Source organism: Lynx rufus, unplaced genomic scaffold, assembly GCF_022079265.1.
Source record: "Lynx rufus isolate CCGP_SWC_20201006 ecotype Redwood Valley unplaced genomic scaffold, mLynRuf1.p SCAF_3, whole genome shotgun sequence".
In the NCBI taxonomy this organism is placed as follows: Eukaryota; Metazoa; Chordata; class Mammalia; order Carnivora; family Felidae; genus Lynx; species Lynx rufus.
In genome coordinates this window covers 58,013,210-58,084,673 of record NW_025814845.1, presented here as the reverse complement: position 1 = coordinate 58,084,673, position 71,464 = coordinate 58,013,210, and the positions used below count along the sequence as shown (strand labels likewise).

At 39.4% G+C, this 71,464-nt stretch overlaps 3 protein-coding genes across 6 annotated transcripts; 1 reads left to right on the top strand and 2 right to left on the bottom strand.

Annotated features, from left to right (window-relative positions):
* Positions 1-5,328: 5,328 nt before the first annotated feature.
* ODAPH (odontogenesis associated phosphoprotein) lies at positions 5,329-13,936 on the bottom strand. The gene is made up of 2 exons (XM_047090769.1): positions 13,870-13,936; positions 5,329-5,723 (listed from the first exon to the last, which is right to left on the bottom strand). Exons 1-2 carry the CDS (start codon positions 13,934-13,936, stop codon positions 5,329-5,331), a joined length of 462 nt encoding a protein of 153 aa, XP_046946725.1.
* A 16,436-nt stretch (positions 13,937-30,372) lies between these two features.
* Positions 30,373-47,466, bottom strand: THAP6 (THAP domain containing 6). 2 transcript variants are annotated; one of them, XM_047090493.1, is made up of 5 exons: positions 47,383-47,466; positions 46,407-46,509; positions 45,048-45,255; positions 39,591-39,716; positions 30,373-30,904 (listed from the first exon to the last, which is right to left on the bottom strand). In XM_047090493.1, exons 2-5 carry the CDS (start codon positions 46,484-46,486, stop codon positions 30,719-30,721), a joined length of 600 nt encoding a protein of 199 aa, XP_046946449.1. In that variant the 5' UTR covers positions 46,487-46,509; positions 47,383-47,466; the 3' UTR covers positions 30,373-30,718. The 2 variants fall into 2 exon arrangements, with proteins under 2 accessions (XP_046946449.1, XP_046946448.1); XM_047090492.1 differs by lacking the exon at positions 30,373-30,904 and adding an exon at positions 31,825-33,111.
* A 39-nt stretch (positions 47,467-47,505) lies between these two features.
* Positions 47,506-69,481, top strand: RCHY1 (ring finger and CHY zinc finger domain containing 1). Of its 3 annotated transcripts, XR_006964233.1 has the most exons (10): positions 47,506-47,705; positions 53,416-53,535; positions 53,759-53,874; positions 63,684-63,762; positions 65,342-65,386; positions 65,493-65,551; positions 65,641-65,667; positions 66,526-66,646; positions 66,994-67,087; positions 68,807-68,894. XR_006964233.1 is itself a non-coding variant. In XM_047090490.1 (9 exons), the coding sequence occupies exons 1-9, from the start codon at positions 47,607-47,609 to the stop codon at positions 68,933-68,935; spliced, it is 795 nt and encodes a 264-aa protein (XP_046946446.1). In that variant the 5' UTR covers positions 47,509-47,606; the 3' UTR covers positions 68,936-69,481. The 3 variants fall into 3 exon arrangements, 2 of the variants coding, with proteins under 2 accessions (XP_046946446.1, XP_046946447.1); XM_047090490.1 differs by lacking the exon at positions 66,994-67,087 and having other exon boundaries at positions 47,509-47,705; positions 68,807-69,481; XM_047090491.1 differs by lacking the exons at positions 53,416-53,535; positions 66,994-67,087 and having other exon boundaries at positions 47,509-47,705; positions 68,807-69,481.
* The last annotated feature ends 1,983 nt before the right edge of the window (positions 69,482-71,464 follow it).

The window sequence follows — 71,464 nt, the reverse complement described above, 5'->3', positions numbered from 1 at the left end:
ACTGTATGTTAGATTCCCAGAACATGTTAATCTTATGACTGGAAGTTTATGCTCTTTGACCAATATTTCCCCATTTCCCCACCCCTCAGCCCCTGGTGACCACCACTCTGCTCTCCCTGTCTCGGTGATTGGCTTTTTTACATTCCACATATAAGTGATATAATACAGTATTTGCCTTTCTTGGTCTGATTTATTATCAGGGAAGTATTACTTTATACAACCTTGGTATCTACCAGAAAATAGAATATTTGAATGCTTGTTTGATAAACAAATCTATAATTATAATTAGCATATATTTACTGATTTCTTTTATACTACAGCATTAAACATATTAAAATTTTTTTTTAATGTTTATTTGTTTTTGAGAGACAGAGAGAGACAGAGCATGGGTTGGGGAGGGGCGAGAGAGGGAGACACAGAATCTGAAGCAGGCTCCAGGCCCTGAGCTGTCCGCACAGAGCCAGATGTGGGGCTCGAACCCACAGACTGCGAGATCATGACCTGAGCTGAAGCCGGATGCTTAGCTGACTGAGCCACCCAGTCGCCCCTACAGCGTTAAAAATTTTTAACTGATAACTTACATATAGTAAGATACGTAAATCTTAAGTATACAGTTTGATGAATTTTTAACGTTTATTTATTTTTGGGACAGAGAGAGACAGAGCATGAACGGGGGAGGGGCAGAGAGAGAGGGAGACACAGAATCGGAAACAGGCTCCAGGCTCCGAGCCATCAGCCCAGAGCCTGACGCGGGGCTCGAACTCACGGACCGCGAGATCGTGACCTGGCTGAAGTCGGACGCTTAACCGACTGCGCCACCCAGGCGCCCCTGATGAATTTTTATAAATGCACACACCTGTGTGACTACCATCCAGATCCAGTTATGGAATAATTCTTTCTTTTTGTTTTTTAAAAATGTTCATCTATTTTTGAGGGGGGGGGGCAGAGAGAGATGGGGAGAGAGGATCTGAAGCAGGCTCTGCGTTGACAGCAGGCAACCCAATGCGGAGCTCACGAACTGTGAGATCATGACCTGAGCCGAAGTCGGATACTTAACCAACCGAGCCACCCAGGTGCCCCCAGTTATGGAATATTTCTAGCTCCTAGCAGTCTCCCTCTTGCCCTTACTCAGCCAACCACCCCTTAAATGTCATCACTATTCTGACCTCTGTCACCATGGATTAGTTTTGCCTGGCCCTGAATTTAATATACACGAAATCTTATTGTATGTATTCTTTTGTATTTGACATCTTTCACTCAGCATGAAGTGAGGTTCATTTATGCTGTGATGTGAAGCCATCATCCACGGTTTTGCCTTACTGTGTGGTATTTCACTGTATGACACAATAACAATTTAGTCATCCTTTCTACTGTTGATGGACTCTGTGTTTCCTGGTAAGAGCTATTTCATGATGACTCAGTGGTTCTACGCGGTGCTGACCCTAGGAGGTGCTGAGGTATATAGAACTGACCACCCCAGTGCATGGTTTCAGCTGCACCTACTCGTTTGCACCTCCCATCCTTGGTGCCTTTGTTTCTCTGCTGTTTAGAACAAGCCTGGAGTTTCCAGTAGGAACTTGAAAGTTACTTACATTTTATTATACAAATAAGTCAGATATGCTCTGTGCTTAAAAAAGGAAAATGCTGAACCCCTTCCTTCCTTCCTTCCTTCCTTCCTTCCTTCCTTCCTTCCTTCCTTCCTTCCTTCTTCCCTCCCTCCCTCCCTCTCTTCCTTCCTTCCTTCCTTCCTTCCTTCCTTCCTTCCTTCCTTCCTTCCTTCCTTCATGGAAACACCTGAGCATTGTCCCACTGTGTTCTGTAGAATCAAAGCCAGCTTTCTCTAGATTATGCAGCTGTTCTAGGAGTTTGTAGTTCATTGCTTTCAAAATTGGATACCTCGTGTTATGGGCTGAATTTATCCTGACATTCGTATGCTGGAGTGTTAATCCCCAATACGTCAGAGGGTGACTATATTTGGAGATATCCAATCTGAGAGATATCCTTATTAAGAAGAGAAAAATTGCACGTACAGGAAAGACACCGGCACATACGTGCACAGAAGAAAGACCCCGTGAAGAGGCAGCAAGAGGGCAGCCATCTGCAAGCCAAGGGGAGAGGCCTCAGAGGAAGCCCACCCTCTTGACACCTTGACTTTGCACTTCCAGCTTCCAGAACTGTGAGAAAGTGAATTTGCACTGTTTAAGCGTCCCAGGCTGTGGCATTTTCATTATAGCAGTCCCAGCAAACTAACATTTGATTGGTTTCAAATGATTTTCCAAATGCCATACGGTAACATCTATAAAATAAGTCAGCTCTTCCTTAATTTTTCATGTCTAATCAGGGGTGTAGCAAACCCCAGGGTTTAAATGGGCCACAAACCAATCATTTAGTAGCCAACCCCATGCAGCCTGCATGTCCCTCCTCTCCTGGTTTGGCTGCCCCCTGAATGGTTTGAGATGAAATGGTTTTGAGAAGAAATCATACTCCTTTACCTTCAAATACTTCATCTTATTATGTAAGGATGTTCTCTTACATAATCATCAAATTCAAAAAAATTAACACTGACATAAGGCTATTATGTAACACATGGCCACATTAAAATTTTGCCAGTCATCCCAATACTATTCTTTCTGGTAATCTCTCCCTCTCCTTCCCACCTCCAGGACCACATGTTACATTTGATTATCATGTCTCTTTGATCTCCTTTAACCTTTGCCTACCACGACATCTACATTTTTGAAGATTACACAGCAGGTGTTTTGTAAATGTCCCTCAGTCTGGGTTTGTCTGATGATTAGATTCAGGTTATGCCTTTCTAGCATAATCGGAACTTTAGACACGCATAGGCTGTTCATGCCACAAAGCACAAGAGTTATCACACCCTTCCATTGCTTTAAAAGCAACAAAGCCTACTTACATGCTAAGAGGAACACATTTGATACATAAATTCACTTTGAGGTGTTAGTGATGAAAACGATCTCCCTGAGGCAATAAACCTGCTAGGCATCACTGTATTTTTAAAGAAAAATTTATTAGACAAAAGGATACAAATTTTTTTTAATCATGATTTTTAAAAAATCATTTAAATCATACGTTTTAAATTACAGGTGTAGGCTACTTTTCATATGGGCAACTCTATGCATGTTCAAGGGGGAGGAATGTTGCAATTATACCCAGAGTTATTCTGGAAAAGGTCCCCACTATGAAACACTGCAGAAACAGCCTGCTTTCTATAACAGATGCAGTGACTGAGGCATTGAAGCGGTGATGCTTTAGTTTGTCTTAATTTTTCTGAGGTTTGTATGTCACCCAGCAGGGTCTCCATGGACTAGATTTCAGAGCAATTGAGTTTGGGATTCCTGTGAGCCATGGAAGACTCTGGAGTGGGAGTGGGGAGCAGGAAGAGTGCTGTAATAGAGGAGGGGGTCCAGAAAGGGAGGTGAGATTCAAACACAAACGTTTACCTGTCTTCAGGTTTGCCCGACTTTGGCCCTTTTCTGATTATGCCCCACGAATCAAAAAGAAAGCAAACGAGACAGCCAGTTTATTACAAAATATAGAGTTCCTTAGGATTTCAAATACAGTTTTTATTTAAGCTCATAATTTTGAAGCAAATATCTGTTCTTGTAAGAAAATTTGCTAGGAAGTGAGTGAAGGAATTTTTTTTTCCTTTTTATCTTTTCACATAGCAAAGAACAGTATGATGACTTTCTCTGTCTCTTCCTTTCCCAGGCAACACTCCCAGCGATCTCATGACTTTATGTTCTTTTTTTTTTTTTTCCTTTGTAAAGCAGTGGCAGCAGCAGCAGCAGCAACTTTTGCACGCACTTCTTGGGAGGAACAGGTGTAAGCTCTTGACCACATTTGCAAAAGTCAAGTTCCTATGTTACAGGCAAGGTGAGTGGCACAGACAGGAGGCAGTATTTACAGAATGGCTACAGTAATGCCCAATGAATGCAAGCAGTGGGATTTGTTAACTCCTGTTGCACGCTCAGCTTCCTATAGTTGACTCAACTTATGTCTTTGGAGCTCTAGAGTTACAAGAACATCCATGTAAACTTAAAAAAATTTTTTTTTTAATTTTATTTAAATCCAAGTTAACATATAGTGTAATAACAGTTTCAGGAGTAGAATTTAGTGATTCATTTCTTGGATGTAACACCCAGTGTTCATCCCAATAAGTGCCCTCCTTAATGTCCATCACTCATGTAGCCCATCCCCCCACCCAATGCCCCTCCAACAACCCTCAGTTTGTTCTCTGTATTTAGGAGTCTCTTATGGTTTGCCTCCCTCTCTGTTTTTATCATATTTTTCCTTCCCTTCCCCTATGTTCATCTGCTGTGTTTCTTAAATTCCACATATGAATGAAATCATCCATGTAAACTTTTAATCAGACTTTGAGTCTGGAACCTTACTGAAAGTTCTAGGGGAAATAAATAATAAGCAATCTAAGCTAGTATCCATATGATGATAAGGTGAGAAACAGTGAGATACTTATCAAACTAATTTGCACTGGTTGCTTAAAAAGTCAACATAAAAGTAACTTTAGATATTACAGTTAAAAAATAGTTTTTTAAGTTAGGTAATTTAGTTTATGATATCTTCAAGGTATTATCTTAGATGCCCCATAACTTTGTTTTGCTTTAATGAGTATAATTCTTTTGTTGTTGTTATTAGAAAACTGAGTGGATCCTGAAAGTTCTCATCATAAGAAAAAAAAATCGTAACTTGTATGGTAATGGTTGTTAATTGGACTTATTGTGATTTTTTGCAATATATACAAATATGGAATCATTACATTGTACATCTGAAACTAATATAATGTCATGTCAATTACACCTTGGTAAAAGATAAATGAGTAAGTAGCCACTATCTACACCATGGCCAAACAGAGAATAGAATAAGAATAACATTAAACTTTCAGTTTTCTATAATTTCCTTTACAGTTCACTTTGTAAATGCGCTTCGCTCTGTAAATTTTCCAGTGAGTAAAAAGGGTGTCATTAATGTCTTCATTTGGTTTATATCGATTTGTTTAAATGCTTTCACTTTAATTTAGAAGAGAGAGCTGATTCTCCTGGCATTGCAGTCTGTACAGGAATTTTTGGAACCACCCATTTTAGGATTTTATTTGCAAGAATATCCTGAGATCTTAAAAAGTTGGGGATAAGGGTAATGTAGTTATCGCTCCTATCTGGCAAACATGAATATCCTGTAAGCCGATATCTTCCCTGCAGACATCAAGAACGATTTCTAGTCTGTGGTGTTTAAGATACTTCATGTTCAACTCCAATCACTTTAGTTTGGAAAAAGAAAGCAGGAATGTTTTTAATCTCTTTTCGGAGGTATTGGCCTCTTTTGCATCAGCATGTTTGGGGCTTCTCTTTTCTCTCTGCTTTCTTCAGAGGAGCTTCCTCTCCACAGTTTTCTTCTGGGGAAGTATCTGTAATGAGGAGTGAGGCGACTGTGTGGCCAAAAGAACGGACGAAACTGAAAACGACGATTGCACTTCCGAGGAAGGAAAGGTCTGTTTGGAAACCTAATGTGGACTCTAGGCCCTCGTGGAAAAAAATGAAAGGGACACTTGGGTGTCCTTGGGACGAGCTGAATCCTCGTCACCGGGTTCCTTATGGTGGGTGGAGGGGTGAGTGTAAAGATCTCGCAGTCTGTAGGGCCTCCATCATCTTGTGAACCTCTAAGAGGGGTGGCTACTGCTTTTTGTCCTGCGGGGAGAAAGGTGCAAGTCAGCAAAAAGGCCTGATAACAGAAGCAGAAGGGAGATACTTTAGATGGCAGCAGGGCAGAAAGATTGGGAGAGAGAAATAGAGAAGTCTCAAAACAAGTTTGAAAAAACTGCCAAGGTCCAACAGAATGAAACATGAACACACCTCATGACCCAGCAGTCCTACTCTGAGGAATTTATCCAAGAGAAATGAATGCATATGTCTTCAAAAGACTGCTTCACGAATGTTCATAGCAGCCTTGTTCATATTCATATTATTATTTTTTAAGTAGGCTCCATGCCCGACACAGGGCTTGAAGTCAGGACTTTGGGATCGAGAGTCAGATGCTCTTCCCATTGAGGCATTCGGCTGCCCACCCCCACCCTTCTTAAGCCTTATTCATAATAGCTCTTAAGCTTGGAAACAGTACAAGTGTCCATCAATAGGAGAAAGGTTAAACAAACTGTGTATATACAATGAAAAGGGGGCAACAAATAAAGGAAGACTTACTAATATGACAACCTAGAGGCATCCCACAGATATTATATTGAGCAAAAGGAGTTAGACACAAAAGAGTCCGTACTGTAAGATTCCACTTATATAAAGTTCAAGAACAAGGAAAACCCATCTATGGTCACAAAAAATTCTTAAGTAATTAATTTAGGGTTAGGGTAGGTGTTATTTTGTGGAAAAAGAATTCTTTATTTTTATTTATTTTTATTATTTTTTAAGGTAGGATTCTTTAGACCTTGTTTCAGGTGGTTGTTATGTGGTTATGGAGACACACACACATTTATATTTACACATACATACACGTACACACGTTTATATACATACAGACATACATATATGTGTATATGTAAAATGTGATTAGTCTGTACCTCTAAGATTTGTATATTTTATTGTTCATAAGTTATAACCAAATAATGAAAATTCAGGGGCGCCTGGGTGGCTCAGTTGGTTAAGCATCCGACTTTGGCTCAGGTCATGATCTCACAGTCTGTGAGTTCGAGCTCCACATCAGGCTCTGTGCTGACAGCTCGGAGCCTGGAGCCTGCTTTAGATTCTGTGTCTCCCTCTCTCTGATCCTCCCCCATTCATGCTCTGTCTCTCTCTGTCTCAAAAATAAATAAACACTAAAAAAATTAAAAAAAAAAAAGAAAATTCAGTGGAGGAAAAGAATTAATGTTAAGAAAATAAGAATAACTGCCCCTCCCTGTGAAGGCTATTCATCCAAGGGGTCTGCTTCACTTCCCCTAGCACTGAAATCATTCCCTAAAGAGGAAAGTGGGGGGTGAGGGTGGGCATCTACACACAGGAGGGGAGCAAGTACTAAAAACCAGGATGAAATTAGTTTCTGAGAAGAAATTTGGGTCAAGCTCAAGTGTCAAGGTCTTCTCTATAGAGAACACTCTTCTCTGTATCATCCAATGGAATTGCCTATGAAAAAGTAAGCCCTTCAGAAAATGATTCTTTCATGTTTTTACAAACTTACCAACACAGGCCTGGAAGGGGATGCTATATGTAAATGATGGAAAAACAAATTCCCCACAGGAAGTTGAAAGTACTGAGACACTTGAAAGAACTGGATTCCCCTCACCTTTAGAACAACTGAATTCAGATTTCTTGGTTGTGTAGGACATACCTATTGCCTGCTTGTGTTTATAGCCCCTTCTGGAGATTCTGCTTTACCCACAACCCCTGGAAAGGTCAGTCCTACGTATCTTTGACTATGGATGATTGGCCTGCTGATAGACATTCACCTCATTCATTGGTTGGTCAGTGACCAATCAGATTCTCATTTAAGGATTTCAACAAAGAGACACAGTGGAAGATGTTAGGGGAAGGTGTAGGGCAGGGATTGGAGTGTTAGGTTTTGTTTGGCCAGTTGAATGATGAGTAAGCAGAGAAGCCAGTCTTTCCATAGATGCCATAAAATGGTAAGACCTTTAAGAGAAAGAGAGACAAGCGACCATGTGGTAACAGAGTGGTGGTAAGAGTAGCCTTGGTTCTTGACTCTTTGGGGCTGATCCCTCTGAAGCCTGGCTGTGCACAAGGGTCTTAGAAATATCCTTATAATAATCACTCCACCTACTCTTTAAAAAAATTTTTTTAATGTTTATTTTTGAGAGAGAGAGGCAAAGCATGAGCAGGGGAGGGGCAGAGAGAGAAGGAGACACAGAACCCGAAGCAGGCTCCAGGCTCTGAGCTGTCAGCACAGAGCCCGACCTGGGACTCAAACTCACCAGGTGTGAGATCATAACCTGAGCTGAAGTCAACCGACTGAGCCACCCAGGTGCCTCCTTTTTAAAATTTATTTATTTTGAGAGAGAGGGAGGCAGAGTGTGTGTGTGTGTGTGTGTGTGTGTGTGTGTGTGTATGTGTGTGTGCTTGTGGGAGGGGCAGAGAGGGCAAGAGAGAGAGAGAGAGAGAGAGAGATTCCTAAGCAGAGCTTGATCTCATGATGGTTAGCTCATGACCTGAGCCAAAAATCAAGAGGCAGATGCTCAACCGACTGAGGCACTGAGGTGCCCCTACTTTATTCTTTTCTTAAGCTGGCTTGAGTGGGTGTCTGTTCCTGAACTGTTGTAACATGAAAGCTTTCTGCAGAGAATCCAGTCAGTGTGGAGAAGCTAGCTTTCTTCTTCTTTCTTCTCCTTCTCCATCTCTTTCTCCTTCTTCTCCTCCCCCTCCCCCTCCCCCTCCCCCTCCTTCTTCTTCTTCCTTCTTTATTTTTTTTCAACGTTTATTTATTTTTGGGACAGAGAGAGACAGAGCATGAACGGGCGAGGGGCAGAGAGAGAGGGAGACACAGAATCTGAAACAGGCTCCAGGCTCTGAGCCGTCAGCCCAGAGCCCGACGCAGGGCTTGAACTCACGGACCGCGAGATCGTGACCTGGCTGAAGTCGGACGCTTAACCGACTGCGCCACCCAGGCGCCCCACTTCTTTCTTCTTTAAAGATTTATTTTAGGGGCACCTGGGTGGCTCAGTTGGTTAAGCCCCTGACTTCAGCTCAGCTCATGATCTCACAGTTCATGGGCTCGAGCCCTGCATCAGGCTCTGTGCTGACAGCTCAGAGCCTGGAGCCTGCTTCAGATTTTGTGTCTCCCTCTAACTCTGCCCTTGCTCTGCTTGAGCTCTGTCTCTATCTCAAAAATAAAGATAAAAAAATTTTTTAAATAATATTTATTTTATTTTTGAGAGAGAGAGAGAGAGAGAGAGAGAGAGAGAGAGAGAGAGAGAGAATGCATGCATGTGAGCCAGGGAGAAGGGCAGAGGGAGAGAGAGACAGAATCTTAAGCATGACCCTGGGATCATGACCTGAGCTGAAATCAAGAGTCAGACACTCAACCAACTGAGCCACCCAGGTACCAGAAACTAACTTTCTTCTTAAACTCCATCTTGACATTTTGTTATTAGATCAGACTTAGCTAGGCCTGAGCTCTGCCTCTTAGTATACTGTATTCCAGCCATTAACAACAAATCAACCACCTACCCCTGTGCTCATCTCACTTCTCAAACCTGAGGCTATTCAACCAAATCTTCCTGCTGACTCTGGGGTGTTAGAGCCTGCTAGGTAGCTTTTGTTTGATTCTGGGATGTCCAGCAGTGTTCACTGCTCTCTCCCGGGGATTTCCAAGAGCTCTATATCAAGATACAAGCTTGTCCTAGTAACCAGCCCAAGAATGTGGGCAGGACCACGTAAAACCATATTCTTCCAGCAAACTAGACACATGATGACTATTGCAGGGCACTGGTTGACTAGCACAAGGGCTCTAAAATGTGGGAACCATAGGGATTGATTTGGGAAACTATACAGGTTAAGGCCACACATTTGGGTGAGGACATTGGTGCCATTCATGGTCTCCAACTTTGGCTGAGTTAACACTGCTCACCAATTCTTTTGTTTCTCCTTGTTCTGCTCCATTCCCACTAGCTTCTGAATCTTTGACACTCTTCTCAAAGCCCCTTCAAAATTCTCATTCTTTGTCATTCATTTGAAGCATTTTCTTCAAAAGTCTCTCTACCTTTGTAAGTAGACTACTTAGCTGCATATTTCAGAAAGAAAACTTCAGTGATCTGCCATGAACTTCTTTGGTTCTTATCTCTCTCACTTCAGAGAGATATCTACACAGTCATCTACATGTGCCCCCTATGGCCCCCCATATTTAATCTACTGGAACCTGACTGTGCTTTCTCTACTCAAGAAAACCTACTTTGGCAAAAGTCATTACCAGTCCTGGGCTTTTAACAAACTGGTTCCAGATACCCAAGCACCATTTCCTGTCCTCTTTGCCTGGCTTACTCCTACGCATATTTCATGCCTCATTTCCTCAGTGAGGTCTTTCCTACCCTGAGGCTGGCTTAAAGCCCTTGGCGCTATGCTTCCATACCACTCTGGGAGTCCACTTTCAGAATACTCATCAGTCATGTGATTACTATTCAGTGGTTGTATTTCTCCACTGGAACATCCACATGACCACCCTGTAGACCACATCTCCTTAGCCCTGCCACAGTGCCTGCAGTGGAATTGAATTGATTGAGAGAAATCTCTGTTTCCATAATTGCCAAAGTTACCATCTCCCCACCTCTCAGAGATGATGCGATCATTATAAATAGATGGTTTTCAATATTTAACACACAGACATGCCCCCAAAGGCACTGAATGTCAAAGATGAGAGCCCTTCTGTGACATTAATCAAACCAAAGTAGGTGAAATATTTGAATACAGATTGAGAGGTGCCTGGGTGGCTCAGTCAGTTAAGCGTCTGAGGTTTAGACTCAGGTCATGATCTCACAGTTCTTGGGTTCGAGTCCCGCATGGGGCTCTGTGCTGATAGCACGGAGCCTTCTTGGGATACTCTGTCTCCCTCTCTCTTTGTCCCTCCCCTACTCTCTCTCTCTCTAAAAAATAAATTAATAAACATTATAAAAATAAATATAGATTAAAAACATTTATAAGACACAAGACGATAGTGTTTAAAGCATAGACTCTAGAACCAGGATCCCTGAACTCTGCCACTTAATAACTGTATGACCATTGACAGGTTCCTTAACTTTTCTGAGTCTCCTTTTCCTTATTTGTAAAATGGAAAAAAATACTACCTACCTCTGGGGCGCCTGGGTGGCGCAGTCGGTTAAGCGTCCGACTTCAGCCAGGTCACGATCTCGCGGTCCGTGAGTTCGAGCCCCGCATCGGGCTCTGGGCTGATGGCTCAGAGCCTGGAGCCTGCTTCCGATTCTGTGTCTCCCTCTCTCTCTGCCCCTCCCCCGTTCATGCTCTGTCTCTCTCTGTCCCAAAAATAGGTAAACGTTGAAAAAAAAAAAAAATACTACCTACCTCATTGGCTTGTTGCATTGTCTGAATTAAGACATGTAAAGTGTCCAGAACATGTCTGATACGCAATATGCACTTAGTAGGCATTAGCTACTCTTATTATTAATCTTGAATGTCATGGAAGAAAGATTCTATCAGCACAAAGGCCCATTTTCTTAGGCCCATCTGGTTCCACTTTAGGTATAAAATATGTGTGCTACTGATAGGACTAAAGGGTACAGATGCTATTAGAACGGGACCTTGATGAAAACAGAGATTCTATTGGTCATGGCTCTGTCCTTAGCACCTACAATATACCTGGCTTAGAGGGGGGGTCCAGTACATAGTCAATAAATTGAATGAATGGTCAGGCAGATGTTGAGGGTTTTTCTCTGTAGATTTTGTGAAGCTCATGAGTATTTAATTTCAGTCCCAGAAAATTTGCAATAACTTACATTTAAAATTAGACTATAATAAAAAATCAAGCCAAAGTATCACTTGAAGTTTGGATATCAATTGTGAGCGGGTTTATTATAGTCTAGACATGAAATTCATAGCATATCAACAACTAGTACTTTTTTTTTTTAAGTAAGGATGAGAAGTCCCTTTTCTTTAAAAAAAAGAAAAAAACCCCAAAAGACAATTACCTGTCGTCTGTGGTTATTTGGGCAGACGATAGCTGGTTTGTAATGAACTGTACTGATTTTTAAGAGAAGTAAACTCATACATAATGTTTAAGTATGCAGTTCTCCCCTTATAAGGCCCATGGAGTCATAGAAAATTCTCATGTGCTTTCAGAGTTGAACCAGAAAGGAATATAAGTTCTGTGATGAATTTACTCACAATAACTGCAACTCAGCTCATTTTGTAGACTCACAGAATGACTGGCTCTTTTGGTCAAATCTCTAAGCCTACAGGGAAAGAATTTGGAGCCCAGAAAGTGTCACAAAGGCCTCTTTCAATTCTGTGCTATAAAGCCAGTCATTTCCACTGTGTGCAGTTACTGTGTTAGGTGTTATGGCAAACTCAGAGATAATAAAGACACGGGCCTGCACTTGGGAAGTGCTACAAATACATGGATCTGTACTACAGAGCAGAAAGAGGCACGTGTCATGGATGATGTACAAATTGCTATAATTCCGAGATGTCAGAGAGAGAGATAGCAATTTTTAAATTATGTGTTTCTTTTGTTTTAAGTTTATTTTTGAGAGAGAGAGAGAGAGAGAGAGCGCACGCACATGCATGCCAGCAGGGGGAAAGAGAGAAAGACAGAGAGACAGAGAGAATCCCAAGCAGGTTCTGCACTGTCCGCACAGAACCCGACATGGGGCTCGACCTCATGAACCATGAGATCATGACCTGAGCTGAAACCAAGAGTAGGACACTTAACCTATTGAGCCACCCCGGCGCCCCTTTCAATTATGTACCTTAAAAAAAATCTTTGCGGAGCAATCCTATAGCTACATTTAAATGTCATCAGGTGAAGCAGAATTGCAATAAACAGGTGAGGGCAGGGTGAGTTTGGACACCCACACACGACCAGACACGGCACAGATAGGCGAGTGACGAGCTGGAACCAGGGCTGCATGGATAGAGCGAAGCTACATTTGAAGGAGTTTTGATGCCAGCCTGAGGGACAGTGGGAAGCATGAGCCAAATTCAGAAGTCATATCTCACATTTTAATTGGTGTTTTTTCAGATGTGGATACACCTATGACCTCATTATAGCTTGTTCAGCTATGTATTTACAAAGTTTCCCGAAGAGTGGTTCACTTTCTGGAAAGAAGATGTCAGGTAGGTGGCTGGTTGTGTTTTACGATGCCTGTTTTAGATGTCACGTTCAGCAGGTGGTGCTTGGGGGTCTGGTTTTGGGAACGGGGCAGGTGTCATTTGTAATATCTCCTCCCCTTCTGATTGCCAGAGTTCATGCAGAGGTTGGGCAAAGTGACCTCTGGTGGTCTCACCCCCAGCCTCCAGGTCTCTGCCCCTCTCCTCTGTATGTGAGCTTTGGGGGAGGGGAGATGACTAGGGTCTGGCTGAGCCCCTGCAGAGACCCCAGGGTAGTTGGTTTGATCCTGGGTCTCACCTCCCTGAACAGTATCTGGTGCTGGAACGAAGGTGACTTGTGAAAGAAACAACATTAGACCCAGATCCCCCAGCATCTCTTTCTCTCCTTTCCCTTTCTCCCCTCTTCCCTAGCCTCTTCTCTCTTTCCTCCAGGGGTGTGCAAACCAATTTTAAAGCTCAGGCCACCCGGGAAACCTTGTAATGGGGGAAAGGAAAGAGAATAGGAGCAGTGGAGAAGCAGAATGTAATATAATCCTAGAGAAAGCTATGTTCGCTTCGGTAGCCCCAAGACGCAGCTGTCTAGATGTGATTAATTAAAGCAATTAACAAACAGAGATTAAACAGCCACCATGTGCAAATTACTGTGCTGCTGGGGATAGCAAGAGGTGGACCCTGCTGTAATTCAGGGTGGAAATTGTTAGCTTTACAATAATAACAACTGGTATTGGATAGTGTTTTGAGCTGGAAGAGCTTTTCTTGCAAGATAGCTCATTTTGTCCTTACAACCCCCATAATAATTATTAATACTGTCACATATGAGGAGACTGATGTGAGAAAGGTTAAGTATGTCTGAAGTCACATAGTTAGGGCTGAGACGAGGACTAAGGTCTTCAGATGACAAAATTTAGCTTCTTTATCCTCAACCACACAGGCTGATGGAAGCTGACAAAATTATGTCCGGTTCATGGATACATATAATTGTCTTTTCACACAACTTATTAATTAGGGACCCACAGTAGAATAAGAGCCAAAGCCTTACCTTCTGCCACGGTTACCACCACCCAGCAGACCAATAGCTGGCAGGCGAAGCGGAGTTGGTGAGCCATGGCTTTCCACCCTGAGCAGTCACTGCCCTGAGCCCAAGTTGCTTTAAAGGGGAGCCGGTGAGTCACCGGCAGCCTGATTCAGGTAATTTGCATTTGCTCAGTGGACCACAGGAATCAGGGCCTGCGGTATGAGGGTAAGAAATCAGCAAGGAAATACCAGACAGTGTTTATCAACCAGAAGTTTCTTGGAATGACAGCCAAACGGCATTCATCTATCCTTTGGAGTCAGATTGTGGGCAACCACGCCCTCACTACCCTTTTAATTCCCTCCAATCTTCTCTGCCTGTAGTGCCCTCTCTTTACTTGTTCTACGGGTCTCCCTGGGCAAGAGAAAGAATCTGTTTAGGGAATACTCAACAGTGCTTCCCTCTGTGTGGTTGACTTACTTTAAAAAGCCAAGCAGGATGGGGAGGGTGTTGTCCAAAGTCTTCCTGACCCAGGTGGTTTGAAGAGGCTGTTCACAGGCCTTGGGTCAGAGATTACGGCTTTTTCTTTTCTCTGCTTTTGTCCAGGAGCCAAAGGCAGCAGCGTCACAAAACCATCTTCTCTAGTAGCCATCACGGTCACTGTCCACACAAACATGGCTATTTTTTTTTTAATTTAATGTTTATTTGTTTTGTGTGTGAGAGAGAAACAGCGTGAGCAGGGGAGGGGCAGAGAGAGAGGGAGACACAGAATGTGAAGCAGGCTCCAGGGTCTGAGCTGTCAGCACAGAGCCTGACGCTGGGCTCAAACTCACAAACCGTGAGATCATGACCTGAGCCAAAGTCGGACGCTTAACTGACCAAGCCACCCAGGTGCCCTCAAACGTGGCCATTTGGTAGATGAACTCAGTGAGTTGTGTTTCCAGGGCTCCTTCTGATTCATCATATTGTCCCTATGATGGACATGGTGTGCCTGGTTTGTTTCCTGAGAGAATTCGGTTTGTCTAGGAGAGATGGGAGGGGATGGCCATCGTGAGAAAGAGCATGGATCTTGAATTGGGAAAACTGGCTTCAATCTTGATACCTTCTCTTCCTGTCTAGGTGAATCCCTGAGACTCGGAGGCATCTCTTGTGTAAAATGGGCCTTGTCGTATTTCCCTCGGAGTGGTGATGGATATAGAAGAGGTAACTGACCTGAAGCCCCAACCACAAGGCCTGGCCCATGAAAGGGAGTGGTTAGGGTTGTCAGTGAATTATAATGACTCCAGTTCTTAACTTGTTCTCTTAGGAGTTAATAGTTGTCTGCTCATTCAGTCACTCCACAGGCCTCCACTTTGAGAACATTTTCCTGTGCATTGCAGAAAGAACAAAACAGAACACAGTCCCTGGCTTCCAAGGGCTAACAATCTATCGGGGGAGACCATGCAAGCTGAGGACCAAACTGAGGAAGAATGCAAATACTCACAAACTAGAAAATGGCAGATTCCACAGGCCTGATGAGGATCCTAGGCAAAATTCTAGGACAGATGATTAAATGGACAATTTGTCAGCAGTTTGGAGAGGAAGCAGGGATCATGGAGAACAAGGCATGACCCACTGATTGGGCAGCTCTCTGTTGGTCATGTATCATGTGCCACACACTGGTCTAGGTGCTGGGACTAAAACTTAGGGTTCTGCTCTCATGGAGCTTATGGTCGTGCAAGGACATTAAATACTAAGAATAACAATAAAGGGTCTTGAGTATCAAGAGAGAGGAGTACTGGAGGCAGAGAAATCTGTAATTTTATGTCACTGGGTGAGGTATTACATATACTGATGAGGGACTGAAGCAGAAAAATGTTCACCTTTAGCCCAGAAGGCTGACTGACAGCCTGCATTGTTCTGATAAGGATCAAATACGTGCCCTTTGCTACAGTCTTAAAGGGTCTCATGACTGCTTGTAAATCTCACTGATAGTTAATATCAGGCTGAAGGATAAGCACCAGAGAAATCTTGTGAAAGTAGTTTTACGTGTAGAAATTTGAAGAAGACATTTATAATCTAATACTCCCTGCACGTCCCCTCCCCCTTGAGCACTAAGCAGCAGAAAGTGTAGCACTTTCGGCCCACGGGTCCTATCCCCGTGCTGTAATAAAAGTACCTTTCTGGCTCTTTCCATAATTTGGCTATTGTTGAAAGCGATGAGAAAGAATAAAATCCTGCTATTTGCAGCAACGTGGATGGAACTGGAGGGTATTATGCTAAGTGAAATAAGTCAATCAGAAAAAGACAGATACCATATGTTTTCACTCATATGTGGATCCTGAGAAACTTAACAGAAGACCACGGGGGAGGGGAAGGGGGGGAAAAAGAGTTACAGAGAGGAAGGGAGGCAAACCATAAGAGACTCTTAAATACTGAGAACAAACTGAGGGTTGATGGGGGGTGGGGGAGGGGAAGTGGGTGATGGGCATTGAAGAGGGCACCTGCTGGGATGAGCACTGGGTGTTGTATGGAAGCCAATTTGACAGTAAATTATATTAAAAATCAATTAAATAAATAATCAACATAAATAAATAAATAAAAATACCTTTTTACACCAAAAACAGCTCAAGAAATCTTTCTTGACCATTCAGTTGCGGCCCCACATGATATATTACTTTGCCCCCTGCATTGAAAACACATTACCATGCCAATAAAATTCGATCCATGTAATCTCTAACTACTGCCCAATGTTCCTCTTTGTGGATTTACTGTAAATTATTGAAGCAAACTTTTAGTTGATGGAAGTTTGTATCATTTTTTCTGATCCTCTTTCTTTTCTCTATTGGATTTCTGACAAGCCTTCAGTTTAAATGTTGATGAAATAAATAACAAAAGCCAAATGGTGTAATTGTTTTTTCTGTTTGCATCTATTGTCCTGAAATTTATAAAATAAAGGAATGAAGCTTCCAAAGGAGGAAAACCATTTTTTCAAGTATGTAACAAACAAAACTTTGCTCTGTTGATGATATAAAACAAAATGAAAGAGACGGGGTGTGAGAGAAGAAGCCAAAATGTAAATTTGTCTATCAGACAATCAACTGGTGTCTCAGGTAGTGCTCTACACTATAGATTACTCTTCCTTTTGGATGGGTTTCCTGCCCACCAGGAACACCCTGTGGAGAGGTTGACATAAGCTTTCGACTCTGCCCCTCTCTCTTCGAGAAGACATTCATTCTGAATGCACGGAACCTAACCACCAGACCCCAAATTTCTTTTATTATTTTTCTGGGAGACTCAAAAAATACTCATGCAAATGGGGCTAAGCTCCCCGCATAGGTCTGCCCTGGGGGTAGCGGATCAGATTCCCTGATGTTCCTTTGAAAGTGTAAACCCATGTGTAGAGGAAACAGGCAAAGAAGGGGAATGGTACCTGCTAGCACCGGTGGCAAAAACGACTAAAAACCAAAAAAACTCGGGATGTATAAGATGAAAATATTCTGAGACAGTAACCTGCAAGGGAAGCCGCACGTGATGATGTTGATACGGAAACTGAAGATCAACTGAAAGCAAACATGGGAAGTGAGCATTATCTGTCCTTAGAGCTACCATGCCAGTGCGCTCGGCACGCGGGGCTGGCACTTCCTTTCCACCTTGTAGGCTTTATCTCACATAGTCATCATGTCCGAGTTTTGTGACAGCTATTGTCTTTTCAATCCCTCTCATTCTAAGATCAAGAAAATGTTCTTAAAAAGAAACTCTAATTATATCACTTTCTAAAGATCCTTTGATGATACTCCATTGCCTAAAAACCAAAACCCAAATTCCTTAGGTGAATATTCAAAATTGTATTACTGATCTGTTTTGATCAATGGTTTTATTCCACCTCCCATCAATCTCTAGCTTAGATCCCAACCCCAGGCATAGCTCTCTGCGTCTAACTCTCAACTTTGTCTTGCTCTTCCAAGGAAGGAAGGAATGCAAATATCTGTATGGGGTCAGTGGTTCTCAACCGGAGGGGATTTTGCTCCCCACCTCTCCCAGAGGACATTTGGCAATGTTTAGAGACGTTTTTGTTGTCACAGTCCCCCGCAGTGAAGTCATCTCTGGCCCCAAATGCCAATAGTGCTGCTGTTAAAAAAAATAACGTTTAGAGCAACCTCGTGTGAAGTGTGTTGATCATTTCTTTGAGCCTTTAGGAATTTGCTAAAAGGAGGAACAAGTTTCAGGATAAAGGGAACCCTGGAATGGAAACATAGATGTACTAAGAGGAAGACTTTTTTGTCTCCACTGGGTGATCAAATCAGTTGCAAAGTCAGTCGCACTCCTGCCAAGCTGCAAAGTGAATTTTCTCCCTTAGGTCAAAGCGAATTGGAGAACTAGAAATTAGTATATTCACAAGAAGCCAGGTAACACCTTCTGCTTGATACAACTAAGAAGGGTCATCCTAAAACACAGGTAGCTGAAGTAGGGTTGAAAGGTATGGGCTCTGCCTTTCCTCACCAGTTTAATTTTTCAAGCTTTTCTGCACCCAATACTAAAATAGACATGCTTTAATGGAGACCTAGGAGGATGGGGCAAGCCTCCAGTCCTGTTGCTTAAAGACTAAAACTACCGGGTCAGAAGGCCACATTAAGGCCCTAACCAGATCTCTGATAGTGCCAACAGCTGACAGATCAAAAGGAACAGAATTTTTAAAAATCTCATTGAATTCTTATTTGACAGAAAATTCTACCTTACTTCTTCATTGGTGATGTATGGAGTTACTGTCTTGCCATATCTTATTTATTTGTATGATATATATATATATATATATATATATATATATATATTGAGGGGAACCAAGTGTTCAACAACACATAAAATCAGTGAAGCTGTTGTGAGGTTAGATTAATTTGCAAAAAATCTTTATTTACCTTAAAAAAGGAAATATTTCTTTTTTTTTTTAGAGGGGGTAGGGAGTGGAGAAGGGTAGAGGGTGAGAGAGAGAGAGAGAGAGAGAGAGAGAGAATGAGAATCTTAAAGAGACTCCACGTCTAGTGCAGAGCCTTACCTGGGGCTTGATCTCATGACCCTGAGGTCATGACCTGAGCCAAAATCAAGAGTTGGATGTTCAGCCGACTGAGCCACCCAGGGACCCCCAAAAAGGAAATATTTCTGAAGCTTATTTCAAACGCAGTAATTTTAGTGATAATCTTCGCCGTCATATACTTTAAAAATCCACAGATGATCACTTTCTCATTTAATTGAAGGCTAATCAGTGAGATTCTGATGTCCACATTCTCAATGTCAAGAAAGCTATTATGGCTTTGGGTCACTCTTGTTGATGCACCCAGGTATGTTTTTTCACTTAAATCTTTACTAGTTTCTCCCTTCATGGTAACTTCACACACTGCCCGTGGGCACATTCCTTCACCACCTTGTAAGAATTATTAACCTTGTCCTTTTGTTCTTTTTCCTGAGGTTAATTACAGGGACCAGGGATGGGATGCAGGTTGATAATGTCTGTCTTGCCGAACCGGTATCAGATGTGAGGTCAACAGGTAAGGAACTAGGACCCCTGGATGGTGCCAGGACGCCGAGGACAGTGTGTTACCTGGAGAAGTTTCAAGCCTCCTAGAGAAGTTTCGAGGCCCATCCAGTTCCTGCTCTAACCCCCACATAATTTGCTAATCATACATAAACTCTTCCTAAGCTTAACAGGGCAAGGCAGACTTGGGACTGATTTCCTGACTGCTGGTTGGGCTGTCCTTCTGATAATAAAGCTTTCTGTGAATTAAACCTGGTGATTCAGAGATTGACTCACTGTGCTTTGGGAACATGAATCGGATTTCAGGGTTCTGTAACACACTGAGTTAAGGAGAAGGGCCCATGTAGCTGGTTTGTGTTAGGTGGTTTTGTTTGTTGTTGTTTGTTTGTTTGTTTCCTATAACTTTACGAGGAGGTGATGTAGGACTCAAGAGGAGTTATATTTCTTTCTCAAAGACTCAAAGATACCAAGTGGTAAGGTTGAGATTCGGAACAGGAACTTTCCTGACTTCAAAATTCGGTCAAAATTCAGTGCAAAGGCCCTGAGACAGAGGTAGGCATGGCACGTAATATACAACCGCAAGGAGGCCGTTGTAGCTGGGATAGACTAGGGGATGAGCTCAAGGAGTGCTGGAGCCAGATCATTTCCCTGAGGGAAATGCGAAGTCACTGGAAGATTGCGCATAGAAGCGTGACATGACCTTACTTACATTTGAAAGGACAACTCTGGCCACTGCGTGGAGGAGAGACTATTGGGGGGCGATGGAGAACTAACTAGCAGAAGTGTAGGAAGGAGAGGATGGTGACACAGATTGGGGTGGCAGCAGTGGAGACGAACAAAATAAGGAGATTCTGGACATATTTTGAAGGTGGACTTGACAGGATTTCCTGTCGGGAGAGGAAGGGTTGGAAGGAGGTTGTGAGAGACACCAGAGTGCTAGGTAACACCCTAGTTTTGGTCTGAGCGTTTGACGGCTGAGGTTGGGTGTGATCAGGTGGTGAGACTGTAATTGCATTGTATAAAGTTATTATAATATTGCTTCCTCCATAATGAAAAAAAATCAGGTGAATAAAAAGCACGTTTGTACTTTAGCGAGTACCTAACATAAGACAAGTTATAGCGTGTGGAGTGGCACCTCGAAGCTGCAGGACTGGAGAAGTGAGATCTTCAGGTTTGGGTATTAAGAGGGATCTGCCTTGTGGCCTGACTGGCCGTGTGTCCAAAGCAGCTGTGCTCAAGGAGGAGAGAAAGGACAGGGTGGGCAGATGAGCGAGCCGCCGTTTCTGTTCCTGTGTGGGGTCTGGCTTCTCCGGCTGCCCTGTCTTACCACGGGTAACCCCCTACACTGAAATTGTGCTTTGTATCTGTCCTCTCTCTCTCTGTCTTTCTCTGGACTTTGAGAACCTTGATGGCAAGAACTTGGTCTTTTTTTTGTGTGTGTGATAAAATAGACAATATAAAAATGACCATTTTAACCATTTTCAAAACGTGTATTTATTCATTTTGAGAGAGAGAGAGAGAGAGAGCGAGCCGGGGAAGGGCAGAAAGAGAGGGTTCCAAGCAGGCTCCGTACCCCCAGTGCAGAGACTGGTGCGGGGCTTGAGCTCATGAACCGTGAGATTATGACCTGAGCTGAAATCAAGAGTCGGAGGTTTACCCGACTGGGCCACCCAGGGGCTCCAGCATTTTAACCGTTTTTAGGTATGCAGAAGAACTGAGCCTTGATTACATTCGGAGCCACAGTGCCTGTGTATAGTGAGCACTCAGTAAACTATTTTGGAATACACCACAGACAGATGTCTGGGGAGAAGGGGTTCATGCACCTTGTTGTCTGGCAAGTCCCTGTCGGGGGAGGGCGGGAGGGTGGCTTTGTCCAGGGTCTCGAGCTGTCTGCCATGCCCTGCTTTTTGGATCTGAGCTCAGGGGAATTTAATCTCCTTTTTCCTCCCACTCGCACCCTGAGAGGTGGTGGTACTTTTATGTGTCAACCTGGCTAGGACATGGTGTCCGGCTGTTTGCTCAAATAACGACCATTCTGTGAGGATGGTTGTGGATGACATTGACATTTAAATGGATGCATTTTGAGTAAAGCAGATTGCCCCGCTGCTGTGAATGAGCCTCACGCAAACGGTGGAGGCCTGCGCAAAAAGACTGACCGCCCCTGAGCAAGAGCAAGAGGGAGTCTTGCAGCAGATGGCCTTGGGACTTAGACGGCAGCATCGGCTCTTTCCCTAGGTCAGCCTGCCAGTCCGCCCTGCAGAATTTGGGCTTGCCTCCATGATTACGTGCGCCAGCTCCTCAAAAGAAACCTTCCCCTCTATACAAACACACCCATATTCTCTCTCTCTTTCACTGTCATGTGTATACATGCTGCCCCGTCAGGGTGAGGGGCCAAGCCCACAGGAGGAGACTTACATTGAAAGCTCTTATGAAGAACCTTGGTGTTTGTGGATAATGAAAGGCCGAGCCAAGTGCTCCTTGAGCAGAGATGTGTGGCATGACTTTAGGAACTTCTGCCTGGTCTGTGAGCGTCGCACTGCTTCTAACACGGGTACTTCAGAGAGATGCCCATGAGGAGAGCAGCCCCTTCCTGGCTCAGGACAGCCTTTCTTTTAACTGGGGCTGAAACTATTTGGGGGGAGAGTCCCAAAGTGGTGACCACCCTGCTTTGCTCTCCGCTGTCTCCTTTGCCCTCCTTTGGTGGTTTAAAAACGTGTTTAGAATTTCGAGGAGCTCCAACTCTGAAGATATGGGTTTGGATACCACAAAAGTGGTTTTTGGTTTAAATTTTTTTTTATGCTTTATTTTATATTTGAGAGAGAGAGAGAGAGCGCAAGCAGGGGAGGGGCAGAGAGATGGAGATAGAATCGTAAGCAGGCTCCAGGCTCCGAGCTGTCAGCACAGAGCCTGATGTGGGGCTTGAACTGACAAACTGTGAGATCATGACCTGCGCCAAAGACAGACGCTTAACCGACTGAGTCACCTAGGTGCCCCAGTTTTCAGTTTTAGATGCTCAAATTGAGACAGTATAAACCATCCTTCCATCCTTCTACATTCACTGAAGTGGAAGCCAGCAGTCTGAGAGGGGAAAAAAATCCATCAACAGCAGTTTGGACCCAGCAGTGTTCAGAAGGCTGGACTGTTCTAGTCGACCATCTGCGGTGCTTAGGACCTTTTCAAGGGTCCAGCAGGACGTCTGCCTGGGGAGTGGGTCGGTGGCGCCTGATCTCGCTCGCCTCTGCAGTCCTGTTGTATTAACGGGCCTGTTTTACTGTGCAGACTTGGAGAAGCAAAGGCAAGTTCCTGTTATGTGCAGGGAGGCTAGTCTCCCGCGGCAGAAACCGCTGACGCTGTCTGGGAGAGGCCTTCCCCTCGCACAGCCTGGTGAGTAGTCCAGGAGGCAGCCGTGAGGAGGGCAGTGCAGTCAGGATTGCGTGTGTCAGGGAGCATGAGGCATGGCGGGTACTGGGCCCGCCTCCTACGTCGTCTGAGGGAGTAGCTGTGAGGGTTCTCTCCCAGAGGCCTGGGGTGGCTCGGGCTTCTCTGTCAGGAGCGGGGCAGTTGCTCTGTGGGGAATCTCAAGGCTCTGTGTTTGGCACTGACGTGAAGGTGCCCCTCTGTGGCGGCCTGCATGGCTCCCCCGCCCACCTGGCTAGGGGGTCTTCTGCTGGGATTGCTCCTGAGAGGGGTTTCAGGCATATCTCCAGCTCCTCCCTTTTGCAGAGCAGGAGACAGTCCCGGACAGGTTTCCTGAAGTCATCCCGGTGATTTAACAACAGAATGGCAATAACATCCTGGTCAGTGGGCAGAGTGACGCCCGCTACGAGACAGAGACCCTGTTTATTAGCGGTTTGAAACAGTATTAAACCAGTGGGATAAACCTGCATTCTAGTCCCTGCCCCGCCACCATTTAGTTGCAAGAACTTGGACTCTCAGCCTCAGTGACCCTCAATTTCCTCATCTGTCTATCATTTACTGTATTCTAAGCATCACTATTCTAATCATCGTACATACCTCAGGTCATTGAATCCTAAAATCAATCGAGTGAGATAGGTACTGTCGTCACCCCCACTTTAAAGATGAGAAAACCGAGGCACGGAGAAGTTAAGTCATGTGACTAATAAGGGCAGAGTCAAGAGAGCAAGCCAGGCTCCAGAGCGCTTGTTCTTTTTTTTAATTAAAAAAATTTTTTTTTAACGTTTACTTATTTTTGAGAGACAGAGAGAGACAGAGCATGAATGGGGGAGGGGCAGAGAGGGGCAGACACAGAATCCAAAGCAGGCTCCAGGCTCTGAGCTGTCCACACAGATCCTGACACGGGGCTCAAAACCACAGACCGTGAGATCATGACCTGAGCTGAAGTCAGACGCCTAACCGCCGGAGCCACCCAGGCGCCCCTAGAGCTCTTGTCCTAATCCCTGGGCTAAGTGTGCTCTGACACCCTGGCCGTCCACTTATTGATGTGAAAGCTTTGTAACGGTATCCTTGAAATTCACCTGTGTAGTGTCGGACAAAGACTCGTTTGTTAAAACAGTTGCTTTTCAAGGCAAAATGAATAAATAAACAGAGGTAGAAGGGACTCTACAGGTTAAAAGATTTAAGAGACATACCAACCAATTACAATGTTGGGACTTTATTTGGGTCCTGTTTCAAATATGCAAATTAAAAAAAAAGACAATTGGGGAAATGTGGACTGCGTATTTGATGATATTAAGGGATTATTGAAGGTGTGATAATGATAAATGACTTTGTCCCCCCTCCCCCCCCAAAATAGAATCCTTACCTTTTAGAGATAGATGCTGATGTAGTTACAGATTAGATGCTGTCTGAGATTTGCTTCCAAATAATCGAGAGGTTGGGAAGTGAGTGGGGAAATAGAATAAGATTGTCCATGTTTAATAATCATGGAAGCTGGATGACAAATGCATTTGAGTTCATTATACTCTGCTTTTGTTTGGCACTTTCCATTATAAAAAGTTAAAGAAAATCACCCTGTTTAAATTTTTGCTGTATTTCTCAGAAATGTTGAAAGCACCGTGGACCTACTTCACAGGACTAGTGGGAAGAAGGACAGTACCTAGGGAGAGAACAATTAGGATCTGCTTAGAGGATTCACCTTCCAAGGGGTCACTTATTTGAGGATGATCCTGGGTGCTTTCCACCTGGCAGATAGAAGATTCTTCTGGGCTGCATGAATGCATGTGCATATGAATGAATGAATGCAAATGACTGGTGTACAGGAAGAGAATGATTCTGTCACGAGAGCAGAAAAAAGAATCTAATCTCGGGGCCAAATATAATGATAAGATGATTCTTTGTTTCCCATTTAGCCAAATTGTGTATTTTAAAAAAGTGTTTATTTTTGAGAGAGAGGGGGGAGAGAGAGAGGGCAGAGAGAGAGGAAGACACAGAATCCGAAGCAGGCTCCAGGCTCTGAGCTCAGCACAGAGCCTGACGTGGGGCTCAGATCATGACCCGAGCCGAAGTCGGATGCTCAACTGACTGAGCCACCCAGGCGCCTCGCCAAGTTGTATATTTAAGGGGAGCTTTATCTACCACAGTCATAATAAGGACCAAAATACTTATACACCATTCCCATTTGTCCTGGTGGACACCTGTCCACAAAGAGATTTACTAACACAAAAATCTTCACTCTGAAGGGATGTCCCCACCACTACACCTCTCAGAGCCCATACTCTGTTCTGAGCTCTATTGCCTTGTTTTGTGTGCTCAGCCCAGAATCATCCCAATTCTTCTGAGTTCCCTCTGAGGAACTGGCATTACTCTTCTGTCTCCAGGATTGTCTGTAACCTATGCCTGTCAATCACCATATAGCATTCCTACGGCCACAGCATTTGTTTTGGAATGGGCATTTGACTCAAGCCAAATCAACCGGGCCCAGTCGAAACTAATCCTGGGACTTTTGTATGAGTGTGACTAGAAAAGACACACCATCCTTGAACCTGAAGTTGGGAACAGATACGCCTACCTGAAGGGAGAGCCTGCTTGATAAAGCAGAGTGGAGAGATGTCAGATTATGACAATATCATTTGAACCCCTGGGTCCAGCTGTACCTGAGGCCATACAGTATACTGCATGTGGTTTGCTAAAATCCTGAAATATAACCAACACAATCTCATAGTAGCAAAGCACATATGGAATAAAGATTTTATTATAAGCCTAGTGTTGCTAGGAAAGAAGAGATATTAACCAACTATAGATGCAGACGCAGAGTAGAAAACTTTCTCTGCTGTAGTAGTTGGGTAAGGCACTGGCAGAGATCAGGACCAATATATTAAACATTCTATGCATTCTTCCTGAGAGCTGAGAGAAACCAGGGGACTAGACAGACTCCTGAGCAGGTGAAACGCTGCTTGAATGTCTTGCCGACGTGTGTGATGAGGTGACTTCACCCTGAGTGCTCAGCTGCCTTGTTTATGCTTGGCTGTAGCATCAGACATGTCCAGATTGTGGTGATGAGTAACTCTGGGCTTTCCCCAGCTTCAGACACAGGATGAGTTCACATTTTATCTTTCAGCCTCTCAATACCCCAGTTGGAGCTTCTGAACAGAATGATTGAAGCCTAGCCTGAAGGTGCTGTGAATGTTAGACAGTAATTCAACATTCAGTGAATCGGAATCTCTGGGCTTGGTGTTATAGGTCAGGGTTGACAATATGTATCTTTGTATAGTGATGAGAATATGTATCATACCAGCTGTGAGAGCTTGGGCAAGGTATCTAAGTTTTCTGTTTAATTTCCTCACCTGTAAAGTGAGAATAGGGGCGCCTGGGTGCCTCATTCGGCTGAGCAACGGACTCTTGATCTCAACTTAGGTCATGATCCCAGGGTTGTGGATCGAGGCCTGGGTTGGGCTCCAGGCTGAGCGTGGAGCCTGCTTGAGATTCTCTCTCTCTCTCTCTCTCTCTCTCCCTCTCCCTCTCCCTCTCTCTCTTTCTCCTCCTCTCTCTCCCCCGCTTCTCTCTCTCTCTAAAATAAAATAAAAATAAATAAAATAAAATGAAAATAATAGTACCTACCTCATAGGCTTGTTATAAGGTTAAATAAGTTAATGACTTCTAAGCACTTTGAAAAGAAATTGGCACCTTATGTTAGCTATCATTATTACTGCAAAATAACAATTTTCTGCCTCGGACAAACATTTCCTCTAGAACCTGGAGATCTGAAACAAGACAAAGAAAAGGCAAAAATATGAGGATTTATGAAAATTGTGAAAAGCTCTGTGAGAGTGTGCAATACTTCTCAGATATCGGACTCTGAAGTCTTGTGTTTTAGTTTTCTGAGATACCGAGTCCATTGGAAAGCTTGTCTGGAAGTTTCTTACAGGGGATGAAGGCATTGTATATTTGTTTTAGTGTTCTGCTAGGGACCAGTCATAGGCAGGCTAACTAAAATCTTGTAACCACACCTACCCAGACAGTGGTTTCCGTAAATCTCAGTAGTTAAGCTGGTAGGGGTTTGAGAGAGTTCTTTGAAATGCTCAGGTAGCACAGGAAGTGGCAGTAATTCAAGACTTGGATTCAACTTTAGCCAATGTCTCCAGGAGACGATGAGGGTTGGTAACAACCAACCCCTAGGTTTTCAGAGAGGAAATGGTGTTGATTTCCATTTGTAGAATGCTGTTGTTATAATTCTCTTTCCCTTCCTTTTTCCCCTCCTCTTCCTCCTTTCTCTCTGTGTTTCACAGGAAGTCTATATTCCCCTCTCCAGAAGTAACCACTTTTAACAGTGTGCCATGTATCTTTTGATTTCTTCTTCTGTATGTTTACACACACTTAGAAACTGTTTTGTAGGAGGGTCTCCGAAATTTTTACGTAAGTGGGATAATATTTTGAGTTGCCATTTATTTCTTTTCACTGAAAGGGAGCCTTTTCTTTCCATGCCAATACATATGGACCGATCTCTTTCTTTTCAATCGTTGCTTCTTATTGCATTATGTAGGTACATCATAGTTTGTCACCACTTGATGGAATTTTATTTCCTTTCCATTTTTTCGCCCTTGAAAAATTCTCATAGCCCTCTTTGGGCACATGCAGAACCTCTTTGCCATGTAAGGCGCGTTTAAAAATAACTTGCTGAAACTGGAGATTTATATTACAGAATACATTTTCATTTCCCTCGAATCTTTCCCAGTCCCTATGGGGCCTTGGTGAGTGTGAACCTTTGGGTAGCCCTATTTTATTGTTGGTTAAAACCATTTCCCATCTTTTCAACAAAATATGGCCAAATAATGGTGATGGCCACAGAAAGGTGAAAGGTGTATCTCAATAAGACACTCTACTCTTAAGACCCATCTACGAGTGGCATCGTGAGAACGGCAGCCAAAACCTTTTTTGAAATCCTAAGGATTTCAGGTAATTTCCTTCGGGTGTGTAGCCTGGCAACACTTTGTACCATTAGAAAATCGACCTCTTTCAGAAGCACCAGTACCGTTCAATTTAATTGGTCTGTTGAGTGCGCTTTGCTGGCAAGTCTATAGCTGAATGCCCGTCTCCACAAGGTGCTCGTCATCTGTATTTGTGGTTGGCATCCTGCACAGCCTGTATACTTCACTATCTTTGTTTAATGAGACACTTCTATTTTAAAAAGCATGAGGCCAGATCTGCTGAGTCAGATGTGATATTATCTTTTAAGTGCACAAGTTCTACCACAAGGATTTGGGAAATTTATTACATGACACAAATGTGTCAGGAGCTCCCTTGCTGCCAACGACCACAAAGGAGCTAAGATTAGTTCAAAGACTGTTTAGTGACTTGATATCTGAGACAGTGTTACTCAAAGTCGTGAGCCTGTGAACTCTTTTTTTTTTTTTACTAGTCCAGAATGAGATACGGCAACGTTCTGGTTGTTCCAGAACGTCAACCATTACAACCGTTCCATTCACAGAAAAAAGTCTTGCCGCGAAAAAAACGCCATGAAAAAATTTTAGTTTTCAAACATATAACGGATTCTACACTCCACAATTATTTCCGTAATATTTTACCTTTTTATTAAAACTACAGTGTGCTTCATGGCATAGTTGATTTGCATTCCTTGCAAACTCCTTAATCTGTCCGCTGGTCTGTGAACCCCATTTTAAGTAGCACTAGGATGCTTTATGAAGTTGAACGAACAAATGAATAAATGAAGCATATCTAATCTGGATTAAATGGCTTTTCAGGGTTGAGGTGGGAGGATGGAGAGAAGGATGAATTAAGTTTTCTCTCTCAGTGGGGCAGTGTTCTTTACCTGCTTTTGAGCTCTCACAGAGAGGAGAGTTATGTAAGGCACACCATTGCCTGTACCACTACCCTTCCCCACTAAATGCATTTTCCTCTCTTGTTTTTGCCCTCCTTCCTGTTCTTATCTCCTTTTTCCATGCTTCTGGCATGGAATTTAAAGAAAGAAAATATATACGGAAAGCTCATTGTTTTATGTTTCACACACAATGGAATACAACTCTCACCACAACTGGGTTAGGAAAGCATTACTGTCTACTTTGTAAATGCGCAGAGAAATTCAGGAAGTTCGTACGGGTCCTACACGTGATAAAGTGGCTGGCTTGGGCCTTGACTCTAGGTCTGTTTGGTTTTCTCCCAGGGGGGTTGGTCTGCTACTCTCATACCCGAGGAGGTGCTAAGAGAAATCCAGATCCTGGGACAGGACTTGGAAAGTGCCCACACTGACACACTAATGTTCCATTTTGGAACTTTGAGATTCCATTACTCTCCCAGTCTCGGCACCTTCTTTAATTGCCTAAATTCTGCTACGTCGTCGCCCACTTCTCCAGATTTGTTAGATACTTTGTGTCCCTGTAGGTTGTGGATGCCTTCATCTCATTTTTGCATCCCTCCCAAGAGGGTATGGGGCTTTAAAAGCAGGACACGTGATGGATGGGTTGTTACACTGAATGTTAGTCTGTAAACTTCTTCATGTGCCTAAGATAAATATTAGATGAATGAGACCGAGTGAGACTCAGGCACTTAAGCTTTAAGGTGTGATATGAATTTGAGCATGCGTGTAATCCTGTAACGCAGTGCGGAGAAAGGCATCGGACAGCCCATTCTCCTGAGATGCACTCCTTGCTGCCCCTGTTACTACTCTGTAACCTCCTTGAGGACAGGAACGGAGTCTTTTGTTTCCCCAGTGCCTGGCACATGCCCTGGCATACAGTTCCTGGTACTTGAAAACGTGTAGAATTAATGAATGTGCTCAGCACTTGTTCTTAAACGGCTGTTCCTGGTGCTGTTAACTCCCACACGGTTCTTAGATCATAAAGTGCATCTTCTTCTGCTCTTGGGTTTCCTGGTCCTGATCCAGTATTTTTTTTCTTCCTTTTTTATCCCGGCCAGCTCCTGCTTCGCATCAGGCCCCATTCTATGACCAGATGCACAGCAGGGAGGACGGTAAGAGATGGGACAATTGTTAGCACGGAGGAGTGAAGTATGAGGAAGCGATATGAAAGGAAGACCATGTGGCCCACGGAGAAGGCAGTCACTGGTGCAGACAGCTCACGCCCCATCCAGCTTGCCTCCAGCAGACCCACTGACTATCATGGCCTTCCCATTGATCCAATGGAGGAGCCAATTATACCTTTGAGCTTCCCTCTAGAAGCACTGAATTTGACAATGTGTATGACAGATCAGTAAAATTTCGGGGGAGGAGTATCCAGCGAGCACGGGCATGCTAGGACACCCCCTCTGAAGTAGAAGACAAATTATTACGGCTTGCATCTCCCACTGTGAGGAAGGAAGCACAATGCCTAACAGGCCGTTTTGGATTTCAAAGGGAGCACATTTCACACCTAAAAATACTGCTCTCAGCTGTTATACTTGGGTGACATGAAAAGCTGCCAGTTTTGAGTGAGGCACAAGCAGGAAAGGGCTCTATGGCACATCCACATTGTGCTAAAAGCAGGTCTGTCATTTGGATCACTTAACCTAGCAGACTCTATGATTTTGGAGTTATTGTGGAGGGAAAACAATGCAGGAGAGATTAAAGCAAAACCACAGTATATATACTCTTCATTTTTCTCTGCTCATTTTATTGGATAACTGTATAAAAACCACATACAGCACATTACTGGAGAAAATATTTTATTTTCCAAATGTATAATGTATTCGACACTCAATTATTTCTGTAATATTTTACCTTTTTATTAAAACTACATATTTTAATACATTTCATCTTTTCTCAAAGGCTGTGGTATAATTGTGATTATCTTTAGCAACCAAAGTCTATTTCCAGAGATTTAAACTTGATATGGAGAAAAATGCCACGTTAAGTCCTTTTGAACTGGTGTATTGGTTTGTTCCAGGATCCAGAGGCTACTCCAAGCTTTAAAGCAAAGCGAAACCCTCAGGCTGGTCTCAGCTGCTTGAGAAACCTCTGGATGGGGTCACTGGCTTGCTGTGCACAGGACAGTTTCTCACTGAGCTAGGCTGGAATATCTGGAAGAGGGGACTGAGGTATTTGCTGCATCCAGGCATTTGTTCTGGGTGGCAGGTGGGGAGAACCCTGTTTCTTATGTCAGATTTCTGTTGGTAATCATTTCTCTGTAAGAATAAAGAGCAAATGGGTAGCTCCGGGTGCTTGATGATACCAAGATTTTGCTCTCAGTTACTTATCTCTCAGTGATACTAAGACCAATGACAAAGACGACAAGGGCTGAGTTCACGGTGAGCAAAGGTGACCGTGACAACTGTGATTGTGGCACAGATTGGGATTGGACTCTTGGAAAGGTCTCCCAGGCTTGAATTATTCCAAGCAGCCAGTAGAGAGCTTGAATGTAGACATACTGTGTTTGGATCTATCCTACTTTTCTCTATTGTCCACTGACTTTAATTTTTATACTCAGAAATAGTTTCCATCTCTATCATAGTACCTCCATAAAATCTAAGATCGTACCCAAACTTTCCATTAGAAGGTCCATTATTCAAAATTAAATAACTAAAATAAATAACGGGTAGCTAATGAGATTTTTTTTTAGGAAGTAAAAAGATATGACCTCAGTGTTTCTTCTTAGCATAATGCTGACCTCTCAAATGTGGGAAGATTCCAATTCAGAGGAAGGTTTGGAAACCTACATAAAAATATAACATACATCAACACATAGAATATTCTTGAATACAAAGGAAATTCAAGTGACCATATCCTTGCTGACAATATACAAATAAAATTTCCATGAAAATTTTAGCACAAACTGCGATTCATTTCTAGTTAACACATGGAAACAACTGATACTCAAATTCTAACTACTAGAGCATACACATCTGAATGTGGTTTGAATATGTACATGTGCTTCAAAGTAGAGTCTGGTTTTGAGCTAGTAATTTTTATTCTAATTCACAATTTATGACTCTAAATTTCAGTTGTTTTTAATAAGAAATTAGGAGAAAAGCTAAATTTCTGACACCTGGATCAGAAAATAGCTAAGAGTCATTCTTGTGTATATTCAGTAAGAAGCTATTCTAAAGCTGCTGCTTTACTTAGCTATTTCTTTAAATAAAAGCCTTTGGGCAGTAATCTACTCTCCTAATTACAGTAAAATATTCTAACCCTTTCCCCAATTCCTATTACAACTGGAAGAGTCACAATTTTTTAATGATTTCACCAACATTTTGTATTTTAGAAATGCCGGCAACATTACTTTCTGTAAAATACAAAGCAACTTTAAAAATATTCAGCTAGTACTAGCATTTAGGTTTTGAAAGGATTCCTTCATAATGAAATAAAATGTTCAGAACAACTGTCAGCAACCAACCATTTAAAAATCAGATTTATGACCCCCCCCCTTTTTTTTGTTTGCTTTTTAAACCTCTGCTGGTTTATATGAAAGTGCTCCTAGCCAAGAAGACGGAGGAGGAATGATGTACCGTACTGAAAACTGTGACCTCATCAGAGGTCTTCTCAACTTGGCTCTGAACAACTTTAAAAGCCAACAGATCTGTACCATATGCTATTCTCAGGGTCAGTACTATGGGATGCCATGTAATCTTTTGTTATTATTAACAAAAGCACCCTGGATTGGATCCAAGGTGGACATGTGTTATAAATGAATTCTGCTTTATAGTAAAGTACATTTAAAGTATAATTCATTGTAATTACCATAAAGTACATACAAGTAAAGGTACTCCTTTGAGCCAAAAATCTGATGCTGTCGAAGCAGTGTCCAATTCCTACTACCATTGTTGAATGAGACTAATTTGACCTCATTTCCTAAGTCCTGTGGAATCTTTTTAAGCTTTTAACATCTTACGATAGTGAACTGGCACTAGTTTAGGTCTATAAAAACGTAATTGTCACATATCACACAAAAACATGATAACTAGCACAAATTTCTGCAAATCTTTAAAACAAAGTCTTTGAATAACAACTATATGTATAATGCTACAGAAGACCCAAAGAAGCACTCTAAATGATGGCTATTTAATGATGGTAAACAAGAATTATTTTCTAAAAACCTGTACCAATGTTAACTTTAGGTAGAATATAACATGGAATTATTTCATGAAATATAGTCTCTTTCTATGCTCTCCTGACAACACTCCCAACAGAAAGCTTCCAGTCTATTTGCTGTTTCTTGGCTGATGAGACATTCATCTTTTAATTCCCTGATTGTCTTCCTCAATGATTTTTGGAAACGTTTTTCTCGGTCTAAAACATTCCGCAGACTTTTCTTGGTATCCTCTAGCTCGCTGATCACATGATCTAATTTATGCTTAAGTTTCTTTGGACTGTCCATTACACTGTAGCTATGTTCCTAAAAACATAAACACCAAGTTATTAAACTGGAGAGACAAGTAGTTAGATAAAAGTTTTTAGCTAGGCCTCAGCTGTTTCTTACGATGCTTAGGTATCTTTAAGTTGGTGATACTTAGAGGTTTAAAGAACACAGGAAGAGGATGGGGGTGGAAGCAGTATTTTGGGTGCCCAGAGACTTCCCCCTTTATCTAAGGCTAGGAATAACATGAGGGGTACAATATCTATTGATGGGAAGCACTGCTTATCGGGGTAAGTATTTGCTATGAACATGACACTTGTAATGACTATCCAGCTTTTGTTCCCTAGGCGTGGCGCTGCTAAGTTTAAGTTTTACCTACCCAAAAATCCTATGTTGTTAAACTTTTAATGATTTTATTTTATTTTGATAAATATCTCATTTTAAAGGTGATGACAAAAAAGGAGCACTGGAGCAGGTCCTCAGGTTGAGTGTTTTTATTTAGCGAGGACCTTGGTTTTGGGTTTTTAGAGGCAGAATTTAAGCTCTTTCAATATTTATTATGGTTATGCTTAAGTTTGCTGGGTATACTTTTTTTCAATTGAAAATAGGGAAAGTAACACTAACAGAGCTTAAAAAGGCACTATAAAATAATTTTGAAAAGCTGTTACTCACTATTAAAATTACTAAAGAGAACTTTTGCTTCTAGCCAGTATGACAGAGACTGAATTGATTCCTATCTAAAAAAACCGATATAGGGCCAAAAGACATAAAAAATGTTATGAAGATAACAGAGATTAGGCAGGGAAGGCAGCAATCCTGGAGACATGCAAACTAAGAGGTGAACCCTATGACCGACTGCCCCAGCTTACTGTCTTGGGAGAGTGTGTATGCCTCAGTGCATGGAGGGGAAACCCAGGCAGAGCTTAGCAGATTGAGAAGGTTGTATGAAGCATCCAGGAAGACCAAGAGAGAACTCTGAAGATCCTTAGAGGCTCCCCTTCTAGTATTCAGTGCACACAGGCAGGAAACTGCTCAAGGCTGAAGAAAGAATGACCAGAGAAGACCAGGAGTGCCCTGTGCTCAGATGGCATGGCCACTTTTCCCACCCCTTCCAGATCAGAAAATTTCAAGATTCATGGGGCATTGAGGAGAGCATACAAAAGGGTCTTGCTCCAGCAGTGGAGAACAAATAGCCCTAAACTGAACATTCTCCTAGTCCTGCCTAACAAAACCTGAAAGGATCAAACTGTTTCCAAATAATTTTGTGGTATCCCAAAATAAAGCTCAAAAATACAAGACACAAAAATATCTAGCATCCAGCAAAGTAAAATTCACAATGTGTGGCACACAACATCTACCAAGTATGCAAAGAAGTAGGACAACATGAACCATAAACCAGTCAATGGAAAATAATCAAGAATTTATACAAAAGATGGAATTACCAGATAAAAGAATTAAGGTTATTAAAATAATATTCTATATGTTCAAAAAGTTAGGGAGAGAACGAAAGATATAAAAAAGAATCAAACAGAACACCTAGAGGTAAAATTTACAACATGTTGAGGTGAAAACTACATTGGGGGGAATAGCGTATTAGTGAAAGTGAAGATACAGCAATATGAACCATCCAGAACAGACTACAGAGAGAAAAGGGAGTACTGAAAAACAAACCCAGAAAAAAAAAATTAGCAGAGCATCAGTGAGTGGTAGCATGACTCAGATAGCCTAATATACATGTAATCAGAATCCCTGAAGCAATGGAAAGAAAAGTTGAGGTAGAATGAAATATCTGAAGACTCCATGAGTCTTCAAAATTTTTCCAAATTTGATTAAAACTATAAACCCACCGATAAAGAAGCTCAAAAATCCCAAGCATGAGAAATATGAAAACTGAACTATATATATCATAATCGAGTTATTCAAACCACTGGGAAAGAAAAATTCTTAAAAGCCAAAAAAAAAAAAAAAAAAAGAGACATGTTAGAGGATACAGAATGTATAGAGGATATAGACGACAGATTTTTCATTAGAAACGAAGCCTATGAGAATACAGTGGAACAACATCTCTGAAGAACTAAAAACAAATAAAAAAATCTCCAAAACTATCAATCTAGGATTTGATACCCAATGAAAAAATCTTTCAAACACGAAGACTAAATAATGACTTCTTTCAGAAATATAAAAGCTGAAAGAATTCATCCCCAGCAAAGCTGCTTTATAAGAAATGTTAAAATGCTTCAGACAGAATGATGCCAGATGGAAATATGGACTTACGCAAAGGAATGAAAAGCCCTGGCAATGGCCACTACACAGGTAATGTATACAGATTTTTTATTATTTATATCTCTTTAAAAGATAATTGTTAAAAAATAATTTATTGTTAAAAAACAAAGAACAAATGGAACATGTAGGAAACCAAACAGGATCAACACACTAAGTGTAAATGGTCTAAATAACCCAATTAAAAGGCTGAAATGACCAGATAAGATTAAAAAATCAAGACCCAACAGTATAAGCTCCCTAAAAAAAACATGTACTTCAAAAAGTCCCAAATAGGTTTAAAGTAAAAGAGTAGAAAAAGATACAGATCTTCCTCCAGTTATGATGGGTCTCACAAGACCTATTTTATAATAAAATATTGAATATCTCATGTTATTTATTGAATACTGTATTGGAAGTGAAAAATACAATGGTTGTATGGGCACAGAATGGTTGCAAGTGTGTTGGTTGTTCACCCTTGTGACTGCATGGCTGACTGGGAGCTGTGGCTTGCTGCTACTGTCCAGCATCACAAAAGAGTATAGTACTCCATATCGCTGGCCCAGGAAAAGACGAAAATCAGAAACTTAAAATATGGCTTCTACTGAATGCCTTATTCATTTTGCACTATTGTAAAGCTGAAAAATCATGAGTTGAATCATCATAAGTTGGGGACCATCTGTACACCCATATAACACTAAAGAAAAAGGAAACTAGAGTAGGTATACTGCTATCAGAAAAATAGATTTCAGACTAAAGAACATTACCAGGGAAGGTCATTTCCTAATAATAAAGGGGTTAAATTAACAAGACAAAACAATCATAGATATTAGCACTCAATCACAGTGCTGTAAAATGTAATGAATAAAAACTGAAAACTTCAAGGAGAATTAGACAAATACATAGTTACACCAGAAAATTAAACTCCTCTCTCAATAACAGACAGAACAAGTAGACAGAAATTTAGTAAGGATACAATCTTGAACAACAGTCTTGATATTTCTAAAACATTCTAGGTAACATCAGCAGAATGCACATTCTTTGCAAATGCACACAGAACATTTGCCAAGACAGGCTGTATTAGAGACTATAAATCTCAATAAATTTAAAAACATCTCAAGCAATTTCAAGCCATACAATGTATATTCTCTGACTACCACAGAATTAAATTAGACACATTAATAGAAAGACATCTGGAAAATTCCCCAGTATTTGGAAACTACATGGCACATACACACCTCTAAATAACTCATGGGTCAAAGAACAAATAAAAATGGAATTTGAAAGTTTTCTGAACTAAATGAAAATGAAAACATTTATGGAGTGTTGCTAAAGCAATACCTAGGGAGAAATTAATACCACTAAATGCCTACATTATAAAGGAATGTCTCAAGTCAATGACCTTAGCTTTCATTTTAAGAAACTAGAAAAAGATGAGCACATTTTACTGGAATAAATAGAAAAAGCAAATACTAAAGATGAATGGAAATCACTGAAGTAGAAAACAAAAACAAAAAAAGTGAGAAAATCAATGGAAGCTAGTTCTTTAACAAGATCAATAAAATTGACAAATCTCTAGGTAGACTGATCAGCAATAAAAAAGAACAGAAACAAATTGCCAATATCAGAAATGGGAGAGATGATATCACTACAAATTCTACATATATTAAAAAGGACAGTAAGCCAATATTATGAACAATTTTAAGCTGTTCAACTTGACAACTGAGATAAAATGGGACAAATCCCTTGGAAGATACAAACTACCAAAAAAAACCTTACCTACAAAATCACACACCCTGATAGTTTAACTGGAGTATTCTACCAAATACTTATGGAAGAAATAACATCAAATCTATACAAACTCTTTCAGAAAATCAAAAAAGGAGGCAATATTTTCCAACTTTTTCATTAAGGTCAGCATTATTCTGATTCTAAACCAGACAAAAATATTACAAGGAAAGAAAACTACAGGTCAATATCCCTACTGAACATACAAGAAAAGATTCTAAACAAAATTTTAATAAATCCAATTCAACAATATATAAGAGGATAACACACCATGAAGAAGTTGAGTTTATTCTGAGGTTGGTTTAATATTCAAACATCAATTGATATAACTAATCATTTTTCCCAAACTAAAAAAGAAAAACCATAGAAAACCTCAATAGACACAGAAAAAGTGTTTGACAAAACTAACATTCATTTCTGATAAAAACTTTCAGCAAACTAGGAACAGAAAGGCACTTCCTCAACCTGATAAAAGCATTTATGAAAAACCTACAGTTAATATCATATTCAGTGGTGAAAGACTGAATGTCTTCTTCCTAAAATCAGGAGCAAAGCATGGAGATCAGCTCTCAGTGTTCTCTATTCAGCAAAGCCCTGGAGGTTCAAAGTAGTCCAATAAATATTGCAGGAAAGAAATGAGGCATCCATATTAGAAAGGAAAAATTAAAACTATCTTTATTTATTTATTTTTTTTAAATTTTTTTTTCAACGTTTATTTATTTTTGGGACAGAGAGAGACAGCGCATGAACAGGGGAGGGGCAGAGAGAGAGGGAGACACAGTATCGGAAACAGGCTCCAGGCTCTGAGCCATCAGCCCAGAGCCTGACGCGGGGCTCAAACTCACGGACCGTGAGATCGTGACCTGGCTGAGGTCAGACGCTTAACCGACTGCGCCACCCAGGCGCCCCTAAAACTATCTTTAATGACAGACAACATGATTATGTAGAAAATATAACAGCGCTTACAAAAAAGCATAATTAATATATGAATTTACAAGTTTGCCAAGTACAAAATCAGCATACAAAAATCAACTTCCGTATACTATCAGTAAACCAAACAAAACAACACTATTTGTATAGCATCCAAACACATATAATACTTAGTGATAAATCTGACAAAATGAAAGACCTATACGCTGAAAACTACAAAACATTGTTGAGAGAAGTTAAAGACCTGAATAAATGCAGAGATATAATGAGCTCACAGGTTCAAAGACTTAAAACAGTTTCATTAAGATGTCAATTCTTCTCAAATGAATCTGTACATACAACACAACCCAGCTAAAATTCCAGTAGGCATTTTTGTAGAAATTGTTACAAAATGATTCTAGGGGCACCTGGGTGGCTCAGTCAGTTAAGCGGCTGACTGATCTTGATCATGACTGGTCATGATCTTGCAGTTCATGAGTTCAAGCCCTGTGTCGGGCTCTGTGCTGAAAGCTCAGAGCCTGGAGCCTGCTTCAGATTCTGTGTCTGCCTCTCTCTCTCTGCCCCTCCCCTGCTTGCACTCTGTCTTTCTCAAAAATAAATACACATTAAAAAAAAGAAAAGATTCTAAAAATTCATATGAAAATGCAAAAGATCTAGAATATTCAAAACAACTTTGAAAATTAACAAAGTTGGAAGACAAACACTGCCCTATTTCAAGTATTACTTTGAAGCGATGGTAATCAAGAAAGTAAAACAGACCTGGATTCTAGGTGTGGCTCTAATATGAGTATGCAATGAGATGAATAAATAATGCAAGCTTGAAAACTCTGTATGTATGACTGTTCTTTAAGAAAACCTAAAGATGTGACTATATTTTTTATTAGATGTTTCCATGTAGAAAATATAGTACTCAAAGGGATTATTGCATTTTCTTGGTAAAAAGTAGCTCTATGAAAGCACTCTTTGAACTAAATATGCAACCAAAGGATTAACTACCTGTATATTATTATCCCATATATAAGAATTATAATGGCCCTGGAAAACACTATTTTTGGGCATTTTATATATTTCTATAACATATATATACACAAATACATATACACATATATACATGTACGTATATATAATTATGTATATGTAATATAATATATAACATAATATATATAATATATATAATTATGTATACATAATATACAACATAATACATATATAATATACATATAACATATATATATTAATGTCAGGGCACCTGGGTGGCATAGTTGGTTAAGCTTAGGTCATGATCTCATGGTTTGTGGGGCTGAGCCCCACCTCTAGCTCCACACTGACAGCATGGCATCTGCTTGGGATTCTCTCCCTCCCTCTCTCTGCCCCTCCCCCATTCATTCATGCACGTGTACGTGCACACTTGGGTAGGCTCTCTCTCAAAATAAGTAAACTTAAAAAAACCCTCAAACAACTAAACCTCTAGTTTAATCCTAATGGAGAAGACATATTACCTTAAAAATATCAACATTAGTTCAGTAAGTAATTTTACTTACAAAAGTGAACTGAGATTGGAATTCTTCAGTACATGAGGAAGCACCAACAAGCTGGTGATTGTGGTTTCTGACTGGAAGGGTTTTGAGGGTGAAGTTTTTTCTAGAATGAAGTTTTTCTTTTTTCCCCTGTTAAGAAGAGTTAATAAAAATCATTGTAGATACTTCTGTCCTTTCTTACATTTTTATTCCTTCTCTACTTTGTGTAGTGGAATTAATATTTCTTTTCATGAAATTGCTTTAAAAACTCAGTAAATTTTAAATTTCTCTGAGATTATTTTATTTATTTATTTATTTATTTATTTTAACGTTTATTTATTTTTGGGACAGAGAGAGACAGAGCATGAACGGGGGAGGGTCAGAGAGAGAGGGAGACACAGTATCGGAAACAGGCTCCAGGCTCCGAGCCATCAGCCCAGAGCCTGACGCGGGGCTCGAACTCACGGACCGCGAGATCGTGACCTGGCTGATGTCGGACACTTAACCGACTGCGCCACCCAGGCGCCCCTAATTTCTCTGAGATTAAAGGAACTTCCTGAAAATAACTCTAAAGCTCATCTAGAAACACAAATTTTCCTAAAAAAAAAAAAGAGAGTGGTATTGAGAAAGAATACGTTTTACCACTTATTAAAGATATATTACCCAATAACAACAGTTAAAATAGTGTGCTACTCTCTTAAGATGAGACAGAAAAATCTGTAAAATGATCAAGTGTATAAAAGGTGTTAGGATAAAAAATGGCATTCTAAATAAGTGGAAAAAGGCTGTAAATCATGTAAAAATGAATTAAGAAGAATAGTTACATCCTTTATATATAATAAATCATGATGAAATTTTAGTACTGAAAATTTATGTACAAATGAAAACCCTTAGGAACTAGAAAAAATCAGGGAATATTTATATAATCTTAAGGTGGGGAAGGCTAAAGTCAGACAATTCAATAAAAAATATAGAACATACTATTTAAAAAAGAAGTCTGAACTTCAAACAAAACAAAAAATACCAAACCAATGTGATAATTAATACTAAAGACAAAGGACAAAAAGTAACTATAACACATGGGGCACCTGGGTGGCTCAGTCGGTTAAGTGTCTGACCAGCTCAGGTCATGATCTTGTGGTTCGTGAGTTCAAGCCCCACATCAGGCTCTGTGCTAATGGTTCAGAGCCTGGAACCTGCTTTAGATTCATGTCTCCCTCTCTCTGCCCCTCCCCTGCTCACACACACTTTCTCTCTCAAAAACAAATAAACATTAAAAAATAAATAAAATTATAAAAAAAAGTAACTGCAACACAGATGGCAGTTAAATGATTCGTATCTTCAATGTACAGTGTTTTTACATGTAGTTTAAAAAAGATGAAAATAGCAGAGGACCCAAATAAGTAACTCACAAAAAATACAAACGTCTAACAAACATATGAAAAAATGTGGAGACTCACCAATATTCAAAAATAAAACAATAAAATGCCACTTTTGCCTGTCAATTTTAACAAAGGTTTAAAAATACAACTTAACTGAGGATTAGGGTGGATGGACACTTTCATGCATAGCTACTGGGAAGAAGTTTGGTACAAGCTTTCTGGTGGGCCTCTGGGGATCTGATTCAAAAGCAAAGGCTTTAAAAATGTGTATAATCTTTGATCTAACAATTTTATTTCCAGGAATTTGGTTTGAGGAAATAAGGATAAGTACAAAGATTTGGCTAGAATTATGTTTATCACAGTGTTAATTTAAAATAGTAAAAGATGATAACCTATATACAATAGTGATTGGGTTACATAAACCACTGTTCATACATAAGATCAATTGCTACATGGTCACTAAAATGTTCCATAAAACCAATACCACCAGGTATTGACAAGGATATAGAACCAGAGGAACACTTACATGCAGATGGTGAAACTACTAATTGGCAAAACCACTTTGGAAAAACTACAGCAGTATCAGCTCAAGCTGAACACACACATCCCTAGGACCCAGTAGTTCCACTTCTAAGAGAATTGTACATATACTCTGCAGAAATGTGAACCTAAGTGCACCAAAAGACATGGACAAAAACATTCATAGTTGCACCATTCATAATAGCTCCAAAGTGAAAACAACCTAAATGTTTGTCAATAGAATGGTGAAAGTTTATTTAAACAATAGAATACTATATTGCAGAGAAAATGAATGGACTATTATCACATACTACAACATGGATGAATCACACAAACAAAATGCTGAGCTAAGCAAGTCAGAGTACATACTATCTGAGTTCATTTATATAACTGATGGTGACAGAAGTCAGGATAGTAGTTACCTTTGGGGATGTAGTGACTGCCAAAGAGTATGAAGAGGTTTCTGGGTGCTACTATTTTATATCTTGGTATGAAGAGAGTTACATGAGTATATTCACTTTATGACAACTTATTGCTCAGTACACTTACGATGTGTGCGCTTTTCCATATAGATACTATATTTCAGTAAATTTAGTTTAAAAAATTGATGTTCTACACAGGTTTCTCTTAGAAATATGATCCATAGATCTGCAAGACAATTGTGTGGGGTGCCTGTTAAAAAAATGCAGCCTTCTTAGGGGCTCCTGGATGGCTCAGTTGTTTAAGCGTCCAACTCTTGATTTTGGCTCAGCGTATGATCATGTGGTTAGTGAGTTCGAGCCCCGCATTGGGTACCACACTGACAATGTGGAACCTGCTTGGGATTCTCTTGTCTCTCTCTCTCTCTCTCCCTCTCTGCCCTTTCCCTGCTTGTGCTTTCTCTGTGTCTCAAAATAAATAAACTTAAAAAAAAAGTGCAGGTTTCTGGACTCCAGCACAAACTCAGTGAGTCAAATTCTCTGGGCCACATGATTCTCCATTTTAAACAAGCTCCCTGGATAATTCTTACGTAGGCTAAAGTTTGAGAGCCATTGTTGTGGAAAAATATTTAGCATCATGGAAAGCAGTAGTTAACAGTGGACTCTAGGGGCACCTGGGTGGCTTCAGTCAGTTAAGAGTCTGACTCTTGATTTTGGTTCAGGTCATGATCTTCTCCTAGTTGTGGGATTGAGCCCTACATCGGGCTCTGTGCTGGGCATGGCACCTACTTAAGATTCTCTCTCTCTCCCTCTGTCCCTTCCCCTGCTCATGCACTCTCTCTCTAAAAAACAAAACAAAAACAAAAACAAAAACAAAAAACAGTGGACTCTGAAGCCAAAATGCCTGGGCTCAAATCCAGCCTCTGCCATTGAACAGCTGTGTGACAACGAGGAAGATATTCCAGCTCTCTGGACCTAGGTTTCCTCAAGTAGTAAAATGAGAATAACAATAGTATTTTTTTTCACATGGGTGTTATGAGGATTAAATGAGTTTATATGCAAAGTGCCCCGAATAGTGCCTGGCACATAGTAAACACTATATAAATGTTGAGATGAAATGAATGGGGAGGGTGGAAGGGAATGAGATGGAAGCAAATTAAGAAAAGGATATACAGGTGATCCGTGAACAATGCAGGGTTAGGGACACCAACCTCCCTGCACAGCTGAAAATCTGTGTATAACTTTTGACTCTCCCAAAACTTAACTGCCAATAGCCTAATGCTTGTTGGTTGGAAGCCTTACCGTTAACACAGTTGATTAACACATATTTTGTACATGTATTATATATCATATTCTTACAATAAACTAGAGAAAATATTATTAAAATCCTAAGGAAGAGAAAATACATTTAAAGTACTGCGCTGTATATTTATTAAAAAATATCTGTATATAAGTAGACCCATGCATTCAAATTCTGTTTTCAAGGATCAAATGTACAGTGTAATTATAATTTTGTAAGAATATATAAATATAGGTGAATATATATACAAACATACACATACAAATGACTGGAAAGATACACATTGAAGTGTTAATAGTATTATCTCTGGATTATGTGATTATTGATAATTTTTATTTTCTTTTTGCTTGTGTCATCTAATTTCTATAATGAAAAATTTCTTTTGTTATAGGATAGAGTTTTTGAAAGTTAGTAACTTATGGTTTGATTTTATTATGCCCACATTTCTTAAGGTTCTCAACATTAATGCTGGATGAGACCTTGCTATAAGGAAAGAAATCCTTCATAACAAATTGCACAAGATATTATAAATTTATTAACATGGGAGAGAGTGAGGCAGTCTCTACTTGCTCACTCAGGCACTGGAAAATGACCAAGACCATCTCGAAGCAGGTACACTTCCAGATTACATATCTTCCTTGACTTATGATACGGTTATATAAATTGAGAATATTGTAAGTTGAAAACGCATTTGATACACCCAACCTACTGAACATAATGGTTTAGACTACCCTACCTTAAACATACTCAGAACACTTACATTAGCCGATAGTTAGGCAAAGTCATTTAACGCAAAGCCTATTTTATAACGGAGTGTTGATACCTCATGTAATTTATTAAATACTGTTCTGAAACTGAAAAACAGACTGGTTGTGTGGGTACAGAATGATTGTCAGTGTATCAGTTGTTCACCCTCGTGACCATTGTGGCTGCAGCTTACTCCCACTGCCCAGCATCACGGGAATATGGTATTGCATACTCCCATGCGCGCTGTATTACGTATCGCTAACCTAGGAAAAGATGAAACTTAAAAATTCAAAGTATGGTTTCTATTGAATGTGTATGGCTTTCGCACTGTTGTAAAGTTGAAAAATCAGAAGTCAAAGGCCATCTGTATTTCCCTTGTTTCCAACTGTCAGGAAGGAGATATCTTTCAATGGAGGTTCATTACTATTGTTCTGGGAACTGATAGGCTCTCCCTGAATTTTCTACACTGGAATCACTTACTCTATGGTGTCTAGAAACACTTTGCCATATTTTAACTCAAGAGAGATACTGAGGGTGAGGCAGTCAACCCGTGGCACTAATATCACTGAGAAAAAACACAAAATTCAACTAGACTTTACTTACACAATCTTTTTATTTTCTTTTTCTTACCTCTTCTCTCCTTTCATTCTCCAGTTCTCCTCTCTTTTGCTTTTCTTCCTTTTAGTTTTACCTAGGCTTTAAGCTTGAATGTATGTGGCTCTAAAAGTATACTTTGGTCCTATTACCTTGGCTCTATACTTTGGCTCTGCTCTTGACTTTTGCTCTAGTGTGAAGAGGACTGGCAACTCGGAACTTCAATTCAACCCTCTTATTTTCCTCCTTTTTCAGATATAAATCCTGAGTTATGTCAACTCCTAAAATCAGTCCCCTTCACCAAATATTTGTAACATGTCAATATTTCTGAGTGGCTACTGGTAAAATACTCCTACTACATATTATAAAACCTAAAGCAGTCACTTCCAAATTTAGAAACTCAAAAAATGGACTTCAAAAGAATAAGCAAACAATCAAAATGTTAGCCTGAATGGTGACGGTTCTTCAGCAGTACCATAAAAAATGAGTAACGATGCTAAGCAGTGTCTCATAAACAAACCTGTAAGTGAGATGAGGGATCAAAGATAGAAGGTATGACTCCAGGTTTCAGTTTAATATTTGGAGCACTTCTGTCAAAATCTGTCTTCTTAAAGTGCCTTGAACACAACACGTCTCCTTTTTTAGGCTCCCAGATGCCTGCAGCATTCACATCAAGTCTTTTCATGGCTAATACCCATTTTCTTTTGACGTTTTCATCTGTGGGGAATCTAGAGAAAAACATATAAACAGTATCCTAATATTAAGCACTGTCAATATATACTTGAACTAAGGTTGTGACTAAATTGGTTCACTGAGAAGTTTGTTACTACTCTTGGGAAATGGACTATTCAGGAAGCCATCATGAATCAAGCTTTCAGAACTTTCAGTTTTAATAGATTTTTCCACCAATCATGCTGCAAACATATGGCCCTCATTTCAATTTTTCTCATATCATAAAGAAGAAAAGTTTCAAGGGATACTTCAACCTTACATTAAGATTCACAACTGGGGGATTTTCCTTCATCTATCTATGATAATACCATTTGGGACTTTTCCTATGTGAAGCCATACCCAGAATTTATCCCAGATGAACAGAGTACCTCATACTTTCATTCTTCTGTCAGCATCAGAAAGTTGCTTTGTACAGCATTTAACACACAACAGGTCTATAAATGCTTAGTGAATGAAGGCAGACAACAGCTGCAGAGTTTGGGGTTCTAGAGAAAAGAACTATTTTGAGAGATCTGGAAACCAATAACCATATCTTCTGTAATTTTCCAAGCTGATTCAAATCTTTTTTTTTTGGACTAAGGTGGGGTATATATACTCATTTTTTATTTCCTCATACCTAGCAAAGTACTTATCAGATCTTTCTCTAGCACATAGCACAGTGCCTGGCACAAAAGCAGCAAAATAAACTTCTAGCAAATGAATAATTATTAAAATTAGATCATCTTGACTTACCTGTAATACTGTTAAAGAACCCTTGGTCTGAACTTGTAATTTACATTTTTTCTCTACAACGTAAGTTTGATCTATTTCTAAATAGAAAGGTCAATATATTTGGGCAAAGATCCTTCCTTCAGATTGTAAACTCCATATAAACAAAACAATTTCTTTGAAGGTATGTTAAAACACAAAGTAACAATATTAACAAAAATGAGCTTGATATTTTTGTTTACTAGCCTTTGATACCTTGACAGGAATCTTCAACTTTTAAACTAAGTTATAAAAACGTAAATGTATCACTTCAAATTCACTTAAAAAGCTATTTATTTAAAAAAGCTTTGGGAACTAAAGGTCAAAACTGAAAAATTAAGTATAACTGTCTTTGGCTTTTTTAACAGAAGTACTTGGCTTAACTATGGCAAAATCTTACACGTGAAACGTCAGTCCTTTTAACTTGGAATTTGGCAAACAGCGGGAAGCACATCCAATGGCCGAGCAACATTTCACCATGATTTTAGCAACTCATAACAGAACTGAAAGAAAATTAAAACGGTAAGAGTTAGCAATTTCAAAGCTAAGGGGAACATGTTTACTTTTCCCAGCGTGTTTTGGGTGATGTGAAATCATGCTAGAAAGCCAAAGGCAAATATTTTCTTCCAACACTAACAGCTCTAAAAATTTTCCAGGGGCTTGCCTCTTCAGAAGGCCAATCATTTTTTCACTGCGCACCCCGAAGCGTCTGACTCAGTCTTGCAGGCTTGTACATTTCCCTTCCGCCTTTTTACAGGCACCATGCCACAAGGCCTTTGCACACGAACTCCTACTCATCTTTTTAGCTCACGTGTTGCTTCCCCAGGGAAACCTTCCTTGGCACCCAGATTAATCCGATCCCCTCCAGCATTAACTCTCATAGAACACACACTTCTTCCTAGCACTTCTCAAAGCTGTAATCTTCATTTATGTCAGTGATTCATTCTGTGATCAATGTCTTTCTCCTTTACCAGTCTGTGAGATCCAAAAGGGCATGGTGGGGCGTGTACTTTTTCTCACTTTTTGTCCCCATGCTTAGCTGGTGACTGGCATACAGGAAACGTCAATGCATATTTTGAAGGAATGACGAGCGACTAAAAACAGCAGCTGCAAAAGCAGAGCGCGCCCGTACCCGCTCTGAGCCCGGAGGCCTGGCGGAGCTCCGCCCCTTTCTCGAGGCACCAGGCCGCCGCAAGGGGAGAGGGAGGGGCCGCCCTGTCACAGGTGCGGATGCGGCCGAAGAGCGTCCCTTTCTCAGGGGCCTCCCGGCGTCTCCGCGCCGCTGCGGTCCACCTCGCCCCGTACCACGCCCAGGGCTTGGGCGAGTAGCGATGGGGACTGGGGGGGTGGAAAGAAGAGGCAACCTAAGTTATTACCGTTAGCAGCGAAGTCAGCAACTGACGTCGACAGCAGAGATTGCGTTTCCCTTCACTTCCGCCCCGTCGCCCCGGGAACCGGAAATCCGGCTGCCCCGGGTCACGTGCTGAGCCGCCATATCAGCTCGGCTGGCTGCTGTGACCAAGAGGGGGTGCGCTAGTGACGCTACTTCTCTGGGCGTGGTTTTCATCCTGGGGGTAGGGTCCGTGGAGTTTGAGGGGAGATGGAGGAGATGGCGGCCTCGGCGCGGGAAGATGGCGCCCGCGGTCAAAAGCAAGGGCGGCGGGGCTGCAAGCACTATGACAGAGGATGTCTCCTGAAGGTGATGACTTCAATGGGCTCTTCCCATACAGGCTGCCGCCGGGTCGGGCGGGGGCGGAGTGGGCCAGGCGATTAGGCTTGGGCTGAAGTTAGAGGCTAAGCTGTTTGTCAGGATCCCTCCTCCACCTCGAACTGGGTTCCCGCTGTAGAGAACGTTTTGGCAGGGCGACCACAGGCCGCACCCGTACTCTTGTCTTACTTTGTAAGCAAAGTCCTTTTTGCTTGGGAAGAGCCGAGGCTTGCACATCAGTCGCTGTATCAACGGGTTTAGTCTTTTGCTACTGGAAGTAGACTGAGGCAGCGTCGGGCCTGGGCCGGCTTTTCCCCAGGATGACTTTCAGGTGTGTGATGAAGTAATGAAAGAGGAGTAAGCGAGTGGAGAATCGGAATACGATTTCAGCTACTGTAGTAACAGTTTTACCGCTCGCCAGCTTCATTTTAGAGTCGGTGAGTGAACCTCAGGCTGCCGAGGAGAAAATGCTTTTGTGACATGGAAAGCCAGCCGTGTGATTGCCACTAAATAGGAGATTATGTGTAGGAAAGTGCCTACTGTACATATATTCTTGTTTTTGCCGTTTACTTTGAGGAAAATTGCTGGTCACTCTAGAACTTTTTAAATGGGCACCCGCTCAGAGTTTCCTGATTTTGTTGTTGTTGCAAGAAGCAGTTTGAAGATTTTAAGAAAGCGTGAGCTTTGGAGTCCCACAGCCCTACCCACAAGTCATAGCGCTGCCCCTTGATAGCTCAGTGCTTTTGAGCAGGTGCTCCATTTGTACAGTAGGGCTGATAGAGTTACTGTTTCATAAAAAAGTATGAGGCCTGTAAAGACCACTTAAAGCCTTCTTTTAGGCCAGGCTTGGTGAAGTTCCTCCACGGCACTGGATGAAGCTTTTTCAAAGTCATTCACCAAGTGTTGTGTAAGCAAATTGAAGGCTGTCCTTCTGATTCCATTTCCACTGACTGATATGTTGTTACTGTTTGAAACTTGATGATTAGAACTGAATTCAACATTTTGGCCCTTTCCCCCAAGAAACTACATAAATATGTCTGAGTTTCATAGAGTTTAGATACTTGACCCTGAGTATCAAATACTTTTTGCCCGCTCTTGCTCCTTCCTTAAATACTAAAAGCCAAGTGAAGAGTTTTAAGGAGGAAGTAATCAACTAAATCAAATGCTGTTGTTTGAGTAAGATAAGAACTGAAAATTGAACTTTAAATTGGATGAGGAGGTCCCTGGTGATCTTGACAAGAGAAGTTTCAGTGGAGAGATTGGGACAGAGCCTGATTGGAGTGGGTGAGAGAGAGAGAGAGAGAGAGAGAGAGAGAGAGAGAGAGAGAGAGAGTAGTTAAACTGGAAATCTTAAATTTTTTTTTAATGTTTATTTATTTCTGAGACAGAGACAGAGCATGAGTGGGGGAGGAGCAGAGAGAGAGGGAGACAGAATCAGAAGCAGGCTCCAGGCTCCGAGCTGTCAGCACACAGCCCAATGCCGGGCTCAAACCCACAAACCGTGAGATCATGACCTGAGCCACCCAGGTGCCCCTGGAAATAGTCTTTATAGACAATTCTTGGAGTTTTGTTGCGAAAGAGCACAAAAAAACAAACCACCAAAAAAAAAAAAAACAAACCCAAAAACAACAACTCTGGTTGCTGTGAGATTTAGAATCATGAGATTTTTTTTTTTTTAATCTTTAAAATGGGAGGTATTGCAGCATGTTTTTGTACTCTTGGAAATGACTCAGTAAAGTGAGAACATTTTTAATGCAGGAGGGAAAGAGAAAACTGTAGGAGCACTTACTGCCCTTGAGTAATCAAAGAAAAGATGGGATCCAGTGCACAAGTGGAAGAGTTGGCCTTATGTAAAAACATGGAACAGAGGACAGAGTATTAGGTACATTTGCAAGTAGGTTGGTTGATAGAGTTTGTGGTAGGATGTTTTCTTTTGATTATTTCTATTTTCGTAGTGAAGTAAGCAAGGTATCAGCAGAGTGTAAGGGTGGAGGAAAAGCTGTAAAGAAAGAGATGTGAAATAATCACACAGATTTTAGGTCCTAGATTGTAGAAGAATGAGGGAGTCAACTAGGGAAGTATAGTAAAAACTCATATTTTATTAGTGATTTTGACTTAGAAGTGAGACCAGTGGTCCCTTTTCTTCAGCTATATCTAGCTGTTCCTATACAGGAGATAATTGGATTTAACCAGACTTGGGGTTTTGGTTAGGTATGTAGAGGAAGAGAGAAGGAAGGAACTAGAGTATGTGCAAGGGAAGAATTGAAGTGAGTTGGGAAGAGAGGAAGTAGTGATTAGAGAATTGCATGCTTGAAATTAAGATAGAAACAAGATTCAGTTGCTTAGAGCAGTGGTTCTCAAAGTGTGGTGAATGGACCCCTCACCCTGTGATTCCTGAGGCCCTTTTAGGTCAAAACTACTTTCTAATAATAAGATGTATTCTTTCTCAGTGTATGCAAAAGTGGTGATTAAAATTGCTGGCACCCTAGCAAAATGAAGACAGTGGCACTGACCTGTGCTACACCTATAATTAAAAAAAAAAAAAAAAAAGCCAGTTTCACTTAAGAATGTCATTGATAAAATTGTATAAAATCTCAGCTCTTGAATACATGTCTTTTTACATGTTTTTTACATGTTTGATGAAATGGGATGTTTTCATCAAGAACTGCAAACTAAAATTAGATGGTCATTGTGAGGAAAGTTCTTATGCAATTGGATTGTGCACTGAACTAGTAGCTTTCTTGTGGAACATTTCTTACTTGAAATCTAGCTTTTCAAATTTGAGTATTTGGTGGACATTTTTTTGAAAAGGAGAGAAGTGAAACTGTCATTGCAAGGAAGATCATTGACAGTAATAAAATTCAAGCTGTCATGTAAGAATTAGAATTAAAATTTAAAAAAAAATTTTTTTAATGTTTATTTATTTTTGAAGGAGAGAGAGACAGAGTGTGAGTGGGGGAGGGGCAGAGAGAGAGAGACACACACACACACAGAATCTGAAGCAGGCTCCAGGCTCTGAGCTGTCAGCACAGAGCCTTACACGGGGCTTGAACTCACAAACCACGAGATCATGACCTGAGCTGAAGTTGGACTCTCAACCGACTGAGCCACCCAGGTGCCCCTAAAACTTTTTTTAAATGTTTGTTTTTGAGAGAGAGAGACACAGAGTGTGAGTGGGGGAGGGACAGAGAGAGAGAGAGGGAGACACAGAATCCAAAGCAGGCTCCCGGATCTGAGCTGTCAGCACATAGACCGACGCGGGGCTCAAACTAATGGACCGCAAGATCGTGACCTGAGCCTAAGTTGGATACTTAACAGACCGAGCCACCCAGGTGCCCCAAAATTAGAATTTTGGAAAACTTGGATTATTCTCTGTAAGCTTGAAAGTGTCCCAGTACCTAAAGACTTTTCTGATGAGATCGGTAGTGATATTAACAAGCAAGATTTTTTTTTTTTTTATCTTGCATGGAAAATTTGTGAACATTTGAAAGAGCTATAGAACTCAGTGAACTGATATTTTCCAAATGACCAATGTGTGGGTAAAAGATCCAGTCAGAGTGCAAGATAGATCAATGGATTTTGACGTAGCGGAGAAAAGTTCACATACAATTTCAGAGTCCGTGTTACAACTAATGATTTATGAATTGTTGAGTTTTGTTGTAGTATCAGAGATGAGTATTCTTGCAAAGGCTGTTAAAATACTCCTTTTTCCAACTACATATCTGTGGAAGGCCAAAGTTTCTTCATATACTTAAACCGAATACAGAAGCAGAAATGAGAATTCATTTATTTTGGGAGAAAGTAGTTATTTCATTAAAATAATGTTATTTATGTTAACATGTAATGGGTTCATTACTATTATTTTTAAAAGAAGTAATAAATATTTAAAAAACCTTTCAATTTTATAATATGGTGTCAGATATAATTCACATAATCAAAAGCTCTTTGAGATTATCAGTAATTTTTTTAAAGTTTATTTCGAGAGACTGAGACAGCATGAGTGGGGGAGTGGCAGAGAGGGAGGGAGACAGAAAATCCCAAGCAGGCTCCACACTATCAGCGACCCAAAGTAGGGGTGGTAGGGTGCTCGAACTCACAAAACAGTGAGATTGTGACCTGAGCTGAAACCAAGAGTCAGATAGATGCTTAACAGACAGAGCCACCCAGACACTCCGATCCTCAATAATTTTTTTTTTTCAACGTTTATTTATTTTGGGGACAGAGAGAGACAGAGCATGAACGGGGGAGGGGCAGAGAGAGAGGGAGACACAGAATCGGAAACAGGCTCCAAGCTCTGAGCCATCAGCCCAGAGCCCGACGCGGGGCTCGAACTCCCGGACCGCGAGATCGTGACCTGGCTGAAGTCGGACGCTTAACCGACTGCGCCACCCAGGCGCCCCAATAATTTTTAAGAGTGTAAAGAGGTCCTGAGACCAAAACATTTGAGAACCACTGTTCTTTGGTATGACCTTGAGAATATGTGGCTGAGGAGGGTTGGAGGACAAGGTCATTGGAAGTAAGAAAGTCAAGGAATTGAGAGTTCATGGTATTGGAAGGGTTATAGTGGTGGATGTGCAGATCACTAAGATGTAGGACAAGAGTAGTGTTGGGAGAGAAAGGGTACCAGTTAAGTGTTAAAATCTTTAAGGAATGAACTGTATTGTGGTAAATTATGGTGTAAGATCTTCAGAAATGAGTGGATCTGGAAGGTCACAGTATACTGGAAACTATGGGGTGAGCTTACTGGCTTGGAAACTTTTTTTGGTGTGCTATACTATTTAGGATAAAGCTAAGTTACTAATGGTAACAAAAAGGCCCATCAGTAATGTAGGTTAAAGAATAGAATTTATTCCCACCTAACAATTTCAAGGTTAATTATCCAGTTTGGTAATAAGACTGTTCCACATGATCACTTCAGGACAAGTTTTCCCCACTGTATTTTGCCCTGCTTTAGGGCATACAGTCAGCAGGTGGATTGCTGCTATGTCCAGGTTTCATCTGATGGAAAGGAGAAAGGGAGCGTGGAGGAGGAGGCATGCCCAGTTTCATAATACTCAGGCCCAAGAGTGGCACTGATTTCTGCTTGTATTCTTTTGGTAAGAACTTAGTCATTTGGCCACAGCTGAAATCAAAGAAAGCTGGGAATTGTAATAAAGCTGGGCAATTGTGTCTGGGAAGGAGAGAATAGATTTTGCTAGTCTGCTACTCTTGAAAACAACGACTATCTCTTACATTTATTGCATCCTCTGAAATATCAAACATATAGTTGATGATTAATAAACACAAGCAAATTAAAATATATATAATCTTTATGATATTTAATGTTTAAGGGGTTAAGTAGGTAAGTGAATTTATCTGGAAATGTCTAAGAAGAAATTGCCTGCCTGCTTTTAAGGCTGAGAATGAGTTTAGGGTATTGTGAGATTAGTTCTTCAGTCTAGGGATTTCCATTCTTCATGATTCCTTTATCTTTAAGGACCAGATTATGTTCAACTTAATACAGACATAGATGTTGAAGGGAATAATTAAAATATGCTAAGAAACAGTGAAAAGTTATGTTTAGGATTAGTTTACAAACGAATCCATTGGTTGTATTCTTTGACCTTGTTCCAGGAGGAGGAGGAAGAAAATTTTTTTTTTTTTTTTGTATTGCAAACTTGTTTTTCTCTTTTTATAACTTTTTTTCCCCCTTGGGCATTAGGCACCTTGTTGTGACAAACTTTATACTTGTCGGTTGTGTCATGATAACAATGAAGATCATCAGCTAGATCGCTTTAAAGTAAAGGAAGTGCAGTGCATAAACTGTGAAAAAATCCAACACGTAAGATTTTACCACATTTCTATTTTCTTTTTAAATAATGTTAAGGTGGCTTAAAAAAATTGGTATTGCAAGTGACTTCTTTAATTCTAAGCAATATCTTTGATTTAAATGTTTAAAACCTTGTAAAAATCTGCATATACTGTAACAAACTGGATATTTAAATGATAATACAAAATGTTTTGATAAATTTAGTCCAATTTTTAATTACATGTATCTGTTTTAGGCCCAACAGACTTGTGAAGAATGTAGCACATTGTTTGGAGAATATTATTGCAGTATATGCCATCTTTTTGACAAAGACAAGAAGCAGTATCATTGTGAAAACTGTGGAATTTGTAGGTACTGTATGTAAAATGTTCTTTTCCTATTCTAATGTACCTGGGCAATAATAGTTTTTAAAATCTTTATTGGGATATAACTTGCATCTAATAAAATGCCTTTGATTTAAATGTCTAGTAAGTTTGACAAATATATATAGCTGTGTTACTAATACAGTCAGGATAAAAAACATTTCCGTTATTCTGAAAAATATTTTCATGCCTCTTTTGTAGTAATCATTTAATTAGCCCATCAACTATTGTGTGGCTATTTAAATTGTAACTTTTGGATGTAAAATATGCTTTTATATAATGTGTTTTGTGGGCAGCTGAAATAGAAAATTAGGGTAGAGTTTTCTTTTTTTTTTACAATTAGTTTTTAAAAACATTATCAGAAAGTATAGGATGATTTTATAAAAATTGGAAAATATGAGAAAGTAGAAAGAATAAAAATAAGCTACAGTCCAGTCTCCCACTGACAAGCTACTACAGACATGTTGTCATATAGGAATTTTTTTCTTTCCAAAAATTTTTGAGCATTACATACAAAAACATATATGTAATGTTGTGTACATTATAAACTTATACTTTCTAAAAAAACGTTTATTTTGAGAGACAGCGTGCATATGCAGTCCCAAGCAAGCTCAGCACTGTCAGTGCAGGGCCCAATGTGGGGCTTGATCCCACAAACCATAAGACCTTGACCTGTGCTGAACTCAAGAGTCAGATCCTTAACCGTCTGAGCCTCCCAGGCACCCCTGTTGTAAACTATACTAATACAATAACTCAGCCACTCAATTTAAGAAATAGAATGTTTCCAGGGCACCTGGGTGGCTCAGTTGGTTAAGCGTCTTGACTCTTTATCTCACCTCAGGTCTTGATCTCCTGGGTGGCTCAGTTGGTTAAGCATCTTGACTCTTTATCTCAGCTCAGGTCTTGATCTCGTGGTGAGTTCAAGCCCTGCGTTGGGGTTCTGTGCTGGGCAAGAAGCCTACTTAACAAAAGAAAACTGTTACCAATACTGTAGAAGCTCCAGGTGTTCCATATCAGTCTTCTTCCGTAACCACTGTCTAGAATATTTTAAATCACTTGCTTTTATGTAGTTTGTTTTTAAGGAAGGATAACAAACATACCAAAAGATGTAGAAGTCATAAACAATCTTATGAATTTACTTATGAAAACATTTTTTTAATCACTACCCAGATCAAAAAATGGAACGTTCATAGCACTGTAGTAGCCTCTCTCATGCCCCCTACAAGTCAATAAATACACTCCTCTGAAGGTAACTACTCTCTTGAGCTTTGGGGATCCTATAGTAAATGCTCTTTTGTGTTTTGTTTTATATATTTTAAGGTGTTAATATATTTTATGTATTTACATAGAATTGTTCTGTTTTCCTTTGTGATTGATTTATCATTGTCTCTTTTTATCTTTAGTTATATTTTCTGCCTTAAGAGCTACTGTATCTATATCAGCTTTCTTTTGATTAGTTTTTGCATGTATGTCTCTTTTCATTCATTCATTCATTCTTGAGAGACCAAGGGAGAGTGGGGGAGGGGCAGAAAGAGGGAGACAGGATCCAAAGTAGGCTCTTGCAGACAACAGAGAGCCCGATGCGGGGATCAGAGTCACAAACCAGGAGATCATGACTCGAGCTGAAGTTGGACACTTCACCGACTGAGCCACTCAGGTGCCCCCCTTTTTATTTTTTTATCCCAAACATTTTGTATGCTTACATTTAAGGCATGTAGCTTGTATGCAGAATGTAGTTGAATTTTTTATTCAGTTTAATAAAAGCTGTCTTTTAATTAGCATATTTAGTCTTATTAATATAATTGTATATATAAATTTTAAATGTACAATTTTACAGTTTAGTCGACAAGTTTAGTATTTTCTATCCCCTTAGTATTTATCTTTTTTTCCGTCTCCTCGCTTGCCTTCTTATGGATTAATCGGCAATTTTTCTATTTTACTTTATTTTTTAAATATTTTTTAAAGTTTATTGTTTTATTTTGAGGGAGAATGTGAGCAGGGGTGGAGCAGGGAGGGAGGGAGGAATTGAGAGAGAGAGAGAGAGAGAGAGAGAGAGAGAGAATGAATCCCAAGCAGGCTCTGCACTGTCAGTGCAGAGCATGATGTGGGCTTGAACCCTCAAACCATGAGATCATGTCCTGAGCTGAAATCAAGAGTTGGCCACTTAACCGACTGAGCCACCCAGATGCCCCGTGTTTTAAGTTTCATTTTTATTCTCTATAAACTTATTAGAGATATATTCTTCCATTATTCTCTTGGTAGTTATCTTAGAAATTATACGTCCTTGGCTTACTAGAGTAATGCATTTATCATTTCTGGACAGTGTAAGAACCTTAACTAACAGGCTTTACGTGTACTTGTCATGTCTTTTAATCTATGATATTTTAAACTCTGTAAGACATTGTTTCAAACAGTATTCTCTTACATTTACCTACATATTTACCATTTCTGTTGCTCTTCTTGCCTGTCTGCATTTCTTTCATCTTCAGGATTATTTTCCTTTGGCTTCAGGAATTCTTTTTATTAATACTTCCAGTGAGGCTCTGCTGGTGACAGATTCCGTCAGTTTTTCGTTTCTCTGAAAATGTCTTTATTTTCATTTTAAAATTTTGTCTTTGCTGAGTATAGAATTACTTTCTTTTTGCACTTTAAAAATATTCTGGTGCCATGGTTTCTGTTTCAGAAATAGCCTGTCAGGATTATTAGTGCCTCTTTGAGGGCAATCTTTTATCCCCCTCTTAATGTTTTCAGGTTTTTTTTTTAACGTTTATTTATTTTTGAGAGAGAGAGAGAGCCTGCGCAAACGAGCAGGGGAGGGACAGAGAAAGAGGTATACAGAATCGTAAGCAGGCTTCAGGCTCTGAGCTGTCACCACAGAACCTGATGCAGGGCTCAAACCCACGAACCATGACATCGTGACCTGAGCCGAAGTTGGACGCTCAACCGACTGAGCCACCCAGGTGCCCCCCTCAGGTTGTTGGTTTTTAGTTTTTCCATGATGTGTCCAGGTGTGTGAGATACTTATCTGGCTGGCAGTTTGTAGAATTTCTTAAATCTATGGCTTGATGTCTTCTGTTAGTTTTGAAATATTCTTGGCCAGTGTTTCTTCAGATAATGTTTCTGCCTCTTGCTCTTGGCCCCTTCTGGGACTTTAGGTGTAGACCTTTTCACTGTCCCATATGTCTCTTACATTTTTCTTTTTTTCTGTATTTATCTCTTGTCCCTTCATGCTTAAATTGGCTAGTTCCTACTGATGTGTCTGTCATACTGTGTTGAATCTGCTATTTAACCTGTTGAGTTTTTAATTTTAGGGTTTTTTTTCTTAAAATTATAGAATTTACATTGAATTTCCCACCCCACCTCCACCCCCGTCGTTTGTAGTTCTAATTTTTTCAGGTGAAAAAAATTTTTTTTTCTTCTTTCAACATATTAATCACTGGTCATTTAAAGGCAGGGTCTGATAACTCCAATATGTTGATTATTTGTGGGTCAGTTCTGTTTTCTGTTTTTCCTCCTTTGGTGTTTGGTTCTTTAGTTCTGCCTTTTGGCATGCTTGATATTGTTTTTAGTTGGTTGTTGGACAAAATTGAATGCTATTTATTATTCTCCAAAGAGAATTTTCTTTTGGCAAGCAGTTCATGTAGAGCCAGATCCTACTAATCCAGTTAAAGATTGAGATGATTATGGGATGCCTGGGTGGCTCAGGTGGTTAAGTGTCCCGACTTGCTCAGGTCATGATCTCATGGTTCGTGAATTCGAGCCCTGCATTGGGCCCTGTGCTGACAGCTCAGAGCCTGGAACCTGCTTTGGATTCTGTGTCTTCCTCTCTCTCTGCCCCTCCCCTGCTTGTACTCTCTCTCTCTCAAAAATAAACATTAAAAAATAAATAAGTAAAGATTGAGATGATTAGAGGCCAAGTTTTATTTATATTCCTGTTCTTTTTTGTTTTCCCTAACACAGGCTCCTAGCACATGTTTCCTCAGGGGTCTTGATTTAAAGTTTATCAGGGCAACTCTTGTAATGGGATCTGGGCTCCCAGTTTTTTGCCTCCCTAGCCGAGAAATTGCCAGAGGGTTTGTGTGGTTTCATATCCTCTTACCTGCTGCCTGCTGCTTAGCTTGTTTGCTTCTGACAGTATAGTTTAGGATCTGCAAGTCCCCCAAGGAGGATGAAGCAGGGACTGTTGGATTTTTCTCAGTGTATTTCCCTTCTGTCTGGAATATTGACCCTTTAAGCCCTTTGTTGATTTTTTTTTTTTTTTTTTTTTTCTGCTTTTAAATTGCTTGTTTTCTTTGAATCCAGACTTTGTAGTTCTCAGTGGGAGCTTTGGTCCTGTACAAGCTATTGTATCCATTGTGGAGTGGAAGTTTACAATATATGTTTAGTTTTGCTTATTTTTTTTAACTCATGCTATGTTTATTTTTCTGTGGCTTTTTTTTTTTTTTTTTTGAAACAGAGCCTTGTTTCTAGGGTTTCTCCTATTTGATTCATGAGCTCCAGTTGATTTTCACTGTTGTACAGAGTTATTTTGTATGCCAGATCTGCACACAGCTTTTAATTACCACTATTACAATAAAGGAATCAATAAATTTTATAGTTAATTTGTTGACTCAAGTTGTTGAGACTGCAGGATACATATCTCATACTACCCTGTATACATTAAGCTTTGTGAAGTTAAGATATTTTCAAATTTTAAATTCCTATACCTGGTAATATTAAGCTTCATGAGATCAAGGTATTTTCAAAAGTTTAAATTTTTATACCTGAGAGTACCATGTACACAGTGTGTGCTCGTAATGTGTAGGCTGTGCATCTTAAGCAGAATGTTTTTGGTGTTATGATTCCTTTCTGTATGTGAGGAAAATTTGTCATCAACATTTACCGTCTAAGTATGTTTTTAAAACCTTTTAAAATAACAGAATAAATATTTTGTTATGTATATTATTATGATAGAAGTAAGAATAAAGGCAGTAAAAAACAACTTCATTGGAAATTTTAATAAGAATTTAAACATTGTAAATCCAAATTTTGATTCCATATTTTTCTAGTTTTGAAAAGATATGTACTAAATTTGACAATATCCCTTGACTGTAACTATTCACTGGTCACTTGTCATGAATCTGGCACATGTCTATCTTGTTAATAACTGATTCTAGGTTTTAGATATAGTTCTAATAGGTTCTAGCTTGTAATTACTTTTGGTTCTTCTTACACTTGTACCATCAAAATGTAATATTGATTCCAGATCTCAGATACATCACTAGTAAGATTCTGGCTTATCCTTACTTGTGTCTATGCATTGCCAAATTCAGTGTTTTTGAAACCTTGTATTTAAAGGTGGCCATCATTTTAGTTCCAATATAACAAAATATTTTTTATTTTTAGATTTATAAATCCCTACTAGAATGTCAGTCCTGTGAATTTTTTCAATTTTTACATCATCTATTCTCTTCCAAATACTTTAGGCACATACTTCAACATTTGTCCATTTTACTCAGCCATATTGAGTAAATTTTGGTGTACGAACATAATAAAAGATGGAAGAACACTGTCACACATCTTTTTAGCAAAATGGGATGGTTTAGGTTCATGTAACAAAATACTGTGAATTGAAGTCCTTATTGAATGACTAGATGAAGAATCCATGTTTGTTTGTTTTTTTCATTTGAAATACATTGTTCATTTTTTTTGAGTGAGGCCATTCATCTATGGTATGTGTTTTAAAGGATTGTTATCACTTCAAGTAGGTATTTTAGGTGGCATTATGTCTGTTGTCATTGCTCAAAAATATTTGAAACATCTTTTTTTAAAAAAATATTTATTTTTGAGAGAAACAGAGTGTGTGAGTTGGGGAGGGGCAGAGAGAGAGGGAGACACAGAGTCTGAAGCAGGCTCCAGTCTCTGAGCTGTCAGCGCAGAGTCCGACATAGGGCTTGAACTTTGTAAACTGCAATATCATGACCTGAGCTGAAGTCTGAGGCTTAATTGAATGAGCTACTCAGGCCCCACCCGTCTTTGAAACATCTTTGTACAGTTCTTTCAGAGTGCCAGTGGCACACTGAAAATTCAACCCCCCCCTTGGGGATTTTCAGAGCTGTTCATCTTCATTTTTTTTTTCAGATTGTTAAAAGATATTGGGAGCAAACTCTATTAAATAAGATTGGCATATACTGTGTTTAGTCAGAAATGACATATGACCATCAGATAATGACTATTTTTTTAAACAACAAAAATATCAAAAGACAGGTTAAAAAATGTTTTTGCAGTCAAATGCTCTACCACTGAGCTATACCCCCTAAAAAATGTTTTTGCAATAGCAGTGTTTTTGGAAACTCTACCCTCTCATGGTAACATTAAAAAAAATCATGTCATTTGAATGTATGAGTTCTTATATATTTGCATAAATAACAATCTTTTCACTTTGTAGCTAACCTTCTTTGATAATCTTTTACAGTGAGTCCTCTTTTGGATATTAAAGACAAGTATTTTTTGTCTTCAGTATATTATGAAACTCAGTTATTGCTTTTAGTTTATTAAACAAAGCTGCAAGGCAAGGGTGATCTGATTTCTCGTGCTTGGCGCTTAAGGCACCTCTAGGCTTGGCTCTGGTCTGGAGGTATGAGCTTGACGATTATTGTCTTTAGGCAGTAATCACTGTAAGGAAATCAGTACTGCTTAGAGTTAGTGATATGTTATTCCTGATTTTATATTTTAAAATAGCTTCATGATAGTTAGGTAATCTTTTGAGTGTGGCGGTAATTCTCTTAAAGAGTGATGTGCCCTAAAAGATAGGATTTCAGTTTTTCTTTAATTAGGGGCAGACATCCAATACTGAATTTTTTGGCAGAAGGTACATATATCCTTACTGAAATGTACTAGAATGAGCTTTTTTTTTTTTTTTAATAAATGGGACAATAAAATTTCTTAGTGTTATTAGATAAGCACCATGATACTTACCATGAGAGTATGATATAACAGATGTGGTTTTGGTGTTCTGATTTCTGATCTAAAAAAATGTTTCATCCCTTTGACTATATAATTCCATTTTTAGGAGATTATCCCAAGGAAATAGAGATATGTACCAAGATTTCTGTGTAGTATAAGTCTTGTACCAATAAGTATAATAGTGAAAAATGAAAAACAACCTGTATGTTTGGGAGATTGTTAATTTGCAAGCCCATATCAAAAGTAATGCTCTTAAATGATATTTAGGGATTGGGAAATGATTCATAAAAATTATCTGTCAGGATATTATACATACCAAAATATTAGCAATAGTTATCCATGAGTGCTGTGATCATGAGTGATTTAAGGTATTTGTTGGTATATTTGTTGGTTCATGTTCTTCTGGGTTTTATATGTTTTAAATAATGAGGATTACTTTTAAAGTTTAAGAAGATATAAGTTTGTAACTACATTTGGGGAAATATAACATCTAATAAGATGATGCTGTAAGAGAAGGATGTGCGTTTTCACATTTCTGCAAATTATTAAATAAGCATCAGACCAATCTTTGTCATGTGTAGAGCACTAGAGTATAGAAGGCATGATTCTTGTTCTTAAATTTCTATTCTGTTTGTGGAAGAATGGGCTTAATAAGCAATCACTGCTAGAGAGTTTGTCCGATTATAGGGATTGGAGTGGTCTTAATTTTAGGAATGTTTCAGTAAAGTTTTAACAGAGATAGGCCGAGGCTGAATAGATCAGAATGGTCTGGGTAGAAATAAATAAATAGCCAAGCCTAAGAAAAGGCAGTGAAAGGATGGAGTGAGGGGGTGGGACAGATAGAGACTGGAGTTGAGGATGGAAGTGAAAAGGTTATATTATTTAGAGTAGTTATTTTAAACGGAAGCAAATCTAGTTAGTCCCTGCCACTGTTTTAAAGAAAAGAATAAAAAAGAGATAAATACATGGTAAGGATAAGTACTGTTATGTGGAACTCTCATTAGCATTTTGAGTGTGTGTGTATATGTGTAAATGATGGGAGAACTGGGTCAAGATGTAAAAATATTTACTGTGTGTTGAGGTGAAGTTTGAGAGACACTGCTGCAGAGTCTGCCAGGTCACCTCTAACTGTGACTATGTACTGATGCCAAGTTGACTGTTTTTGTTTAAACGGAGTCTCCTGGTTTTTGTATGTTTGAAACCTCTTCATTTTACTTTCATTTTTGAAAGATATTTTTGTCGGATATAGAATTCTAGGCTGACCGAATGTTGCTCTGCCGTATTTTGTGGGTATACATTCTGCATTGTTCCCAGTGAGAGATCTGGTGTCATCCTCTTTTTGTTCCACTATAAAGTCTTCCCCCCACCTCCCCCCCCCCCCCCCGGGCTGCTTTTAAGATTTTATCTTTGGTTTTGAGCAGTTTGATTATGATGATCCATGATAGAGTTTTTTTTCATGTTGCTTGTGTTTAGGGTTTGTTGAGCTTTCCTTTTAAGGACGTAACACAGAATTTTCGTTTATCTCTTCTGTTCACAACCTCCAGAGAAGTTGCAAGTAGTCTTTATTCAGGACAGCCCTGTGCCTGAGTGTTCTGTTGTTGTGTAAGAAGGGGAAAATAAAAATTTGGGGACAACTAGCAATTTCTCTTTGTCATATCTCTTTACATTTCAAATGGATAAAAGAAAAATATAAAAATTAAAAGCCATAAGTATTAGAGGTATATATATATTTGTGACCTAGAGGTTTCAAAAGTCTTTCCTAAATAAGAGTTAGAAGCATAAGCCATAAAAGAAAATATCAATGGCTTTTTAATACATAGAATTAAAATGGCTGTATGACAAAATATGTAAATCAAGATAATCTTGGTCACACACCAGAAAATTGTAAGTATACAAATGAAAAAGGTTAATATTCAGGATATATAAACAGCTGCTTTAAAATGGTAAAAGACAAATACCCTAGCAGAAGAATGAAAAGAGCACATGGACAGGCAATCTACAGTAGAAATCCACATGGTTCATAAACATTAAAATATATTTCCTGGGGCGCCTGGGTGGCGCAGTCGGTTAAGCGTCCGACTTCAGCCAGGTCACGATCTCGCGGTCCGTGAGTTCGAGCCCTGCGTCAGGCTCTGGGCTGATGGCTCAGAGCCTGGAGCCTGTTTCTGATTCTGTGTCTCCCTCTCTCTCTGCCCCTCCCCTGTTCATGCTCTGTCTCTCTCTGTCTCAAAAATAAATAAACATTTAAAAAAAATATATATATATTTCCTGTCTCATAATCTGAGAAACGCAAATTAAAATGACGTCTTGTATTTGTCTATCATATAGGTAACCAGTGTTCAGTAGGGTGCAGGGAATGCAGTCATACATGGTTAGTGCGGGTATAATTTAGTATTGTCTTTTTGGAGGTCGTTTTGTCAGTATCAAAACCAGTGGTGCAGTACCCTCAGTACCCATAGTTTAACTTTTAGAAATCTTATAAAAGATTATCAACAGATAGACTAAGTGATGTTTGTATAAAGATAGGTATTTTATATCATCGTATTAACTAAAGATAGTAAATTATATAAGGGAATACTTTAAAAAATATGGTCTATCCATACTATGTAATACTATGTAATTATGAAGAGGAATGAAGTGGTTCTGTATAGACAGACATAGAATAATCTTCAGGATATGTTGTTAAGTGAAGAAAAAGTCAGAGAACAGGATATAGAGAAAGAATCCATTTATGTAAAAAATAAAGCCCAAAGGGTGTGTGTGTGTGTGTAGATTTTTGTAGGAAAAAAGACTTGGATAGATACCATTCTGTAAAAATGAATCTAATCTTTTGACTTTCACATGTATTTTTAGGATTGGTCCAAAGGAAGATTTTTTCCATTGTTTGAAATGTAACTTATGTCTAGCTATGAATCTCCAAGGAAAGCACAAGGTATATAACTAAGTTTGTGTAATTTAAAAAATATTGTATTGTGTTTGAAAACTAGCTTAAATCCTAATATGTTTGGAAGCATGCTAATTTCAGATATTACCAAGTACAACTCTGTTGCTTTTTATTCTTAAGCAGTATTAAGTAGGTGTCCTCAGATCTATGCCTCAGAATATCTGATCTACAGTTCTTTTTCTTCTTCATAGTGTGTAAGAATACTTATATCAGTTATTAGCATACTGTTGACAACTTCTAAGTAAGTTAGTAATGGATTCTTCTCATTGATACTGGTTTTAAGAATAAGTGAAAATGCACAGTACAGAAGAAATAGCAATGTAACAGCATTCCAAGAAAATTCAGAAAATATTTTTGGGTTTTCTTTCATAGTTAGAAATATTTTTAATTTGGATATAGTAATTATATCATGATACCAGTTCCTTTAAAATTATTTTTCATTATTTAGAAAAAAATCTAATAAACATCACAGAACAGAGAGACTAATGATTTTTAAAATTTAAAAAATTTTAATTCCAGTATAGTTAACATTAATGAGGGTTTTTTAAAAATAGGTACTAGATAATAACTAGCCTAAAATAGTCAAGTATTAAGATAAATTGAGATGAATAATGAACATTTGGGATATGGTGACAATGAATAAGGGAAAAAGAATGGGGCTGAGTAAAGACTCCCAAGGTTTTTAGCCCTTGCTTTTAAGGTACTGGATAAATAGATTGTAAATTTGCTGGAGATAAAAGACTGAGTTTGGTTTTACAGATTTGAGTTGGGGTGATAGCCGTGTTATCTTTCAAAAGCTATATACACATTTTCTCTTGTGGTATCTTTGTCTTGTTTCTCAGTTATTTCTTATTGTCTGTATTTTAGTAAATGGTCCTATCATGTACTCAGGTGCTTACTTAAAAAACCTGGGCATCATCCATGGCGTGGCGCTTCCCCTTACCTTCCCCCATTTAATCATACACTGTCTTGTCAAGTTAGGAACTCTGACACTGGAGGCTGCCTGTTGGAGTTCAAAAACCGTTCCACTTCTTATTGGCAAATGACTTTGGAAGTTATTTAGCTTCTCTAGGCCTCAAATACCTCATCTGTAAAATGGGGTAATGTACCTGTTTCATTTAGAGTTGTGGGACTTAACTGAGCTAATGCAGGTAATGTACTTAGTATATGACATGTAGTAAATTTCAAGAATATGAACTCTTACCATTATCGATATTATTAAGTAGTTTACTTTGGAGCAAAACACATATAAAATAGATTCCAAAAGTTATTGTCTCTGCATCTTTGGTAAATCTTGATTCACTGATTTTCCTTATGTGTAAAATGAAGATAATTTGAACAATTAAGATATACTGAGCAATTTCATTGTTTCAGGTAATGTGCAAAGCCTGAAATAGTTATGTGAGTTAGCTGTTCAGTTCTTATCTGACATATAAGAAACATGTATTGTTAATTATTATCTTTAGTAAGTTAGTAGTGTTGTTTCCTTTATTGTTTTTATTAGTAAATCTGTTTGTCATTTCCATTTAGTTAAGTTTTTAGTAATTTGAGTTTTTCTTTTAAACAGTGTATTGAAAATGTTTCCCGGCAGAATTGTCCAATATGTTTGGAGGTAAGCTTAAAATATCATTTGCTTTGGAAATATTCCCTGTTGAATTTAAGATATGTGGATGTTTATATTGTCTTCATGCAGGCACTAACATTTATTTCCTTTACAGGACATTCACACATCCCGTGTTGTTGCTCATGTCTTGCCGTGTGGACATCTTTTACATAGGTAAAGGAATTTTGTGTTTTTTCTCTCAAAATTGAAAATAGTGGAGATAGTGTTTGTTTTACTGAAACAATGTTATATATTTTTTTCAGAACGTGTTATGAAGAAATGTTGAAAGAGTGAGTGTTTGATGGGATTTTTAAAAATTAATTATTGTAAGATGCTGATTTATTATTTTTTCGGGGATGTGGAAGTGGGCCAGCTCTGTTCCTCACACTGTGTCGGGCGTGACATATTTATGTTGAGATGGGCAGGGTAAATGCATAGTGGTAAACTGGGCAAAGCGTCTTGTGTATGTAGGACTGCACCTTTTCCCCCATGTCTGCAGTATGCCTTATCTCATCCCTCATTTCAAGAGACTCTTATTTTCTGGCCTTGCTTAACAGGAGGCATGGGCTCTACCAGAGGCAATCTATAGCATTGTAAGATTGCTGAGGTATTGTCACTCAGAATCCTGTTAGGTCAGTATATTGGCCCAGGATAATCATCTGCAAAGAAAGCTGGTAACAAGATTATCTAAAGCAGAAACTTTATTATGGGGAAAGGATGTTACAATGAGATGAGAGTAGTTAGGATAGAAGAGACTGTGTAAATGTATTTTCATAAGCAGAAATTTTAATTTAATATAAGAGCCAGATAGAAGGGAACTTTTTCAGAATGTTTAGAGAGAAAATAATATGATCTAAGTTGCCTGAATATATTAAGGAATTGAGGTCATTTAGTTAGAAAGTAGCTTAATTGGCTTTTAAAATATATTGATATTCTACAAAGAATACGGGCTGATTCCTTCTAATTTTAGAGAGCTGAGGAAAAAGAGTAGGTTTAAAAAATACCATGGATCTACTGATCATCTTAAAATTCAGAATAATGCTCTGTTTTGGATGGTTTATGTACCAATTAGCATGCATCCTCTTGTATACCTGAGTTGATATACTCCTTGTTAAATGTTTGGAAAATAACCTCTCTGTTTCTTCTAGAGGCTACAGATGTCCATTATGTATGCACTCTGCTTTAGATATGACTAGGTACTGGAGACAGCTGGATGATGAGGTAGCACAGACTCCTATGCCATCAGAATATCAGAACATGACTGTGGATGTGAGTACGATCAATGCTTAAAACTTTTCAGGTTCCTAGTTGATGTTCTTGTTTATTTTTGCCTTTTTGCTCAAATCTGTCTAAAAAATACTGCTTTGGCAGAAACACCAATGTGATGATTAATGGGAAGGACAAAATATAAATTTTAAATTCAAAGGACCAGACCAAAAAAATTCTAAGAATACCTTTATGCAATTCTTCCCAACACTAGATGGCAGGCAGAAACTTTATTCTGAATTATTTACGTATTACTTGTCAGAGCCAGTCATGTAATGGTGTGGAGGTGAATTACTGGTCTGATGTTTTTAATGATGCTTTATTTCTAATTATTTTAAATTTTATTTCAGGCATATGTATTTGTTGATTTCTGAAGAAGATTACTTTTTGTTTTTAATGTTCGTTACCCTTTTTATTCATGTGGATAATTGAATTGTTAGTAAGGTAAATGAAGGATTGCTTTTGGAATACTAATTGGTAATTATGTGATGTTTTACTAGAGGCTTCAGTGTGCTTTGTTCCATGTAGGTCATTTTTTCAAATAACAGCTTTATTGAGATATAATTTATATGCCGTGTAACTCATCCATTTAAAGTGTGCAATTCAGTGCTTTTTAGTATATTCTTGGAGTTGTACAAACATCAGCCACTGTCAATTTTAGGATATTGCCCCCCAAAGAAATCCCATACCCTTTAGCAGTAATTCCCCAATCCCCTAGCTCTAGGCAACCACTAATCCTTCTACATTCAGATTGTATTCCAAATTAGAATTTTGAACAAACTTGGAAGTGTTCTATTTACTATGGTATGACTATTCTATTTTTTTAATCTTATTTATTTTTAAATTTTAGTAAACATATCATGCAATGGTTTCAAGAGTAGAATTCAGTGATTTATCACTTAAATACAACACCCAATGCTCTCCACAAGTGCCCTTTTTAGTACCTATCACCCATCCAGTCCACCCCCCACCCATGTCCCTCCATCAACGCTCGGTTTGTTCTCTGTTGTTAAGGGTCTCTTGTGCTTTGTTTCCCTTTCTTCCCCATCCCCCCTACCCCTTCCTATATGTTCATCTGTTCTGTTTCTTAAATTCCACATATATTAGTCATCAAAAAGAATGAAATCTTGCCATTTGCAAAGATGTGGGTGGAGCTAGAATGTATTATGCTAAGTGAAATAGGTCAGTCAGAGAAAGACAAATACTGTTATGATTTCACTCATGTGGAATTTAAGAAAACAGGTATGAGTATTCTAAAGCTAATGCTTTTCTTACATACTAATGCGTTGATCTGTTTTCAGGTTAACACCTTTTTTATTTTTTGGGATCGTTGTGTTAGAAGAGATTAATTCTCAAGTGATATCTTACTGTCATTTTATTTATTTATTTATTTATTTATTTATTTATTGTTTATTTTGTTTACTTATTTTGAGAGAGAGACAGAGCATGAGCAGGGGAGGGCAGAGTGAGAGGGAGACACAGAATCTGAAGCAGGCTCCAAGCGCTGAGCTGTCAGCACAGAGCCTGATGTGGGGCTTGAACTCACAAGCCTTCGAGCTGTGAGATCTTGACCTGAGCCAAAGTCGGCCGCTCAACCTACTGAGCCACCCAGGTGCCCCTCTTACTGTCATTTTAGGGATGAGCCGAAACCTTTTATTTTTTAACTAAATTTTAAGAACTGCTTCTTTGGACTTTATTTTTGAGGCATAGAAGATTGACAGCTTAGTGTATTAAACCTAAAGAATAAGCAAAAAAATATTATAAGCGTAAAGATTTTATTAACTAAGATAATTTTGCAAGTGTCAAGGAAGAATAATGAAATCATGTATGTTGTTTTGAACTGTAAATATAGTTGTCAATCTGATAATGCCTATGTTAAATTTTATGCTCAGTACTATTTATATACTATTTGGGAACAGTTTTAAAATAAGACTTCTTGACTCAAATTTACACTTTCATTTTCTAAATTCAAAGCTACCTTGTAGCCCTCTTAGAATTTTCAGAAAATAAATAAAAGACATTTCTATTTGGGGAAATGTTTAGACTTACCTATATGTGTTTCAGTTCTTCAGTATGATTTTTGAGGAATTGTTATGGGCAGACAATGCCACTTTGTATCTATAAGGTTTAATATACTTAATTTGAATTCTCTTCACTTTTCAGATTCTCTGCAATGATTGCAATGGGAGATCTACTGTCCAGTTCCATATATTAGGCATGAAATGTAATATTTGTGAATCTTACAATACTGCTCAAGCTGGAGGATGTAGAATTTCACTAGATCAGCAATGACCAGCATTTATTACACTGGAAAACTCAGCATTTTCTGATCTAGGAAAAGGCTATCTTTAGTATTCTGTTGTCATAATGTGTCAGAATCTATGCATTAGAGTTGATGTGTTTTGTACTAGTGTCACAGCAAAAAATCATACTACAAGTACTTAAGGATTCAGGGTCTCTTTGTAGAATTGTCATAGCTCTATATTGGATGAAAGCCACTGTGCTTGTGTTTTGATTGGAAATTCCTTTAGTGTCAGTTTGGAAGCCAATGATGTTTGCCACTGAAATTCACATCCATAGAAGTATGTTATACTTTCATGGAACTTCGCTTTAAGTGACACTCTGCACGCAGAATTCATTTCTAGTTCTTGATAGAACTGCACTTACTTCTCAGTATTATTCTTGACTTTTTAAGGGCTGTGCTATAATGAGAATATGTTGTATCTTACTGTTGAAATCTTATTACATATACTTTAGAATTTTCTAAGACAGTCCTTTGGATCCTATAAATGTGAATTTTGATGTAATAACTGCTAATAAAATTATATTGAAACAGTGTTTTATAGAAAGTTTTTTCCAAGTTTATCTATTTTTGGCTTAGTTTGGGCAATGTAGTCATATATAATTCTGTCTATAAATACAAATATGCATACACATATATGTATTATATATTTCTGTAGAAAACCTCTTTTCTTTCTTTTGAAGTACTCTTCCATTAGAGTAGTTGGAAAAAATATAAAACAGTAGAACTCTTCCAAGCCTTAAGAAAAACCATTAACATTGAAAATAATTTTGTTTTGGTTTCCCGGAATTATTTCTTCGAAGAGTGATTAATCCAGTCAGCAAGTAGTTAGTGTCCAACTACTATGTGCTGGGTAAGGTTCTAGATGGTTGTGGAGACAACAGTGAGCAAGACAAAAGTCCCTGCCCTCGTGGTGGTGCCTCATGACTAGCTTTTCCCTTTTTTTTTTTTTGTTTTTTTGTTTTTAATGCATGAGGTGGTTGTCTTTGTTGTAAATGGATTGTTTCTTTCTTCTCTAAGTGCTTGAAAGTAGGTATGAATGAATAGAAGGGGCATGGAATATTCCTGGCAAGATCTGATTTTATAGTACCTTTTTGGCTTATGTAATGGAATTAAACACACCTCTTAATTCAGGAACAAAATATACAAAAGATTATTTGATGATCCTACAACTTATACAGTAGTATTCCAGTTTCTAACATAGCCTATTTATAAAAACCTTTCGGTTAGGAAATAAAATGTGTACATATTAGTTCATGGGTATTTATTGAATACCATTTTTCTAATTTTGAGCTAGTTGAATCTCCTGCAAATAAACAAGGTTGGCTTACAACTAGAAATCCTAACATTTCTGGTACATTTATTTATTCTGTAGAAATCTCATTACCTGGATAAAGGCAATAGTATTGATTTCTAGTTTTGAGCCCAGATCTTTATTCTCTCCCACCTTCCTGTCTTCTGTGTTCCACTCTTTTCCCCTTCCTGTGTTAGTTTCCTTGGCTTAGGCAGAGCAGTAGTGCTGATCTTGATTTGGGGAAGGAATGAGATATCTTCCCAGGTGTTGCCAATCAATATACAGATTAAGGAAAGACTACTTTTCTAGTTGTAATACTTCTGTTTTTAATTAAAAAAATTTTTTTATTTTTTAAAGTTTATTTTTTATATAATCAGAGAGCAGGTAGGGGAGGGGCAGAGAGAGAGGGAGACAGAATCCCAAGCTGACAGTGCAGAGCTGGACCTAGGGCTCAAACTCAAGAACTGTGATACCATGATCTGAGCTGAAATCAAGAGTTGGACACTTAATCAACTGCATCACCCAGACACCCCTCACATTTGTTTCAGAGAGCTTGAGTGGAGGAGAGGGACAGGGGGGGAGAGAGAATCTTAAGCAGGCTCCATGCTCAGCGTGGAACCTGATGCGGGGCCCCATCCCATGACCCTGGGATCACAACCTGAGCTGAAATCAAGAGTCGGATGCCTCTCTGTTAGTAATACTTTTTGGTTCTGTTATGTCACCCTAAGCTAATTAAAAGCATACTGCTTTTAATCACAGGATCATTGGATCTTGAGTAGGAGTGAGTATAGAAAAGTAACAAAACTTTGTGTTTCGAGCATCTGCATGCCAGGCTTATGCGTTAGCATTGATTGGCATGATAATTCTGTAGGGTAGGTGTTGTCTTCATTTTATAGATGAGAAAGCTGAGGTTCAGAGGTTAAATGATATGCTTGAGTAAATGATAGCTATTAAATGTTGGGAGCTGGGAATTCAATTAGGTCTATGACCCCAAACACACCACACCACACTGCCTTTGACTCAAACTTCTATTTTGCTAAACTACCTACATAATAGCTAAGTCCTTTATCATGGAGGAGCTCATGATTTGATAGACTGTCCATTTTTAGATGTTTTAATTCAAAACCTGATTACTTAGATCTTTGAGGATCCAAATTTGTCCAAAATAATGCAGAATGAATGTATTACCACGTGTTGACATGCAGTCATGTGCTAGAAGCATTTT

Coding starts and splice junctions, on each gene's coding strand:
- THAP6 (XM_047090492.1), bottom strand. CDS start 46,486: ATGGTGAAATGTTGCTCGGCCATTGGATGTGCTTCCCGCTGTTTGCCA. Junction 45,256..46,406: donor AAAGGACTGACGTTTCACGT/GTAAGATTTTGC, acceptor GTTTTTCTCTAG/ATTCCCCACAGATGAAAACG. Junction 33,112..39,590: donor TCCAATCTCAGTTCACTTTT/GTAAGTAAAATT, acceptor TTATGTTTTTAG/GAACATAGCTACAGTGTAAT.
- RCHY1 (XM_047090490.1), top strand. CDS start 47,607: ATGGAGGAGATGGCGGCCTCGGCGCGGGAAGATGGCGCCCGCGGTCAA. Junction 53,536..53,758: donor ACTGTGAAAAAATCCAACAC/GTAAGATTTTAC, acceptor TATCTGTTTTAG/GCCCAACAGACTTGTGAAGA. Junction 65,668..66,525: donor TATGAAGAAATGTTGAAAGA/GTGAGTGTTTGA, acceptor TGTTTCTTCTAG/AGGCTACAGATGTCCATTAT.
- ODAPH (XM_047090769.1), bottom strand. CDS start 13,936: ATGGCTCACCAACTCCGCTTCGCCTGCCAGCTATTGGTCTGCTGGGTG. Junction 5,724..13,869: donor GGTGGTAACCGTGGCAGAAG/GTAAGGCTTTGG, acceptor TTCTCCCCGCAG/GACAAAAAGCAGTAGCCACC.